At 43.3% G+C, this 72,089-nt stretch overlaps 1 protein-coding gene, 1 long non-coding RNA gene and 1 pseudogene across 4 annotated transcripts; 2 read left to right on the top strand and 1 right to left on the bottom strand.

The window, feature by feature from the left end:
* LOC134479400 (cytochrome c oxidase subunit 7B, mitochondrial-like) overlaps window positions 1–443 on the top strand; it is a 2,168-nt pseudogene extending 1,725 nt beyond the window's left edge.
* A 19,254-nt stretch (window positions 444–19,697) lies between these two features.
* Window positions 19,698–36,789, bottom strand: LOC120103554 (uncharacterized). Its single transcript, XR_005506039.2, has 2 exons — window positions 36,189–36,789; window positions 19,698–23,340 (listed from the first exon to the last, which is right to left on the bottom strand). It is a non-coding gene; the product is annotated as an uncharacterized LOC120103554 (long non-coding RNA).
* Wdr89 (WD repeat domain 89) lies at window positions 36,586–68,213 on the top strand. Of its 3 annotated transcripts, XM_006240233.5 has the most exons (3): window positions 36,586–36,736; window positions 61,825–61,966; window positions 66,259–68,213. In XM_006240233.5, the coding sequence occupies exons 2-3, from the start codon at window positions 61,964–61,966 to the stop codon at window positions 67,447–67,449; spliced, it is 1,194 nt and encodes a 397-aa protein (XP_006240295.1). In that variant the 5' UTR covers window positions 36,586–36,736; window positions 61,825–61,963; the 3' UTR covers window positions 67,450–68,213. The 3 variants fall into 3 exon arrangements, with proteins under 3 accessions (XP_006240295.1, XP_006240297.5, NP_001014100.1); XM_006240235.5 differs by lacking the exon at window positions 61,825–61,966 and having other exon boundaries at window positions 36,624–36,736; NM_001014078.2 differs by lacking the exon at window positions 36,586–36,736 and having other exon boundaries at window positions 61,823–61,966.
* The last annotated feature ends 3,876 nt before the right edge of the window (window positions 68,214–72,089 follow it).

Raw genomic sequence — 72,089 nt, 5'->3', positions numbered from 1 at the left:
AAGGGTAGCTGGGGTAAATTTGTACCAAGGCAGCAGCTGTAGTCACCGCGATTCCATCTTCGTCTCCGAGATGTTGCCCTTGGCCAAAAATACACTAAGCTTTCTCCAAGTCTGAAGTATTCGGCAAGTGGTGACAAGGCAGAGCCATCAGAAGAGGACACCTAATTTCCAGGACAAATATGGAAATGCGATGTTAGGAGGTGGAGGCATCTTCTATATTTCTACATGGACATATACAGCCACACAAACTGGAATAGAATGGAATCTGTCCCCCATTGGCAGAGTCACCCCAAAGGAATGGAGAGATCAGTAGTCATGCCAGCTGGTAAAATAATCAAGGAATTGTTTCTAAACAATAAATGAATGCCAAGTCAAAGAATCAGGTACTCATTAAAGTATGGCAGATTGAAGAAAAAAATAAAGAAATTGCCTTTGAAACCTTCAACAACAACAAAAAAGGAGATAGGGAGAGAGTGGGCAGCCTTGTCTAGTCCCTGATTTTAGTGGGACTGCTTCAAGTTGCTCTCCATTTAGTTTGATGTTGGCTACTGGTTTGCTGTATATGGCTTTTACTGTGTTTAGGTAAGGGCCTGGAATTTCTGTTCTTTCCAGGACTTTTATCAGGAAGGGGTGTTGAAATTTGTCAAATGTTTTCTGAGCATCTAATGAGATGATCTTGTGGGTTTTTTCTTGAGTTCACTTACATAGTGCATTATGTTGATGGATTTCCGTATACTGAACCATCCCTGCAACCCTGAGAGGAAGCCTGCTTGATCGTGATGGATGATCTTGGATTCTGTTTGAGAGAATTTTATTGAGTATTTTTGCATTGATATTCATAAGTGAAATTTGGTCTGAAGTCCTCTTTGTTTGTTGGGTCTTTGTGTGGTTTAGGTATGAGCATAAGAACACACATGGTGTGCACTCATTGATAAGTGGATATTAGCCCAATAGCTCCAAATACCCAAGATACAATTTACAGACCACATGAAGCTCAAGAAGAAGGAACACCAAAGTGTGGATGCTTCAGGATGTCATAGAAGGGGAAATAAAGTACTCACAGGAGGAAATACAGAGACAAAGTGTGGCGCAGAGACTGAAGGATAGGCCATCCAGAGACTGCCCCACCTGGGGACCCATCCCATATGCAGACACCAAACCCAGACAGTATTGCAGATGCCAAGAAGTACAGACTGCCAGGGGCCTGATATAGCTGTCTCCTGAGAGGCTCTGCCAGAGCCTGACAAATACAGAGGCAGATGCTCACAGAGGCAGATGCTCACAGAGGCAGATGCTCACAGAGGCAGATGCTTGCAGCCAACCATGCTGGACAATGGTGGCAGATGCTTTTCATCCCAGCACGTGGGAGGCAGAGGCAGGTGAGTCTCTGTGCATTAGAGACCAACTTGGTTTACATAGTGAGTTCCAGATCAGTCAGAGCTATATATATATAGTAAGCTATATATATAGTAGAGAGGACCTGTCTCAAAACAAGCAATCATAAATGAAATAAAATATCTTTTAAATTTTTTAATGAAAAAAAAAATGAACCTGGGGCTGTCGAGATGACTCATTGTGGTATAGGTACTTACCGTGCAAGGGCAGCGGCCTGAGTGCTGCTCATGGAACTCACAATAATGGTGGAAGGAGAGAGCTGGCTCTAAAGTTGTCCTTTGACTTGCATGTATGAGGCCTATGTACTGTCCCCTACCTTCTGAGAGCCCTCTCAAAAAAAATGTACAATCAAGTTTATTTTAATTATTGAACTTGAAATATTTGACTTTGGAAAAGTTTTGGGGCCTAAGTCAGGATATTTATTTCTGTTACAGAATGAAGCCACACTAATTAGTAAACTAACAGTGTGAAATTGGACTTCTGTTCTGCTGCTGAGTTGAAGACGCCAACCAAACCTCACAGGCTCAAGGGCTGAGCAGAGGGGAGGGCCGTTCATCCAGGTCTGAAATAAGTTAATAACAGGAGGATGACTTGTTAATTATTAACTCCGAGGTCAAGTGCTAACAGCCCAAAGTATTCTTTCAAGCTTGGGAATTAACCTTTGCTGCCAGGCACCCAGTTCTTCCTGCTCAGAGAGCGTAGGCCACGCTGTGATGGCACCTTCCCGGTGCAAGGACTGTCCGGTGTATGGTTGGCACATTAACCAGAAGTGTCTTAGTTAGGCTTTTATTGCTGTGAGGAGATATCATGACCAAGGCAACTTTTATAAAGGATAATATTTAATTGGGGCTGGGCTCATAGTTCAGTTATTTAGTCTATTATTGTCATAGCAGGAAGCATGGCAGCATCCAGGCAGACACAGTGCTTGATCTGAAGGCAGCTTGGAGAAGACTGTCTCCATACTGGGGGGAGCTTGAGCACTAGGAGTCCTCAAAGCCTGCCTGCACAATGACCACACCTCCTAATAGTAGCACTTTCCACGGGCCAAGCATATTCAAACCACCACCACACCAAGATATCGTCGTCGTCGTCGTCGTCGTCGTCGTCGTCGTCGTCGTCATCATCATCATCATCATCATCATTATTTTGGTTTTTTGAGACAGAGTTTCTCTCTATAGCCCTGGCTGTCTTGGAATTTGGTCTGTAGACAAGGCTAGCCTTGCACTCAGAGATCCACCTGCATCTGCTATTGAGCGCTGGGACTGAAGACATGCGACATTACTACCAGCTCCAAGGTCTCATCAAATAAGTATTTCTCCAATAAGAGAAACTTAATAGAAACTCTTTCGAGAGATGCTGGCAAGCCTTAAAAAAGATTCCATTCTTTTTCTATAGATGGTATTTCTAGACTAAAAATCTCAGCCTCGGTGTCCTTGACAGAACAAAAAGAACATTTTCACTTTGAAATGTCAGCAATGCGTGCAAGTGGAGGAGAACCATGGTTACTTTTCTCAAAGAACAAACTTCTGAAAGCCAAGTATCATGGCATCCTTGCAAGCCCAGCACTCGAGATGCCTGAGGCAAGAGGCCTATGATATGTTTGGGCTATAGCATGGCTTCCAAGCCACCCTGAGGTAGAGTAAGACCCTGTCTCAGAAAACAACGACGATGGCATGGAGACAAACCTGCTTTCCTTACCCACCACCAACACTGGTTGTATTAAAGGATTAAAAACTCTCTCATTTCTTTTTAACTTTAAATAAAAATGCCTCAGGCTAAAAACTACTTTATTGCCAAAACTTAACCTTTGATTTGCTCTGCATGTCTGTGTTTATATTAATTTTTAAAAAATTTACTTCAGAAATTCTATGATTATTTACATGCACAGGTGCACGTGCACTTACTTGTGTGCATGTGGAGACCAGAGGTCAACCTTAGGTCTGTCTTGCCACTTTTCTACCTCAGTTTTTGAGCCGGGGTTGGGGGTGGGGATGGGGGTGAGGATGGGGGTGAGGATGGGGGTGAGGGTGGGGGGTCTCTCTCTGAACCAGGCACTCACTGCTTGGCGAGGCTGGCTGACTGCTGAACTTCAGGCAGTCACTGTTTCCGTCTGCGCGTGCCAGGATTACGGAGGTGCTGCCATGCCCAGTTTTACGTGAGTGCTGGATCCAAACTCAGACCCTCAGACCTGCGTGGCAGGCCCTTCACTGCCTGACCTAGCTGCCTGCCCCATTCATTTCTTTCTTACGATTACTTTGTCTAGCTTCTTCATTTTACCGTCCCTTTCTATATGACATATATTATATGATATTATTCTAAAGGACTATTTTCCTTGTTCTGGTGTTAAGACAGTGTTTTATGTATCTCCGATTAGCTAACAGTCGCTGGGGGATGGCCTTGTGCTGGGGTTACAGCTGTGTGCCTTCGTGACCAGTTTGTGGAGTATTAGGAAGTAAACCCAGGGCCTTGGGCATGTTAAGGCTCTACCTACTGAGCTACATCTCCAGTCTTTTTTTTTTTTTTAACCAAATCTCACTATGTAGCCAGAGCTGTTTTGGAATTTATTATGAAAGCTTCTGCCAGCATACCTAACTTTGCTTCTTTTCTTCCTTCCTTTTGGTGTTTTTTTTTTTTTTCTTTTACAAAGTCTGACGTAGTCCAGCCGGGCCATGAACTTTGTATGTAACCAAGGTTGGTCTCGACCCCTCCCAATTGCTGGGATTATAGGTATGTGTTACCACAACAGGCTAAGGGACTGTTATATACGTCAATAGCAACAAACAGGAAGACAGATACATATAAACCTCCATGAAATTAGTTCCAGACGTATTTCTAAGAAAAACCAAAGGGGAAAACCACCCCATTTTGTTCTCCAACCTGCTGTGTATCTCCACATCTCTGTAAGTATTCGTTGTTCATTCTATAATTTGTATGTGCATAGAAATACCATAGAGCATTTCTGGACAGCTATCTGAAAGACTGGCCCATGGGAGTACGTTTGTGAAGAGGAATGGAGGGTTGCTGGGAGGGAACTCAATGGTTTCCCATCCTCTTTTGAGATAAGGTCTCTTGCAGCCTAGGGTGGCCTCAAACTCACCAAAGCCTGGAGAATGACCTTGAATTTTGGCTCCTCGTGCCTCCACACCTCAAGTGCTGGGGTCATAGACATTCACCTCCATGCCTGGTATATGTGTCAGTGGAGACTTAACCAGGGCTTTGAGTATGTTAGGCAAGCAGTTTGCGCGCGCGCACACACACACACACACACACACACACACGCACACACACACTTTTTGAAAGAAGCAGACAATTCAAATTCAGCTTTTCTTCAAACAATGATCTTCTAAAAATAATCTTTTTAGAACTATTTATTTTTCGTGTGTGTTTTGCCTGCACGTACATATGTAGACCACTGATGTCTGAGGAAGTCAGAAGTGGACCTGACTAGTCCCCAGGACTAGAGTTACTGACCACTGTGAGCTGCCATGTGGGTGCTAGGAATAGAAGCTGGGTCCTCTGGAAGACCTGCCCATCCCTCTCCCAGCCCCTCAGCCTTTTCTGACAATCCCATTTCACCCAAAACTGCCTGTTGTACACTCCGCTTTCTCTCTGATGTGAAACGTCACCTTTATCGTGTATATTCCCAGGCTTGCAGGTTTTTTTTTGCTTTTTCAAGACAGGGTTTATCTGCCCAGCCCTGGCTGTCCTGAACTCACTATGTCCACCAGGCCGGCTCTGAACTCACAGAGAGCCACCTGCCTTTGCCTCCCAAGTGCTGGGATTAAAGGCGTGCACCACCACCTGCCTGGCTTTCCAGACTTTTTTAATCCGGCCTAATTGATTTGTCTGATTGCAAAAGCTTCAGGCACTCTGGCTTTGTAAAGAGAGTTATTAAGCCTAGTACCTATTTGCAAACTGTACTATGGGTATTCTTAGATTTCAAGATGACTTTTACTCAGATTTGTCTGAGTCAGGTGGGGCTAGGACTAGAGGTGAGTTCTTGCTACGTAGCTCAGGTTGGCCTAAAACCCACTTTATAGACCAGGCTGACTTCAGATTGTGATCCTCCTGATCCTTAGCCTCCCGAGGATATGAGATTACAAGTGTGGGTTCTCGTGCCTAACTCATTAGTCAGCTTTTGGGTTCATCCATTTCAGTTTGTGGCGTTCACATTATTGTGTAATCATCGCCAGCATCTAATTCTACAATCTAGATAATTCCAAACCACATTTTGTCAAATTAAAAAAAAAAAGTTGGGGGGGCTGGGGATTTAGCTCAGTGGTAGAGCGCTTACCTAGGAAGCGCAAGGCCCTGGGTTCGGTCCCCAGCTCCGAAAAAAAGAACCAAAAAAAAAAGTTGGTTTCCTATACATAGCTGAATGTACACACAGTCATAACATATGTCTAATACGAAACCTTTCTATCCCAGTACAATATGTATCTCTCTACTTCATCCATCCATCCTTTGTTCACTTAATAGATATTTATATATTTGTTACCTACTGCATCAGGAATTCTGCTAGAGCTCACCGTGACTCATGTGTCTGTCATCATGCATGATAGGAAACCTAGGAGTTGTATTAGAGCATGACCATACAAATAGAGAATTGTGAGGTTGTAGGGGTTGTAGGCGGAGGCCAGACAGTGTATCCTGAAGAAATGGCCCAGGGCAGGCTGCCACTTCCTCACCCAGTGCTCTCTTAACAAACTTAGGCTCTTCCTACTCTGTTCTAGAAGTTGACTCCTTCCACCCACCTGTCCACCTCCTCCCACACTAGCCTGCATGGGAAGAGGCAATTTCTACCCTCCTCTTCCTCACTCCCCAGGATCCTTGCAGGTTTACTGCACAGGCAAGGGCATGTCTGAGGGATTCTAGCCAGGGCCACTCCGTGGTGTTGCCAGAGGGCTCTCTGTTCCTGCTCGAGCTGCTTTCTCTAGGAATATTCTCTCTATATCCAGGACCTTGGAGAACTGCATCGAATCTCTGGGGACTCCATTTCTGGCTGGAACAATTCCTCTGTGAAATCCAAAGACCTTCCTGTTTTCCCAGACAACTCTTATATTCCTGAGCCGAGAGGGACTCTGCCCCATTAACAGACATGTCAGGGGAAAGAGCCTTTCCTTGCAGGGAGGGTCTCTGTCTGAGGCACCGCTTTGGTATAACCTGAAGACCTGGGACAAGCTGGCTCTGTCGCTCAGCCTGGAAGAGAGAAGACTTTTCCTTCTGCGAGTTCTTTCCCCAGCACGCACCGAGCTTCCAGGTGCAAAATGCGTTCTGTTTTCTTCCCTTCTGGTCTGTTTGGCTCGCCTGATCATCTTGTTCATCTGAGGCTTTCTCTGGGACATCAGATTGCGTCCAAGAGTTCCATTTTCTAGATCATGTTTGACAAAGCTTTTAGTCCCTTCCACCAGACGTTCCACTTCCCTTAAGATCACCGCACCAGAAGACATAGATCTGCTACTAAATTCTAAGTATGGCTCTCTTTTCAGGGAACCCCCCTCCTTCCAGAACCCCTGCCAGAGTAATAAAAGATAGATATTGGGAACGCGCCCCTACTCAGCTTGAAGAAGTTAACCAAAGAGGCCTGCGGTCAACTTCCCAAGGTTGGGCTTGTGGCTCCATTAGCAGGGAAGGGTGTGGGAGGGCCAGGATGGAGAACAGACCGGGAGGAGTTCCGGTGTAAGCATGAGGTTTCATTCAGGTCTTGGGGCAGAAAGAGCTAACCAAATCGGCCTCAGCCCAAGTCCACAGAGTTGTCTTCAGTTACACGGTGGGAATTGCGTGGTGTGACATCGCAAGCACAGTGGTTCATCTGCCCAGAAGCAAGCAGCAAGCGACCAGGATTGCCTCATTCACACCGCAAGAATTACACTCGCAGAGATGCAACCTGCACGTAAAGTGGCTTGCCCTGACAGACAAGCTAGCCCCACCCTGAGACCCGCCACCACATGTGAGTGGTTCTTTTGTCCCCTACCATGCCTGCAGTATATTAAAAAACAAGACAAAAAAAATCTTTTTCTTTCTTAAGACAAAAATTACAACTGGACAGACTTCAAAGAACACAAAAAGTCCTCTTCAGTGTTCTCCAGTCCTTTTCAGGGAACCGAACCCAGGGCCTTGCGCATAGCTAGGCAAGTGCTCTACCGCTGAGCTAAATCCCCAACCCCCGACCCTGAACACTTCTAAGAGTTGGCCCTGCCTCTTTTTTGTAACTATTGGCTTCTTTTGTTTTCTTTTCTTCCTTTTCTCTTTTCTTTTTCTTCCTTCTGTTTTTGTTTCATCCTTCCTTCCTTCTTGCCTTTCTTTTTTAAAGATTTATTCATTTATTATATATAAGTACACTGTCAGTGTCTTCAGACACACCAGAAGAGGGCACATCAGATTCCCTTACAGATGGTTGTGAACCTCCATGTGGTTGCTGGGATTTGAACCCAGGACCTCTGGAAGAACAGTCAATGCTCTTAACCACTGAGCCATCTCTCCAGTCTCTCTCTCCTCTCTCTCTCTCTCTCCCTCCCTCCCTCTCTCCCTCTCTCTCTCTTCCTTTCTTCCTTCCTTTCTTTCTTTCTTTCTTTCTTTCTTTCTTTCTTTCTTTCTTTCTTTCTTTCTTGTTAGTTTGTTTTATTGAGACAAGGTCTTTCTAGCTTTGGTTGTCCTGGAACAGGTGGATCTCTGTGAGTTCTAGGCTAGCCTGGTCTACACAAGGAGCTCCAGGACATCCAGGGCTACATAATGAAACCCTGTTTAAACAAACAAAACCCTCACAACACAACAAAATAGTCATGTCTATCAAAACGTTCATCTTTCTGGAATTATCTTTTTTCTTCCTTATAGCAGGGCTACCCTTGATCTTGTCATCCTCCTGCCTCTGCCTTTCAGATGCTGGGATAAGACGCATAAGCTGCCATGCCTGACTAGTATCTTTGTTGAGGAGACTTGATCTGTGAGGGGCTATGGCTCCTATGTGGCCCATCCCTATAGCTAGCAGGGAAGATGGATTCTAATTAATTTATTTGTGATGTTTTTAAAATTTACTTTATGTATACAAGTACGCTGTAACTGTCTTCAGACAGACCAGAAGAAGGCATTGGATCCCATTATAGATGGTTGTGAGCCACCATGTGGTTGCTGGGAATTGAACTCAGGACCCCTGGAAGAGCAAGCAGACAGTGCTCTTAACCACTGAGCCATCTCTCCAACCCCCTATTTGTGATTTTCAAATATTTTTCTCTCACTAAAACATATTAATAATTTACTATTTCATTTAACTTCTTGGTTTAACATCTCCTATATAATGCTACTCAAAGGTCTGGTTTTATTTTAATTAATTTATTCTGTAATTTTATATGTGTGTAGATCAGAGGTCAACTAGTAGGACTCAATTCTTTCTTTCTACCTTCTGAGTACCAGGGATTGAACTCAAGTCAACAAACTTGGCAGCAAACATCTTTACCTGACGAGCCATCTCACTGGCCCTCATTGGCCCTGACAGTCTGGCTTTGTATTCAGTTTAATTCCTGATGTCCATGTCTACCTCAGATGAAAAACTGTCTCAAAATGGTATAGAGCTAGGCATAGTGGTAATCTGAGAACTTGGGAGGCAAAGGCAAAAGGGTCACAAGTCTGAATCGACATTGTGTTATGCTTTGAGACCCTATCTCATAATAATTTTTTAAAATGTTTATTTGTTTATTTATTTATTCGTAGGACTGCTCAGTGGTTTAGAGCACTGGCTGCTCTTTCAGAGGACTCAGGTTTGATTCCCATTACCCACCTGGAAGCTTACAACATCTGTAGCTCCATTTCCAAGGGACCCAATGCCTTTGTGTGACCTCTGAAACCACCGGGTATGAATGTGACGCACAGCTGTACATGCAGGCAAAAAACTCACACATAAAACGAATTAATCTAATAATAAAAAAATTCAATGTAAGTATTCATTCGGAAAAATTTCCTGGAGGTTCAACAATTTGGGTTCTAAATGTCAGTATGCTTGAATTGTTTAATGGGGACATATCGCTTTCAATAATAAGACCAGAGAGCCATGGGAAGATTTTAATTGTACTTAGCTTTGATAAGCATCATCTCTTCATTGCTAAAGACTACCATTACCTCGAAGGAACCATTCCTATTGTTTTTGTTTCTGTTCCGCAAATACTATCTGTCAATACTGCATACAGCCGAGAGCCACTTGCCAGGCCTGGAACAGCCAGTGCCAACTGAGGTGTGAAGCATTTTTAATAAAAGGAAATTGCATAATGTATCCACACTGGCAGAATTTAAGTGTGCTAACACAGCATGCCAGTGACCTCTCTGTTTTACCCAAACGATTTAGTCTGACTTTAATCACATTTTTAAAAATACTCCAAAAATACTTGTAGAGTGGTTCAAGCTTTTAATCCCAGCACTCAGGAAGCAGAGGCAGGCAAGTCTCTATGAGGCCAGCCTGGTCTACATAGTGAATTATAAGCCATTCCAGGCTATCTGTTGATAACCCTTCATGGTGAATACTACAAAATGACTCTGACAAAATTTTAAGGTATTGTTTTTATTAAAACAAGTAACCCATAGGCTGGAGAGATGGCCCAGATACTTAGAGCTCTAGCTGGTTTTTCAAAGGACCCAGGTTTGATTCCCAGCAGCCACAGAGCAGCTTTACAGTCTGTAAATCGACTTCTGGAAGTCTGCTGCCCTCTGTAGGCCTCCACAGGTACTGCATGCAGGCAGTGTACCAATGTACTTGCAGGCAAAATGCATAAAATAAAGTAAATTTTAAAAAATTAAAAACTAGCTCAGTGCTGTTAGGGGAAACATTCTGTATCTGGCCTCAACCTTCATGTCATAACCTGTCAATAAAGAAAAATGTTATAACCTGTCAATAAAGAAAAATGTGGATACATTAGTATGAACACAGCTGTATTAAATGAGAGTATTGTGGCTAGATTTCACATACTACAATCTTTTTCTTCTTTCTGTGTCCCTTCTTTCATGGCCCCACCATCACATTGAACCACATCAAGACCTTATCGTATTTCACCCTCAACCTAGTGAAACAATCCATTTGAGAAATACAATCACGCTGATGAAGCCCATTAGGAGCATAAGAGCCCTGAGCCCCGGGGCTGGAGAGATGGCTTGGCAGTTAAGAGTACTGGCTGCTCTTCCAAAGGTCCAGGGTTCAATCCCCAGCAACCACATGGCAGTTCCAGCTCCTGGGGATCTGATGCCTTTGCACAAATATATATATATATATATATATATATATATATATATATATATATATATGAGCAAAACACCAATGCACATAAAGTATAGATAAATAATTCTTTCAAAATGAGCCCTAAGTATCTAGGGAGATTAATCAGTGATTTCAAACATTTGTTGCTTTTGTTGAGGACCTGGGTGCAATTCCTAGCACCAATAGGGTGGCTCACGACCTTCTGTAATTCCAGGTCCAGGGGGTCAAACACCCCTTTGTGACCTCTGCATTCATCAGGCATGCATGTGGTACATATGTATACATGCAGGTAATACACTAATACACATAAACTTGTTTTAAAAGTATAATAGGGCTGGAGAAATGGCTCACTGGTTAAGAGCATTGACAGCTCTTCCACAGGTCCTGAGTTCAAATCCCAGCCACCACATGGTGGTTCACAGCCATCTGTAATGAGATCTAATTCCCTCTTCTGGTGTGTCTGAAGACAGCTAAACTGTACTTATATATAATAAATAAATAAATCTGTTTTAAAAAGTATAATAGTCCTTTAATTTTGACTGGCAACCAAGATTAGGGTAATGCCTCAGTCTCAAAGGCAAAACCCACAAAAATCATGATTGCATCAAGGTTAGATGAGGGTCAGAGTAAGCTTACAACATTTGTTTAGACAGAACACAGTGATTATTCAGGCACAATATGACAATTTCCATTTGTACTCCTTTCTGCTATTCCAGTTTATGTTTAGTTTGTATAAACATTAAATATTTTTGATTAGTATCTAGACCACAGTCAGGGTTCATGGATATCCCAGAAGTGTTGCCAAGGTAGATGTGGCCTTGGTGGGGTGTGAAGGCTTTGTGATTGGCTGGTGTTACAGGCTGAGATGTTTCTAAGCAGACACAACATTGGAGTCAGGACAAGATGGCATTACCTGAGTCTCCCCACTAACTCTAGCTCCCTGCATTCAGTCCCAGAAGACTGTGCATAGGGACGAAGGGCATTTTCATGTATTTGTGCTTTCTTTAGTGGTATGCCTGCCCCCACCCATCAGTGCTTCACTGTAGTCTTCCAGGCGCCAGCATTATCTTAACAGTAGCCAGTGTTTTACAAAGGCAAAAACCGACCGACCAAACAACTACAACAGCAACGAAAATCCAACTCTTAACTCCACTCCACTCCTTAACTAAACATTCAGCAAACTTTTGGTTATTGATAAAATGAAGCAGAAACTACAGATGTAGCTCAATTGGAAGCCCTGGGTTCAATCCCCAGCCCTGCAAGAGACACCTGAAATTCCAGTTTGAGGGGATCTGAGCCCTCTTCTTGTCCTTTGTCAACACGCATGAAAACAAAAATGAAATCCCTTTTAAATTTTTACAAATCATTTTTCTTCGATGTGCATGGGCGCTTTGCCTGCATGCGTATCTGTGTACCGTTATGTGTGCGGTGCCCACACAGGCAAAAGAGGGCTTCAGATGCCTTGGAGCTGGAGTTACAGAAGGTTGCGAGCCTCCATGTGGGTGCTAGGAATCGAAGCTCTGACAGAGCAGCCAGTGCTCTTAACTCTTTTTTTTTTTTTTTTTAAAGATTCATTTATTTAGGGCTGGAGAGATGGCTCAGAGGTTAAGAGCACTGTCTGCTCTTCCAGAGGTCCTGAGTTCAATTCCCATCAACCACATGGTGGCTCGCAACCATCTATAATCAGACCTGGTGCCCTCTTCTGGCCTTCAGGCGTACATGCAGGCAGAAAGCTGTATGATGTATACATAATAAATAAATGTTTAAAGAAAAAAAAAAGACATTTGCTTAAAAAAAATTCATTTATTTATATGAGTACACTGTAACTGTCAGACACACCAGAAGAGGGCATCGGATCCCATTACAGATGGTTGTGAGCCACTATGTGGTTGCTGGGATTTGAACTCAGGACCTCTGGAAGAGCAGTCAGTGCTCTTAACTGCTGAGCCATATCTCCAGCCTTGCTCTTAACTCATGAGCCATCTTTCCAGCTTTGGAAATAAAATCTAAAGAGGAGGAAGAGGAGGTAAAGAGGAGGAAGAGGAAGATGTAGAAAAGAAAGAAGAGGAAGAGAAAAAAGCGGAAGATGTGGAAGAGGAGTAAGCCATCCAGTTCCTAGATCTTAAAGACTAGAATTCTGGGTAAGTAACCTGGAAGGATGCAGATCCACTCAGCAGCAGTCAGATTCTCTATTCTTTTTATTTTGAAAGGCTGGGAATCGGACCAAGGGCCTGACACATTCTCAGTAGAAGTCTATCACTGATCTGTACATTCCCCCTCCCCCGCACCATCCTTCTTTCTTTCTTTAAAAAAATGTACTTCAAGCCCATGAGTCAGAAGGCATAGGTTAAAAAAGCAAAATCTCCCTTCTAAGCCCAATTGTCAGTCAACCAGATTCTTGGAGGAAACAGGTAACCGCATTACCAGGGTTTTACTTATCATGCCTTCCAGAAGGATCCTAGTATACTAACGAGCATGTGACATACAACCAATGCTTTACATTTGCTTTTCCTCAATTGAGGCTAAACATTTGGCACATATACAAAGCACACGTTCCTATAGTGCCGGTCATTGTGAGTAAAGCATAACTGTTTATTTAGTTTTTATCATGGCAGATAATGCCACATGCTCATTTCGTAGGCACACAATCAGATGGCCTTTTAAGTTGTTTGAAACAGTTATTGAGTCAAAGGCTGTGCGTGTGGGGCTGGACAGATGGCTCAGCAATAATGGGCAGGCCCTGCTCTTCCGGAAGATCTGGGTTTCATCCTTAACATCACACCAGATGGCTCAACGGTCCCTGTAACTCCAGCTCCAAGGGGACCTGAGTCTCCTCTGGTCTCCAAGGACACCCGCATGCATGTACCTTCACACACACACACACACACACACACACACACAATTAGAAATAAAAAAATCTAGAACTCTTTAAAGATGGGCTGGAGAGATGACTCAGAGAATAAGACTGCTCTTCCAGAGGTCCTGAGTTCAAATCCCAGCAACCACATGGTGGCTCACAACCATCTGAGATGGGATCTGATGCCCTCTTCTGGTGTGTCTGAAGACAGCTACAGTGTAGATAAAATAAAAAAACATGTTTTAAAAAATCTTTAGGGGTTGGGGATTTAGCTCAGTGGTAGAGCACTTGCCTAGCATGCGCAAGGCCCTGAGTTCGGTCCCCAGCTCCGGAAAAAAAAAAAATCTTTAAAGAAATAAGCAGACATGCATTTTGTGTTTTAATAGTTACTGCTGAAACTGACCTCCATAAATTATCCATTCAGCACAATGTATTATGAAAATATTTTCCTTGTCATCTGACAAATGAAAACATGGAATTACATCGTTTTAGTTTATGTTTATGTTATGAGTGTTTTTACATTTCAATGAACTACTTGCGCATTTCTCTTTTTTTTTTTTGGTTTGGTTTGTTTTTTACTGATTTTGGAAAACATTTTCGTTTGGCTTCTTTTAAAATTATTTTTGTCTATATATTTGTTATATTTATTTACCTGTTTGGGGCGTCTGACATGTGCTACTCGTGAACGTCAGAGAACAACTTTTATGAGCTAGTTCTCTGCTTTCATCGTGTGGAAGCCAGGCATCAAGCTCGGGCTGTCAGGCTTGGTACAAGTGCCTGTGTTCACTGAGCCATCTCTCTGGCCCTTGTTTGTTTCTTGGAGACAGGATCTTAGGTAGCCTAGACTGGCCTTGAACTTGTACAACTTCAGAATGACCTTTAAGTCCTGAACCTCCCACATCCACCTCCCTAGTGCTGGGATTACAGGCCTGGATGACCACCGCTGGCCTGGTTGTGGGTGTGTTATATACAGGAAAGGGGGACTCTGGTGCGTGTGGAGGTGCCTATGTATCGTGTGAAGACACTGGGAAAATATGGAAGCAAGGAGCAGCTATAGAAGGGGGAGTGGAGAGACAGACATCACTGTTTTCAGTCTCACAAACTGTCTTAGGTTGTATTCCCAGAGTACTAAAGAGTGGTGTAGTGACCCTCAAGTGGGGTTCACAAAAATGACTTGTTGAGATTCAGCGAGACAATATTAGAGCTTCCATTTGTGTTCCCTTTTAAATGTCAAAGGAGAAAGCTAATGCTCATTAATATTCAGAGTTCAGATTGAGGTCCACATCTTCACTAGATGCAGATGGTTATGCAAGTGAGGGGCATCCGAGGGGAAGAGTGTGAGGCTTTTGTGCTTGTTTCTTGCCGTCAGGTTATGGACGCACTGCATGATGGTTAAGTAAAAGATTTACTAATTGAACTGTCTAGCTTTAACTAACCTAACCTCTCAAAACCAATGTCAGTGCCCTGCCTAGACCTCACTTCATGGCCATTACCCCACTCCCCACAGACCTTGGATAAGCATCAGTGTGTGCTTATCTCCCTCCACTTGGGTGAACTGACCTTGAATGTTGGGAGCCACTCACTTGGAAGGTTGTATCTCCCCTACCTTTCTACCTCCTTGGCAGCTTATAGGTTGATAACTGAATGATTATAGACTGCAGAAGGCTTGCCTCAAGGCAAGATAAATTTCCCAGTCCCAACCTTCTGCAGACAAACTTAGCAAAGACCTGTGTGGTGGTTTGAATAGGAATGCCCCTCTCCTCCCCATAGGCTCATATATTTAAATGTACGGTAATTAAGGAGTAGCTCTACTTGAGAAGGATAAGGAGGTGTGGCCTTGTTGGAGTGGGTGTAACCTTGTCAGAGAAAGTGTATCACTGGGGGTGGGCTTTGGGCTTACAGAAGCTCAAGCCAGGACCAGTTAGCTGTTCTCTGTCTCTCTCTTCCTGCTGTCTAGAGATCTGGATGTAGAACTGTTAGCTATCATGTCTGCCTGCCGCTATGTTTCCCACCATGGGGATAATGAGCTAAACCTCTGAAACTGTAAATCAGCCCCCTATTAAATGGTGTCCTTCTTAAGAATTCCCATGGTCGGGGTTGGGGATTTAGCTCAGTGGTAGAGCACTTGCCTAGCAAGCGCAAGGCCCTGGGTTCGGTCCCCAGCTCTGAAAAAAAAAAAAAAGAAAAAAAAAAAAGAAGAATTCCCATGGTCGGGCTGGAGAGATGGCTCAGCGGTTAAGAGCACTGACTGCTCTTCCAGAGGTCCTGAGTTCAATTCCCAGCAACCACACGGTGACTCACAGCCATCTATAATAGGAACTGATTCCCTCTTCTGGTGTATCTGAAGACAGCTACAGTGTACTTATATATAATAAATGAATAAATCTTAAAAAAAAAAAGAATTCCCATGGTCATGGTGTCTCTTCATAGCACCAGGACTTTGATTAAGACAACCTGACTGACCTTGCACTTTTTGCTGAGTCTCTTTCCCATCCTATTATTATTTCCTCTCTCTTAAATGTTTCGATTAAGAATGATGGCATAAGAACCCCATTGTGATCTGTGCTTCCTGAGATCCTGAGAATGGGGCCAAACCAATGAGCATTCAGCTTTTACAGTCATATAGAGATGATGGCTGAAATCAGTAACACACATCCTATCTAAAGTAGCAGAGAGAGGGAGAGAGAGAGAGAGAGGGAGAGATGATAGATGATAGATAGATGGTAGATAGATAGATGATAGATAGATGATAGATAGATGATAGATAGATAGATGGTAGATAGATAGATAGATGATAGATAGATGGTAGATAGATAGATGGTAGATAGATAGATAGATGATAGATAGATAGATGAAAACAACTTGAAGAGGTTGGAACTGGAAAGGTGACACAGCCAGTAAAAGTACTGGCTGCTGGCTGTTCTTCCAGAGGGTTCAGGTTTGATTCACAGCACTCCATGACATATAACCATCTATAACTCAAGTTCCAGGGGACTCCATGCCTCCTTGGGCACTGAATACACATACTATGCATACATACAGGTATAGCACACAATAATTATATATATATATATTCCCCAATATATATTCCATATAGCTTATATATAATATAAGATATAAAAGGTCATATATACACATATATAAATACACACACACATACACACACACACACACACACACACACACACACACACACACTACAAATACCCCACAGGCAAACATACAATCTCCTAAGACTTCTCACAAAACAAACAAACAAACAAACAAACAAACAAACCTGTTACTCTATCACTCTCCACAGCTCTCCCTTTCTGTGTTACTTCATTTTTGACAAAAGGTCTTATGTATGTCAGCCTGGTCTCCAATATAAAGCTAAGGCTGAACTTGAACTCTTCCCCCTGTTGTCTTCCTGGAATTACAGGCGTGCCCTACCACACACCCAGCATTACCTCACAGTTCATTTCCAGCCAGTGTGTTTTAGCGTGTCTACAAGTGCCGTATTATGGTGTACTTCAGTGCTCTGTAAGTGCATTCACTACTTGTCCTGCTGCTGTGCAAAATACCTGACAAAAGCAATTCCTGGGTTTGTTTTGTCTTGGTAGCCTAGGTTTCATAGTAACTGTATCCCAAGGGGTGGGTGTTGGTGACCGGCGGAGGAGGAAGCAGCCTGTCACATTGCATCCGGTTAGGAAAGAGACTGGTGACTGCTCCTGCTCAGCTCTTTGTTTGTTTGTTTGTTTGATTTTGTTTGTACCGGATATCACTGTGCAGCCCTGGCTGGCCTGGAACTCCCAGAGATCTGTGTCTGCCTCCTTCCTCTTTATATTCAGTCTCAGACCCCAACCCACCCGGTGTATTTTCCCGCTTCAGTTAACCTAATTCAGACAAGTCTTCACAGACAACTCCCGAGATTAGTTTTCTCAGTGATTCTAAGTCTCAGGTTGCAGCCATTAAATGGAAATCTTCTTTAGATTCTGAGGTCCGCCTCTGATCTCAAATCGCAGGATCCCTCAGAGATTTCCTGGATTCAAATGTAGACGACAGTGAACGCTATCACAAAGTTATCAGAAAACCTCTTTGAATGTAACATGATCCTTGGACGAGGCAAAAGCAGCCTGAGTGTTCCGGGTCATATGTGATTGAACTTTCAATAACTAGTGGGTGTACACAAACCCTGATGGCACCGTCAGAATGTAAAGAAACGTAAAAAAGGCCCTGCTCAATGAAGGAACGATGGCAGTTGTCTCTGAGGAAGAGTTAAGTGTGCTGAGGTGGCAGATTCCCTACCATTTCTCTCCAATTTCTCTGAAGCCAGGGAGCAATACAGGTTTTGGTCACATCGGTAAGACTGAATTATTACAAAAAAACTAAGGAGCCTTAACATGCCCGAGGTTTCCACCACAGGGGCAAACTCAACCCAAGAGCTCACAGGAAACAGGAAGTCCATGTATGCAAGCTTTTGATACTCTCTGCTAGTTACAGGGTCCCTCAGACATTTCCTGGACTCAAGTGAAGATGACAAAGTTAATCGGAAAACCCCTTTGAACGTAGCAGGATTCTCGGATGAGAACGGGACCTTAACACTGTCTCTTGGGGACCTAGAATACATGTGGAGTGGAATGGCTGGCAAACACTGTTTGAGTTGATTCTATTTAAGGAGGAAGAGGGCTGGGAAGGAGAGCTCGGCCAGTAAAGCACTTGCTATGCAAGCATAAGAACCCGAGTTTGATCTTTGGAACCCACTTAAAAAGTTGGCACAGTGCTGGTATTTGTGATCCAAGCCCTCGGAGGCAGGAGGACCCCTGTGGCTTGCTGATGCCTACGTGGTGAGCCAGTGAGACATCCTGTCTTAAAGGCAATAGTTTTTCTGAGAACATCTGAACATGTCCTCTGGTTGCTACATGCATGTACACGTCCACACACACACATGTGCATTAAAAATGTTTAGATTTTATTGTCTTATGTGAATGAGTGTTTTGCCTACATGTATTGTCTTAGGGTTTTACTGCTGTGAACAGACACCATGACCAAGGCAACTCTTATGAGGACAACATTTAATTGGGACTGGCTTGCAGGTTCAGAGCCTCAGTCCATTATCATCAAGGCGGGAGCATGGCAGCGCCCAGGCAGGCATGGTGCAGGAGGAGCTGAGAGTTCCACATCTTCATTAGTTTCCAGGCAACTAGGTTGAGGGTATTAGAGCCCATGCCCCTGACACACCTACTCCAAGTGGCACCTTTGAATAGTGCCACTCCCTGGGCCAAGCATACACAAACCACCACATATATGTAATGTGCACTTCGTGAGGGCCTTGATTCCCTTGGCTTGGAATTACAAACAGTAGTGAGCTGGGAATATAACCTTGGTCATAACTGATGAGCCAACTCTACATATTGAGACTTTTGTTTCATTTTGTTTTGTTTTGGTGAGACAGGGTCTCCCTACATAGTCCTGACAGTCCTGAAACTCACTCTGTAGACCAGGCTGGCTTTCAAGTCATGGAGATCCACCTCTCTCTGCTTCCTGGGTACTGGGATTAAAAGTATGTGTCCCTATGCCCTGCCTGATAACATATTTCAAATGGAACACATTTGTGGTGGTGTAAATAGTTATGGGCCTCATACACTCATGTGTTTGGATGCTTGGCCTATAGGGAGTGGCAGTCGTAGGGGTGTGGCTTTGTTGGAGTGGGTGTGGCTTTGCTGGAGTAGGTGTGGCTTTGCTGGAGTAGGTGTGGCTTTGTTGGTGGGAAGGCTTTGAGGTCTCCTATGCTCCAGCTACCCCAAATGTAGCAGACAGTTGCCTTCTGCTTCCTTGGGATCAACATTTAGAGCTCTCAGCTCCTTCTCCAATCCCATGTCTGCCTGGATTGGAGCATCCCATCATGATGATAATAGACTACACCTCCGAACTGTAAGCCAACCCCAATTAAATGTTTTCCTTCATTAGAGTTGCCTTGGTCATGGTGTCTCTTGACAGTAATGAAAACCCCAACTAAGACAACATTTTCAGCAAATTCCTGGACACAAAAGATGTAGTACTTTAAAACCAAGATTGTGGTTTCATGCCAGCCTGGGCTACACAGTGAGTTTAAGACCAACCTGTGGCCTCTCTAAAAAGAAGTAGCAGTTTACATTCTTTTTGCAGATTGGTTTCTATTCCTGATTTTTTTTTTAACCTCCAGTTTCCTAATTCTGAGCAGAGGACTTCTTTTTTTTTTTTTTTTTTTTTTTTCGGTTCTTTTTTTTTTTTTTTTTTTTTTTTTTCCGGAGCTGGGGACCGAACCCAGGGCCTTGCGCTTCCTAGGTAAGCGCTCTACCACTGAGCTAAATCCCCAGCCCTCAGAGGACTTCTTGTATGTAAGAAATGAAGATCAGAAGCTGGGTGTGAATGCATGGGTAGCTCCAAGAATGCCGTAGGCAATGGGTTCTACTCCTAGCAGCACACAACAAACAAAAGGTGAAGGCCAGCCATTGTGGCACAAGCTCAGAATCCCAGCAGTCAGGAGGCAAAAGCATGATTTTGAGTTCAATGCCAGACAGGGCTATCTAGGGAGGGACTACAGGACAAAGAAAAAACCCTTCCTAACCATTTCCTCTTACAGCAGGATTATCTCCAAGACCATCTTCAGCAAATGCAAGACTCAGCAAAGCTTTGAAATTCTTCCCATTCCTTATCTCAACTGTCAAGTATGAGAACTCGGATTTGCTTATCTCTGTTCAGGGCATTTTCCCACGGGATGGGAACAAAAAGTTTCACGTAGCCCATTTACACCAGCTGTGTGCTTATATTTTGCTTTCTTTTCCTACTGGAGTTGGGGTTGAACCCGGGGTCTCGCCATGCAGGGCACACAAGGCACACGGCCACTTGCTATACCACTGAGCTACACCCAGCATCACGATTTGCTTTTTGAAAGGAGCAGTTCTCTTTTCTCTGCAGCTTTTGTTCTGAACAAGTCAAGTAAGTTTTCGGGCATGGGAGATTATTTCTTGAAAGGAAATCATTACGTGCTGTGAGTTTACACGAGAGATGATTATCAAAGGTAATAAGTTTTGTAGCACAAATCAATAATTAGCATTTATTAATTTTTAATACTTAAATGTAAGGGTTGAAAATGATCGTTCATTAGATAAATGTTCAGGACTGAGACAGGCATCTATTCAGTGGTCCCTTTATCAGCTTTCACACTGAGGAGAAGCTTTCACTTCAGGAGCCTGACAGCAATCACCTGTAATCAACTGTGATCCTCTGATTACAAATTTATTCAAGTTGTCGGGGCTCTCACCGTGACTGCATCTATCTCCTCCCTCATCAGAAGGCACACTTTTCAGTCTGCTTTTTAGAACGAAAGCAAACACAGCTTGGCCGCAATGTTGATATTATTGTTGTTGTTTCTATATTAAGGTCTTGTTAATCAGGATGAGGTCCAGGTTTAGGGAGCTCGGCACATCTTAACGATGCTCTGTTATCTGGCAAACAAATCCATTTACTGTAATGCTTAGAAAATTGCAACCAGTAATCACTTTAAGTACTTCTCCAGAACATGGAGTAAGAGTGAGGAAGGGAAGCAAGGAGCAGCCAGCAGTCCTGGGAGGCTCAACCTAGAGTCCTAGAATTTAGGAATAGAGGTCCGAGAGTCAGAAACTCGAGGGCAGCCTCGGCTACCTCAGGATCCTTTCTCAAATAAAACAAACAAACCTAACCCCCCATCCCTGTTAAAGAAATAAACAAACAAACAAAATCATTTAAAATAACAAGATAAAAAAATAAAGAGAGGTTGGGGTGATGAAACGTTTGTCTATGCTTGGCCCAGGGAGTGGCACTGTTAGAAGGTGTGGCCCTGTTGGAGTAGGTGTGTCACTGTGGGTGTAGGCTATAAGACCCTCATCCTAGCTGCCTGGAAGTCAGTCTTCCACTAGCAGCCTTCAGATGAAGATACAGAACTCTCAGGGCTCAGTCTGCACTATGCCTGCCTGGACTCTGCCATGCTCCTGCCTTCATGATAATGGACTGACTCTCTGAACCTGTAAGCCGGCCCCAATTAAATGTTGTCCTTTTAAGAGTTACCTTGGTCATGGTGTCTGTTCACAGCAGTAAAACCCTAACTAAGACAGCTGGAGAGATGGCAGTTTAAGGGCACTATCTGGACTTCCAGAGGTCCGGAGTTCAATCCCCATCACTCCCATAGTGGATCACAACTGTCTATGATGGGGTCTGATACCTGCTTCTGGTATGCAGACCTACAAGCAGCGAAAGCATCCATTACATAAAATGCATAAATAAACAAATCTTTAAGCCAGGTGTGCTAGCCTATGACGTCAGTCCCAGCGCTAGGAGGCAGACACAGGTGGATCTCTGAGTACAAGGTCAGCTGGTTCTACAGAGCAAGTGACACAGCCAGGGCTACACAGACAAACACCCTGTCTTGAAAAAAAAAAAAAAAACTAAAATAAAGAGATAGATAGATAGATAGATAGATAGATAGATAGATAGAGAGAGAGAGAGAGAGAGAGAACATTATTGGTATTTGACACTCTGGGCAAAAGTATCAGAAGTCCTGAAAATATATGGCTGGGGAGAGAGCAGAGGTTGAGAGCAGTTCGGTTTCTTAGTACCCACAGGACAGCTCACAACCATGTATAGTTTCTGGTCTTCGGGTCTCATGGGATGCACATGCATATATGCAGGCACTTACACACATATATAAAATAAATCCTATTAAAAAGCCAGGCATTGTGGTGCACGCCTTTAATCCCAGCAGAGGCAGGCAGACGTTCAAGGCCAGTCTGGTCTACAAAATGAGTTCCAGGACAACCAGAACTGTTACACAGAGGAACCCTGTCTTGAAAAACAAAATGAAAAAAAATTTTGGGGGCCAATTGTGATATATACCTTGTCAGCACTCAAGAGGAAGAAGAGCCAAGCATATCCATCAGGGTTATATACAGAGACTCCCATCTTTGATAATAATAATAATAATAATAATAATAATAATAACAATAATAATAATACAGCTGCACCACCATGCCTAGCACAATCACCCTTCCTCCACTCCTTTCCTTGTGTCCAAGGCAGGTTTGCGTTCTTTGAGAATAACTGCAGAGGTCAAGATATGCAAACAAAGCATGAGCTTGTTTTTGACACCCTGGGTACAGTCTGAGTCAGCCTTACAGTAGGAGCAAAGGTTGGAATGTGCACTCATAATCCTGAAGGCCTCCTCTGTACCAGGCAACTTAGTTACACTGTTAATTAATCTTCATGGTGAAGGCCTCCTCTGTACTAGGTAGCTGCTACTTAATCTTCGTAAAATTCATGGAGGAGAGTACCATTACTGGACTATTAACCTGAGATTTAGAGAGAGATAACATACATAATGACATTTTAAATAATAGTGTTTATTGTTTTAAAACTCTATTGTTTTTACAATTTCTTTAAACATGGCATGTATTTCTTTAGCGTGTGAGTGTGGTATGCACACATGCTATGGCACCCATGTAGATATCGGAGGACAACTTGCAGGAGTTTGCCTCCTTCTTCCACCATGGGAGTTTCAGGCACTGAGCTTGGCGCTACTAGATCTGGCAGCAGTATCCTTTACCCAGTGTGGTGGTTTGAATAAGCTTGGCCCACAGGGGTGGCATTGTTTGGGGGTGTGGCCTTGTTGGAAGAAGTGTGTCACTGTAGGGGTGGACTTGGAGGTCTCCTCCTATGCTCAGGCTCTGCCCAGTGTGGAACAGACCCTCCTCGTGGCTGCCTGCAGAAGAGACTCCTCTGGCTGGAATTGGATCACGATGTAGAAATCTCAGCTCCTCCAGCACCTGGTCTGTCTGCACGCTGCTGTGCTTCCTTCCTGCCATGATGATACCGGATTGAACCACTGAGAGTATAAGCCAGCCCTTATTAAATGTACTTTATAAGAGTTGCCTTGGTGTTTCTTCACAGCAATGGAAGTCCTAAGACACCCACTGAGCCGTCTCCCTGGCCCTGTTTTGCTTGTTTCCTCTTTTGTCCAGTATTGGAAACTGAATCCTTGTGTATTAGTTAAGAAGCGCTCTACCACCAAGCCACAAACTCAACTTTTTGTGCTTATTATGTTATATCCATACTGCTAGCATCTTGTCTAAGCTCTGCCCCACAGTTACCTGGCAACAGCCAGGTATGCCTGACATTATAAAAGGGGCTGCTTGCCCCCTCCTCCCTCTCTTGCTCTCTTCCCTTCCTGCTCCCGTTCTCTCCACGTGCTCATGGCCGGCCTCGACTTCTCTCTCTCTCTCTCTCTCTCTCTCTCTCTCTCTCTCTCTCTCTCTCTCTCTCTCTCTCTCCTATACCTCCTGTGGCCGGTCCCTCAGGGCGAAGGGATGCCTCAACATGGGTCTGCAGAGGCAGCCCCTTCCCCCATACCTCACCACACACCCACAAAACATATTCCCCATCTCTTTATCTTTTTATAAACACATCACTTACCATTTAAGAGATATAGGGTCTGTACGGCAAGACATACATGGTGACTCACACCTTGTAATCCCAGCACTTAGGAGGCAAAGACTGAAAAGACTGCTGTGAGTGCAAGGCCAGCCTGGGCTACAAAGCAAGATCCTTTCTCGGCAGATAAACGTTTGAGGTTTTTTTGTTTTTTTTTTTTTTAAATAAATAATAGGAAATGGGAGGTTGTAGGTTGAGATATAAATACAGAAGATAGGCTGTGAGTTAAAGTTGTGTTAGGATTTAAAATAAAACTTCATGGGTTTTTAAAATTTAGTTTTGGGACATGTTTTGAGATTATATATCTCTGACTGGTCTAAAACTGTGTATCCCAGGCTAGTTTGGAAGTCACTAATGTAGCCCAGGCTGGCACTGAACTATCTCAGTGATCCTTTTGTCTCTTGGGTGCTGGATTTACAAGAGTTAGCCATCACATTTGGCTTTAACCCCTTTTTGTTCAGACAGGGTCTCAGGTAGCCCACGAAAGCTTCAGGTTCCCTATGTAGTACAAGATGACCTCTCCCTCCACCTTATTTTCAGACAGGGTCTCACTATGTATCTCTGTCCTGGAACTGTCTTTGAACACCTCTGGTTTCCCAGTGCTGGCATTAGAGGTCTGCAATGCTACACTGGGCAAGGAAGATGATGCTGAATTCCTGGTCCTTTCCGTCGCAAGAAATGCAGTCATGCCGAGCTCTGATTCATTTTTTAAAACTTATTATATTGAAGTGGGGTATGCATGCACCACAGCATGCATGTGGAGGTCAGTGTACAACCTTCGGCAGTAATGTCTCTCCTTCCATGGTCATTCTGCAGGTTGAACTCTACTCCTCAGGTTTGCATGGCTCTGGCTTAGTAACTGGAGGCAGCTGTGAGGCGCCTGCCATGGGGTGCTGCGAACTTAAGTCCCATCTTCTGCAAGAGCAGGAAGCAATCTTAACCACTGAGCCATCTTTCCATCCCTGATTCTGGGCAGACCAAACACTAGTATACCAAGTCTTTTCCTTCCTTCCTCCCTCCCTTCTTCCTCTCCCTTCCTCTTTTTCTCTATTATATCTGTTTTGCTGTTTGTTCATTCTTCAACTCTCCAGTAAAGGAAAAGAAAGTGAAACATTATCCAGCTCATTTGTTAAGTTTTCCATTTTTAAGACAGAGTCTCACTATGATGCCCTGGCAGGCCTCTGCCTCCCACACAGTAGTTCTCAGCCTTTTGAACAGCCGTATGCGGTTTGCCGGGGAGAGGTAGTTTTGATAGGCACAGTTGTCCCTTGCAGCGTTAGCCTTACCTCTCTCCTAACTGTGCAAACTGATGAGGTAAAGTTTGCCTTACAATTGAAGGGGTTGATACTATCTCTTATTTAAAAAAACAAAACGCCCAACCTTAATATAACTTATTACTCGTTTAAAAATTTCATGCATGGTAAATTTGTATCTTGATCATATGCCCGCCCCCACCCCTTCCCCCTGAAGGTCCCTCAGGAACTGTGAACTCCTGGATTCTTACCTTGAAAAGAACTGTGTTACAGTGACTAATCTAACCAGCACAAAGCAAGCAGGCACCTGTCACAGACGCTCCCGCCACCTAATCTCTGGCTTCAGGGCCAATCCTGTTAACATTCCCAGAAGCTCCACCTGACAACCATAAGACAGTTGTGAAACATGGTTCTCTGGAATCAGTTCCAGACTAGCTGTTCCTTATGGTAACTAGCGTCAGTCTGCCCACAATCCTCAGTCACTAGACATGAATCCACATGTCCATGGCCAGATGGCTGTAATGTGATAAGATCTCAAACAATTGTGATTTAGGAAAATCTTATTTACACATTTGGGTACTCATGGAGGCCTGAAGGGGTCATCAAACCCCTGGTGTTGGGGTGATCTTTCTTCACATTATATGAAGGTATTTCTGTATTTTCAATTTTTAATTCTGAACCTAGCAGAGAGCTAAATGCTGGCAGGATTTTGGTTTCTCATTTCTATTTGTAAATGCTTGTCCTTCCACACCTGCCCAAAAGATGAAGGCCAGGCAGCCCTCCATGCCTTAGGCAACTAAAAAGACCAGGCTTTGTCTTACTGCTGATTGGTTATAATAAAAAGCTTACAGCTAATAGCTGGAGCAGAAAGTACATGGGCGGAACTTCTGGCCCGGCAGAGACAGAGAATGGACCGAAGCAGATGCCAGAGAAAGTAGACCCACGTGGGAAGACAGGATGGTGGAAAAGGTAGGATAAGTTTAGATGAGCTAGCTAGGAGACTTCCCCAGACTTCCCTAGACTTCCCAAGCAAAAGGTCAATAGCTTTAAACTATATAGAAGTCTTGTTCCTTATTTAAACCCTGAGTGGTCCTCAAAAGCCCCACAACATCCCCATGCTGGGGCTATATGTGAGCAGCATGACTTAGGTACTAAGAACTGCTTGTGTGGGTGAGCAGTACGTGCTCTGAAGAAGCCATCTCTCCATCATTCGTAATTTAAAGCAGAGCAGATTATCTTACGTATCAGAGTAAGCCTGTAGCAACCAGCTAAGAAACTTTAAGGGTTAAAGAAATTTTTTTTTTAGATTATCTTAGTTTGCTTCCTGTTGCTGTGAGAAAGACCATGACCAACAGCAACATGAGATGAAAGGGTTTATTTGGCCTACAGGTTTGGATCGGAGAGCATCATTGAGAGAAGCTAAGACAGGGACCAGGAGGCAGGACCCGAAGCAGAGACTATGCAGAATGCTGTTGTTTACTGATTTACCCTCAGGCTCACCTTCAGTTTCTTATTCTTCCCAGGACCACCTGCCCCGGGCACTGCCAACAGTGAGCTGTGCCCTCCCTCATCAATCATCAATCGGTAATCAAGAAAATGCTCTACAGGGCAGTCTGATGGAGGCACTGACTCAGGTGACAGTCCCTCTTCTCAGGTGACTATAGTTTGTATCAAGCTGACAAGAATTAACCAGTACAGTGTAGCTGTACCCACGAGAATCCCACAGGCAGTCCTTAATGGTTGCTCTGTTGTTTTGAGATGAGCCTAGCCAGATTCCAACAAATTGCAAATTCCTTTAAAAATATTGTGTCTCCTACTGATGTATTTCTTTTTTTTTAAAGATGTATTTATTTATTATATGTAAGTACACTATAGCTGTCTTCAGACACACCAGAAGAGGGCATCAGATCTCATTACAGATGGTTGTGAGCCACCATGTGGTTGCTGGGAATTGAACTCAGATCCTCTGGAAGAGGAGTCAGCGCTCTTAACCACTGAGCCATCTCTCCAGCCCTGATGTATTTCTTTGTCCTGACACTGTTTAATCATGAAAACTTGGAAGTATCAATTTAGGATATGATCATATATTTCTTTTTTGTTTTCATATAGTTATTTTAATAAGACCAGATACAAATACTTCGTGCTTATGTAGGAAGGTTTTCTTTTATGGTAAAGAGGGTTTTATTCTTGATTGTTTTGTAGGCACTCATGTAGCCCAGGCTAGCCTCACAATCACTGTGTTGACAAGGATGACCTTAAACTCAAGATCCTCTCGGCTCTCCCTCCAGAGAGTTTAAATTATAGGTACCAACACACCCACCTGAGATTTTTATTTTAAACTGCCGTTGTCATGACCCAAATTACTGACTGCCAGTGTATTTTGTTTTATTTTGAAAATTTATGTATATGAGTGTTTTCCCTGCACTGCTGCATATCTGTGCATAGCATGCATGCCTGTTACCTTCTGAGGTCAGGAGAGAATGTTGGTTGGGCCTCTGGACCTGTAGTTATAGATGGTTGTAAGCTGCCATGTAGGACTGAGAATTCAACCCTGTCCTTACAAGTGCTCCTAATCGCTTCACCATCTCTCCAGCCCCCTCTAGTGCTTTTTTTCAAGTCACAGTTAACATTAGCCAGGCTTGGAGGTTTAAATGGTGTGTTTCTTGCAGCACTTGGGGAGCAAAGCGAGGATTAGTACTACAAGTTCCAGGCTATCCTGGTCTATGTAGTGAGTCCCAAAACAGCCATGTCTCAAAACAAACAAATGGACATGTTATCATTTCCTCTGGAACAGGCACCTTGTATTGCATACATATTAAAAGTTTCGGGGTTAGGGATTTAGCTCAGTGGTAGAGCGCTTGCCTAGCAAGCACAAGGCCCTGGGTTCGGTCCCCCAGCTCCGAAAAAAAAAAAAAAAGTTTCTGCCATCGGTATTTTAGAATTACATTTATTTGGGGCTGGAGGGATGGCTTAGTGGATGCCTTTGCTGCTCTCCCAGAAAACCAGTTTGGTTCTTGGCACCTGCACTGAGTGGCTCAGAACCACTTAGAACTTCAGCTTCTGGAGCCCTGACTCCCTCTGCCGGCTTCTGTGAGCCCCCACACATCTGCACTTGTGGCCTACAAAAATACAAATAATACACACGAAAATACAAATAATAAAAAATAAAGCTTATGAAAAACCAAAATCAAAACCATTCATTTGTGTGCCACAGCACACGTGTGGATCGGAGGAGAATTTATAGCAGTCTGCTCTTTCCTTCCACCACATGAGGCCTGGGGACAGAATTCAGGTCCTCAGTTTCAGTAGCAAGTGCTTTTACTTGCTAAGCCATCTTGTAGGCTTAAATTTAACACACGGAAATAAAAGCAAAATGTTAAGATGACAACAATAAGTATATAAGTACAAATATGATTTTAATATACTTTATACTATTTATTTTTATTTTTGAGACAGTATCTTGATGTGTACTTCTGGCTACCCTGGAACTCAGAGATCCCCCAACCTCTTTTGTTATTATTGTTGTTTGTTTGATTGTTTTTGAAACAGAAAGTTTCTTTGTGTAGCCCTGACTATCCTGGAACTCACTCTGGAGACCAGGCTAGCCATGGACTCAGAGATCCTCCTCCTCTGCCTCCCAAATGCCAGGTTTAAAGGCACATGCCACCATGCCTGGCTCAGTCTGGGTGCTGGGCTAAAGGCCTGCCCACCAGGCTCAGTCTATGGATTTAAATGTTTTCATGCATCTCAGGAGTCATCTTGAGTGGGGTGTGATAGCACATACTTTTAATTCCAGAATTTAAGACACCAAGACAGAAAGATTGCAAACCAAAAGAAGAATGGGGCTGGGGGGATAGCTATTGGTGATGTGATCCACCTGCAACAGAACCTGGGTTTGATCCCCAGAACCCACACAAAAAAGCCGGCATGATGGAATGCAATTTTAATCCCAGCACTGGGGATGTAGAGGCAGGAGGCTCGCTGGGGCTCCCTGGCCTGCCAGTCTAGCCCATGCGACAAGTTTAAGTTATTGAGACCATGCCACAAACAAGACACAAAATACCTGGTTGGTACCTAAGAATGCCTGAGATTGATTTCTGGATCTCTCTCTCTCTCTCTCTCTCTCTCTCTCTCTCTCTCTCTCTCTCTCTCTCTCTCTCTCTCTCTGCACAGAGATTGATCCAACTGTCTTAGTCGTGGTCACTATTACTGTGATGAAAAACCAGGGCCCAAGAAACTTAGGGAGGAAAGGGTTATTTGGCTTACACTTCCATATCATTTTTCATCAGCTAAGTTGTTGCTGTAAAATTATAAAAAATAAATGCTGTCTTTTACCCTGCACTAGATCTGGCACCGCAGTGCCCCAAGATATGTGGTAGACATCTTCACCTCAGTCAGCACAGCCTCTCACTCACTTTGCTCTATCTCACATCACACTGCCGATGGCTTCTCTCTGAGCCTGGCAACAACCTCTCTACCTATTTAGTTCCCAAGGCAGGTTGCCACCATGCCAAATGCACACATCTCAATTCCGTGGAGGCCCAGTGTCTCCACCACCACCACCACCACAAACTCTCTTAAATTCAGTTAAATCTCAGGATGGGAACTCAAGCAGGGCAGGAACCTAGAGGCAGGAACTGATAGAGGCTGTGGAGGAGTGCTGTGTACTGGCTTGCTCCCCATGGTTTGCTCAGTGTTACACAGCCTAGGACCATTTTCCTGGGGTGGACTGGACCCTCTCAGATCAATCACGAAGAGGAAATGCCCTTCAGGCTTGCCTACAGCCCATCTTATGGAGGCATTTTCCCAACTAAGGCTCCCCACTTCAATGACCCTACCCTATGTCAAGTTGACATACACTAGACTGCACACCAATGTTTAGTATTTGACACCTCTGTTGAATTCTCTTCTCCCTCAAAAATAGCTTTAATCTTATAAATACTTAAAATCTAGAAACACAGGGATATCATAGATCTCAAATTACATTTTTCTTTTATAATGAAATCTTACATGTTGTTCTGTTGCTTTTCTTTTGTTTGTCAACTTGACACAAGCTAGAGTCAAATGGTAAGAGAAACCTCTGGAGAAAATGCCTTCATCAGATTGCCTGTAGGCAAGTCCATAGGCACTTTCTTTCTTTCTTTTTTTTTTTTTTTTTTTTTTTTCTGGAGCTGGGGACCGAACCCAGGGCCTTGCGCCTGCTAGGCAAGAGCTCTACCACTGAGCTAAATCCCCAACCCCTCATCAACTTTCTTGATTTTTTTTTTTTTTTGGTTCTTTTTTTCGGAGCTGGGGACCGAACCCAGGACCTTGCGCTTCCTAGGCAAGAGCTCTACCACTGAGCTAAATCCCCAACCCCCTTGATTGCTAATTGATAGAAAGGACCAAGCCCATTCTTGGCAGTGCCATTCTGGGCAGGTGCTCCTGGGTGAGGTAAGAAAGAGGGCTGAGCAAGCCATGGGGAGTAATCAGTAAGCTGCATTCGTCCATAACTTCTGCTTCAGTTCCGAACTCCATGTTCCCACATTGACTGTTACCTTGAATTGTACGATGAAATAAACCCTTCCCTCTCCATTCTTCTGGTCACAGTCATTATCACAGCAGGAGAAACCCAACTAAGGCACATATTAAATTAAAAAAATATAAATGGGAAAAATTCTACAGAAGGAGTTTTTAGTATTCAGAAATTGGTCTTTATAATTACCAGACACAAAACCATTCCTAAAAGAGTTAACAGAAGATGTTCATAGTTCCTTAAAGGCAGGGAATGTGCTCTAAGCTGTCTTCCTGTCTTTAAAAGGTTAACAGTGGTATTCATGATACCATCATTAATTATGTACGTGTGCTCCTCCTGACACTGATAAAGCTTGACACTCTATGTCAATTCTCTGACTTTATTTGGAGTTTTACTTTTATTGTTATTGTGAGACATGGTCTTACTCTGTGGCCTCAAATAGCCTAAAACTCACTATGTAACCAATATTGATCTCAAAGAAATATTGACAATTTTCCTTTGCTACCCTTCCATGTGCCAGGATCACGTGTAAACCTGACATTTTAACTACAGCACTCTTTCTATCAACACAGCAACCAATTCTGTTTCAGTGTCTATCTACATTTGACTTAAGCAGCAATTCACCACCATACCATACATAATTGCTAATTTAGGGCATTGTTCAAATGCTCTCAAATGAGAATCAAAATGAAAACCAAAGTTTTGTTGTAAAGAAAAAATATTTATAATTTTAGCATAGTAATTAATTATGAACTATTACTAATTATCTAGCAAAGCCCCATGCATGGCAGTCAATGTGACATCACATGATTACTCACCTACAGTCTCTTCCCTTTGTCTGTTTTATAGTGAGGCAGGGTCAGTCACTAAGTTACCCTCACATGTGGGACTGAGCTCTGTAGCAACCCTGAACTTTCCATCCTGCCAAATCAATCTTCCCAGTAACGACTGGGGCTATAGTATAGGCTGGCCTCACCACACACCTTTTATGCACACACACACACACACACACACACACACACACACACACACACACACACACGCATTCTCTCTCTCTCCCTCTTCCTCTCTCTTGCTCTCCATTTTAAGGATCTTTGGATATGATAAATGAATGGGACAAGAAGACACCCTTAAAATCAAAATAAGCCCCAGTGGGGTTAAGGGAAGTGGCAACAGTCACGTCTACAGATGTAGGAGGTATGATGGTGATACCACAATCCTCCAGATGCAGATGGCCATGTAACAGGCCCCCGGCCTGATAACCACCATGGGAGAACCATTCAGACCCTAAAACTCAGTGTGCAGACAGCACTGCCTGCCAAAAGGAAAACACAGACCTAATCCATCAAAGCTTACAGTTCTGGGAAAGTCTTTAAATGTACTGACTTTGCTTTTTGGCTTGTATAGTTAAGCTGCTGGCTGTTCTTACTGAGGTGTGACAACCTAAGATATAGTTTGTGCTTAAAAGCTCACCCTGAAAAAGGCTCAGGATTCAGAACGTCCAGTGTAGTCACAAGCCAGCTAATACTTTCTTTTTTTTCTTTTTTTCTTTTTTTTCTTTTTCTCCATCTTTATTAACTTGGGTATTTCTTATTTACATTTCGATTGTTATTCCCTTTCCTGGTTTCCGGGCCAACATCCCCTTCCCCCTTCCCCCTCCCCTTCTATATGGGTGTTCCCCTCCCCATCCTCCCCCCATTGCCGCCCTCACTCCAACAATCACGTTCACTGGGGGTTCAGTCTTGGCAGGACCCAGGGCTTCCCCTTCCACTGGTGCCCTTACTAGGCTATTCATTGCTAACTATGAGGTTGGAGCCCAGGGTCAGTCCATGTATAGTCTTTGGGTAGTGGCTTAGTCCCTGGAAGTAATAAAGACTTTCTACTGGCTCAAACCCATGTCCAAGTAGTCTTCTCTGTTGGATACCCTCCACCATTTTTGGAGGTTCCACAACGATCCTCAAAAGCCAGACCTCAAGATTGGGGCTATGGGTGGAAATCTTTTTTTTTTCCTTTTCTTTTATTTCCGGAGCTGAGGACCGAACCCAGGGCCTTGTGCTTGCTAGGCAAGCGCTCTACCACTGAGCTAAATCCCCAACCCCTGGGGTTGGGAATCTTTTTTTTTTAATTTATTTATTTTAAGTATGTGAGTACACTGTCGCTGTCTTCAGACACACCAGAAGAGGGCATCGGATCTCTTTACAGATGGTTGTGAGCCACCATGTGGTTGCTGGGAGTTGAACTCAGGACCTCTGGAAGAACAGCCAGTGCTCTTAACTACTGAGCCATCTCTCCAGCCCGGGATTGGGAATCTGAAGAATCCTTTGGAGCCAGGAAGAAGGCAATGTTCAAGCGACTCCTAAGAGGACTTGACCTGAGATGTTTTAGGGCCCCAGGACTCCCTTTGATCAATGGCCTATCTGTGGATGAGGCCCAGGGAATTGAAAAGGGCCTTGGAAGCAGCCACTGGCCACTTGTATCCACGTAGTCACTGCTGACACTGCTCTTCTAGTGAGGGAGGCTGATAAGCTGACTCTGGGGGAGGAACTGTTCCTGACTGCCCCACGTTCAGTTGAGGGCCTCCTATGAGGCACTCCAGAAAGATGGATGTCAGACACTCAAGTAACCATTACCCAATACTTCTCCTAGACCAGCCCCCATATCTGGTTCTGCATAACATCAGCTGTCAACTCGGCTGGCCTGTTACCAGATGATGACCCTGCAGAATGGGCCTGACCTGACCAATGTTCCACTGCAGGAGGCAGAAGAGGTAGGGTAAACCGATGGGAACAGTTTTGTTTGTTTTGAGACAGGATTTTTCTGTGAGGCCTGGCTGTCCTGGAACTCACTCTATAGGTCAGACTGGCCTCGAACTCAGAGATCTTTTTGCCTCTGCCTCCTGAGTGCTGGAATTAAAGGTGTGCACTACTGCCCCAGCTCGATTTACCCAGAGTGAAATTAGGTATGCTGGGGCTGCAGGATAAGACTATCTGGTGCAATCTCTTAACCAAGGGACTCCAGCTCAACAAACCAAGCTCCTAGCACTAACTCAGGTGCTTCATTGGGGGAAAACAAGGTCATCACTATATACACTGAGGTACCTGGTAAAGCTTTTCCACAGCCAACATATATAGGCCTTGTACTGAGAAAGAGGGTTCCCCACCTCCAAAAGAGAATCAAAAATAAAGGGAGAATCAAAAATTCAGATCCTGACATTGTTTGGAAGCCCTCAAGCTACCCAAGACAGTGGCCAATGGTTACCAAGGGGGAAGTCCCTCCCAAAACACAGGGTAGTAGACTTGGCCACCCAGGAGGCAGGCCTAGAATGCCTTGAGATTTTGGTGATGTGGACTAAATCTGCTTCAATGCTCTGAGTATACATCAGAGGAGATTGACTGGGCCAACTGAGAGAGTGCCAAACAAAATCATATGCTTACTAAGCTTTGGTGGAAAAAAAGGCCTGTACTTCCAACAGCTTTTACCAAGCTATGAATCTTAGGGTCATAAAAACTGACAAGCTCCTCAGGCCTGTATACCACATGCTCCACCCTGGAGTCATGTCAAAGACATTACTTCCAGGTGTGTCATATGTGCACAGCCAAACCCCAAAAGAGGAAGAAAAGCCCTGGGTTGGGTCCAGGCCCAGGAACACCCTCAGAGAGGACTGGGAATGGGACTTTACTGGAATTCAATCTATTGCCTTTGCGTATACAAGAACATCCTAGCTTCTTGGAGTGGGTAGAGTCCTATCCTGACCAGCGCAGACACTGCATCAATTGCCAAGAAGCTTCTCCAGGAGTTGGTCCCTAGGTTTGGACTGTCCATTTTCTGGGATCTGACAAGGTCTGGCCTCATAGCTGAAATATCCCCAAATCTGGAAAAAGCCTTATATATTAATTACACAGGACAGGTAAAAAGGATAAAAACAAACCTTTAAAATATGGCAAAAATTGGGCCAGCTTTTTACCTTTTGCCCTCCTAAGGACCAGATGCACCCATATCAAGAAGTTCATAACTAAGAAATGACTAACCATTGCCTCCTCAAGTCCTTACAGGCCTTGCAAGATTTGTCAGATTGTTGGAGAGGCTGCATCTTTGCCCTGTCTGAGCCTGCCCACAAGTTCCAGGCTGGTGACCTTATATGGGTAAAGAGGAACAGCAATGAAGGTCACCCCAGGAATCCACCAAATCCAGCTGAAGGAGGCTACAGAAAATAACGACTAATGGGTTGTCACCAGGTCCTCCGAACCCCTAAAGACTGACAAGGGCCCTATACTTATGTTTGTCCTAGTCTGTCTTTTTCTCTTCCTTTGGGAAGGCCAACATCCACATAAGCCAGGGCACTGGGTATAAAAATGTAAAAAGACCAGAATTCGGGAGCTCTCAGCCAATCTATCCACTGAGGCTCAAAACTACCTTCCAGGTAGATTTCTGTAAACTTTTACAACCAGAGGCTACTGGGGCGCGGTTCACTTGCTCCTGGGAGGGGAGGAGCACCTCCCTGGGTCTATGGGTCCACCAGTAAGGCTGCACAGTTGATGCCCCTTTCCCCCAAGCCATTGTTCTTGGTTGGATAGCATAACTCAGTCTTCCAGGGGTTACAATGATCCCTTCATAGTTTTATAAAAAGAACCATCACTACCTGCCTGTGATATAAAGATTAGGGCCTGGCAAAACTCATTATTGGAAAACCCTTAAAACCTGGGGAGTCAGGTTACAAGCCCCCTAGGATGGCAAGTCTCCAAACTTCAATTTTCCCAGGAATTCCCTTTAGTAACTTCAAAGATAAAGGTCCAGAAGGCAGTGAAACCCAGCTCCTGAGTGTTCTGGATGTGAGAAGATTCTATCAGTTCCTTAACAATTCTCAACCACCATAGGTCAGGACTCCTGGCTCCGCCCGGTGCAACTAATCAAACAATAGTTTCAACTTTCAACTCCAATAGCTGTAAATGGGACCAATCTAAACTTACCCTGGGGGACTTCCAGGGGAAGGATGCCTGTTTAACCTTATCAAGATATCCCCCAGTTAGTTCCCCTTATTCAGATTCCTGTGGTCATACACAGCAATTTAATTCCAGGAACCCCAGCCGAATGTATTTCCAGGCCCCAGAGACTATCTGGGTTGCTCGCACTATCGCTTAACCAAGTACATATTTTCTGAATTGTTTACACTGGAGGAGAACCCATGTCTTTGCGGTCTCATGAATGAACACCGCAGGTGTTCGTCTATAATGAAAGAGTAGAGTCCACCTAAACTAGACACTGGCCCTCCACATGCCCAAGGACAGAGCTCATTCCCCTATTGGTAGGGACAGAGGTCACGACTCCACTGCAGTTGGAACATCAGCCCCGTATCAAACTAAAATGTAAAACAAAACAGGACAGGTGAGACAGGACCCGACTATTATGGACTACAAATCCCAGAGTTCCCTAGGGCCAAGACAACACTACCTCCAGATTTTCTGAGCTCCAGTCAACCTTGAGTCATACCCATGCTGGGCCCGGTACTGCTCATTCAAACCGGCCTGTATCGCTAGGCTTTGCGATCACGTGTGGTTATCTCAGATCCACGAAATCCTGCCTCACCCCAACTCCCCTAGTCCGCGTAATAATTTTCCACCCCAGTATGAGGAAGCGAAAGAAGAGCTGGGAGTCGCCGCAAAGCCACATCCGCATGAAAAGGCGGAACCTTCGATGTTCTTGGTTTTTACTGGCCACACATCCAGGAAGGTGGGGCTCAGGGACTTCCGTTAACCTGATCTAGAGGGCGGTGATGTATGGCGTGGTCCGTAGGCCCAGTCACGCATGCGTAGATCTTCTGCCCTTGTCCAATCGGAAGGGAACAAGCGGAGGCGCGCAACTCCCGCCTCTGTGCTATGGACCAATTCTCTCTAGCTTCCTCTATAATTTTACCCAATCAGAGCCGGAGGGCGGAGTTCCAGCCGGCCGTGGGCAGAGTGTGCTTTTTCTCCATCTTCAGTGTGGGGTTTGCTGCTGAGGTACTTTCTCCTGGGTTGGGCTGGGCTGGGCGATTATCCAGGGCGGGTAGCTCTCTGACTGGCGGCCACTGGGTGGCATGCGCGCGGAGAGCCCTGGGCGGGGAGCGCGGAGGGGAGTGGGGTGTGTGAGAGGGAGCACGTGCATGCACAGGGACCCAGTGTCAGGATATATGTCAGGATGTGTGGTCCATGCCATCTGAATGCCTCTGCTTCAGTTTTGAGGAAGGGTAGGTAGACCCTGCTCGCTCTCAGTCCACACCCACCTCCTGGCTCCGGCCTTTTTCCAAGTCAAAGCAGACTTTTCACTTGGCACGCGGAGCCAAGTTGTACAGTATGTGCTGTGATGCAGGCTACTATGCTAAGTGACTTACGTGTGTCCTGTCATCTAGTCCACACAGCTATCCACAGAGCTAGGTGCTGGCCCCGTGTGGTGATGCACACCTGGGATCCCACAGGCTAGCCAGTGCTTCCTAGGAAAACTTTGTCACAAAACAAAACAAAACAAACAAAAAACCTAATCCACAACAAAACACTACCCAAGAGGTAGTGCTGTCGGCATCTCATTTTTTGAAATGCCTAGGCTAACTCTGACAACTTAAATTGAGGGAATTCAGCTTCCATTAATGTAAAATGAAGGGATGGTACAACTAGTAAAGCTCTCCTATGTTTTTTTCATAACTTGAAATTATTTTAAAATCCTAAACAGTATACCTGGAAACCAGTTAATCGATTATTGTTATCCAGGTAAAGTGAATTGGTAGGAAGGGATCAGTCTAAAGGCCTGGTTCCTAACTTTGCCTGTGTGGACCTCAGGTTGTTTAATTGCACGATTAAGACCGGTACCAAATTGCTTCTTAGTGTTGTGATAATTCAGTGAAAATGTGGACTTGAAGTCTATGTTATTGGTATCAACTATACCTGTTTCTGCTTCTTGTCTAAGAACTGCAAAAACATGCAGCCTAGTTAACAACAGTTAAGTGTGAGATACTTCTGTGTGGACCACTTACTGGGCCTATCCTCTCCTCGGGTCAGGACAGTATTATCTAGAGAATAGAAGCAAGAAGTGTCTGGTTTGTATTTTTACCTTAGATTTTGTAGAATAAAAAGCAAAAGTAAGTCAGCCTACGTGACTGTTGGGGTTTCTTTCACTTCCCATCAATGTAGTTTGGGAGTTACACTTTTGTTTAAAATCATGGCTATGTTTTCTGCAACATTCAGGTTTGGTTTGTTTGTTTTTGGGTTTTGGAGTCAGGCTTTCTGTAGCTCTGGTAGTTCTGGAACTCTTTGTAAACGGGCTGGCCTTGAACTTAGAGAACTTGGTGTTTCTCAAGTGCTGGAATTATAGGCTTTCACATCAATGGAATCAACCTTCTATATTGATTATAAATGGAACTGAAGACATTGCTTTTTTTCTTTTTGTCGTCATTGTTGTTTTGTTTTTTGGTTTTGTTTTGTTTTGTTTTGTTTTGAGACAGGGCTTCAACCTACATAGCTTTGGCTAGCCTGGAACTTTGTTGACCTCAGAGGTCTACCTGCCTCTGCCTCCTGTATGATGGGGATAAAGGCCAGTGCCCTACATCTACCTTAAGACTGCTTTCTTCTTGCTGGTTTTTTTTTTTTTTTTTTTTTTGCTTTCCCACTCTTATACTAAAAGAAAGAAAAACAAAACAGAAACCCTACATTTCTACACTTTCAGTGGTCTCTCTAAACCCAAAAACAATCAAATAGAGGAAAAAAGAAAACCCCACAGACTCATTGTACTCCAGTCTGTCCTAGAGCTCAAATGTATAGTTGGAATATATACAAATCATTGCCAAGCTTCCTGTCTTTAAGTATTTTATTACATTTATTGTGTGTACGTGTGGTGTGCGTGTGTGTGTTTCTGTGGGTCAGGCCTGGAAGTAGCCTAGATCATTTCTTTCACATTCTGTTGGGTAGAAGTCTACGGCATAACTACGGATAACTAACCTGGTTGTGTGCCTAGCTATTGATCTGTTGTGCTGGAGGTCTGCTACTATGTGCCCCTTCTAGCCAGCTATTTATAACTTGCCCTCAGAGTCCTTAGCTTGTTAATCCTCTAAATTCTCCATTGTGCTGGGCACAGTCTTTTACCTTTAATCCCAGCAGAACAGGCAGCATTGTGCCAGCCTTGTTGAGGGAACCTGGAGGCCAGCATGACCTTTGGTATGTTAATAGGCACCCCAGTTAGCCATTTGTCTCAGTTTTCTTTTAGTTCTGACAAGGCAGTGGTTTGTTCAGTCTCTTCAGTTCTTCTCATTAACTTTATTCAGTTATTAACATAATAAACATAATAAACAGAAGAAAATGTTGATATTAAACTATTTTTGACATAGTGTCTCATGCAGGCCTGTGTCATCAAGACTGGTTGGATTGTGTATCCCTGTCTACCTTTTGTCTGTCTGTCTTTTTCTCTCCTCTTCCTCCTCTCCCTCTTCCTCCTCCTCCTCTTCTTCTTCCTCTTCCTCCTCCTCCTCCTTCTCTCTCTCTCTCTCTCTCTCTCACACACACACACACACACACACACACGCACACACGCACACACACACACACACACACACACACACACACACATGCAGTCTCTCACTCTCTCTTGCTTACTCTCTCTTGTTGCTCAAGATTATACCCAAGATCTTCTGCGTGCTAGATCAGCCCACTACCTCTGCAGTGCATCCGCAGTCCTGCTGTTCACTGTCTTTTTAGATGTGCCGATGATGGAATACTAGGCCCTACCCACACATGTTTGTATAAGGGATTTTGCACTGAGCTACATCTCCAACCCATTGTTTATGGCTGGGTGTACTCATGCATCTTTCGTCTCAGGACTCCAGAGGCAGAGGTGAGATAACCTCCGGAGTGCAGGGCTAGCCTGGTGTACATAGTGAATCCAGGTCAGTCAGGGCTACATAGTGAGACCCTGTTTCAATATAAACAAAAATTCAAACAAAATAAAAAAAGAACTTAACCATTTTCTGAATGGCAGCAGTAGTGGTTAAGAACACAGGGTTTTTGTGAAACTGCTTGGGTTACTCCCAGCCATTACTGTGTCTTCCGTTTATTTTTAACTGCTCTGTTTGTGCTTCAGTTCCCCAGCTGTGAAATTGAATAGCAGTAAGCACCTCTTATTTGTGGTGAATATTTGAAGGGCTTAAACCTGTACTTGACAAACACTGTTAATTGAATAAAATTCCTCCCCCTTGACTTACTTGATATTATTAATTATTAATGTGACATAAGTGGCTAGAAGAGAATACTTCACGTGCTGGCTGGTTTTTAATTTTCTTTCTTTTACATTTTACTTTGTATATCGGGGGACAACTTGAAGGAGTTGTTTCTCCTTCTACCAAATGCGTTCTAGGGATGGAACAAAGGTTGTTGGCAAGCACTTTTGCTCACTGAGCTGTTTCTCTGTCCTTCTAATTTTAACTACATTTCAAAATTGATATTTTTATTTGTTTTTCTTTTTTGTTTGTTTGTTTGTGTTTTGAGACACTGTCACTCTCTAGCCCTGGCTGTCCTGGAACTATATGTAGACCATGTTAGCCTTGAACTCAGAGCTCTGCCTGCTTCTGCCTCCCATGTCCTGGGATTAAAAATGTGTACCACTACATCTGGCTTTTGAATGGACTTTTCAAATGCTTTGTAAAGTACATGTCTTCACCAAGTCATAAGTGCTGAGTTACAGATAGTATAGTTGACAGAGAGCAGACCTGTGAAGTGTTTTGTTTCCAAAGTGTTGCAAACTGTTGATGAAGGCAGTTGTATCCAGTCACACTGCCACTGGTCTGGTATTCTAATTTGATCACAAGCCTATCAGTGCCAGCTGCTAGTTTGGATTAGGCAGTCATAAAATAGTATTTCATAGCTGTTTAGCTACCATTTTAAAAATGACTTTTTTACCATATATATGATTTCCTTTCTTTTACTTTATATGTTTTCCTGATGTTTGTGTTATGTATAGTTTTGCTATTTGATAAAAATTCTCATGCATATATTAAATTTTTCTGAGACATATAAAAATAAAGTAAAATTTGCTATTTGAAAGATACTGTTCGGAAGTGTTTTAAGAGTTTAGGCATTGTGGGGCATGGTGGTACACATCTTCCTCCTTATAACTAGACCCACCTCTATTTCAAGTCTGAGACTTTAATGAGGTCTATTCCAGGAGCATGAGGACCTGTTATGTCCACTACATCACTGAAATAAACTCTGCCTTGCCCATGTTTATACTTCCTGGTTGCTGTCGGTCTTTGTTGGCTATGGTTTCTCTAGAGTCCTCCTCTTTCTCCTTGGAACCTTAGTCCTGTGTTTTCAGACCTAAAGTTGTCAGCATGCATTACAGGACTCTGTTTTCCAGTAAGGAAGAAAGAAAACAAAGGTTGAAACTATTTTTTACACTTTTTTTTTTTACCACCTGTGATGCTTCTAGCCTTAATGTAGCACTGAATTATTATTTGAAGTTATTCTAAACTTTCTCTTTAAGATTACAAAGTATTTCTGATTCCTAATTGAGAACTAAGAAAGGAATTTGAGACTAACATAGTTCTCCGAGCCATTCTCAAGTCATGCAATGTATGAATCATTGGGCTATTTTTATCTTAAATGATTAATGTGTAGGTTTGTGTTTTTACATAAAAATATAATGTCAGAAAGTAATTACTGCATTCTTGAAATTTAAGATTAACCTATACTTTTTGTAAAATAAAGGTAAAGCATTTTGAATACTTGAGTTTCTTGAAGTAGCTAGAGAATACATTATTGCTTCTTAAATGCTCTCTGAAGAAAGAGAAATGTGTAGGATTGAAATCTGACCAATCCCTTGGATTCCTCAATCCTTCCTTTCTGGAGTGTGCTGGCTAGTTTATGTCAACCTGAGAAAAGCTAGAGTCAGGGAGAGGAAGGAGACTCAACTGAGAAAATGTCTCCATGAGAGTAGGCTGTAGGCAAGTCTGTGGGGCATTTTTTAAATTAATGATTGATGTGTCCAGTCCAGTCCATTGCAGGGCTACCCCTGGGAGGGTGGTCCTGTGCTGTGTAAGAAAGCAAGCTGAACAGCCAGGAGCAGCAAGCTAGTAAGCAGCACCCTTCCATGGCCTCTGCACCAGCTCCTGCCTCCAGGTTCCTGCCCTTTTTGAGTTCCTGTCCTGACTTCCTTTGCTGATGAGCAGTGATAAGGAAGTATAACCAAATAAACCGTGCCCTCCCTAAGTTGCTTTGGTCACGGTGCTTCACAATAGTAACCCTAACTAAGGCATGGAGAAGGAGGCAGACGTGAACTGACACCCTCAAAGCTGTGATTATGGATGGTTTATGAATATTGTTACTTTTTACTTATTCCTTGTGCAGAAACCTACTTTCTTTAAAAAAAAAAAAGTGGGAAGGGAGTTAGATTGCTTTTCTGGGGATTTAGGGTGGTTTGTGGTCCTCCTGTTAAGTCTGCCTTTGTTTTACATATATGTGAGTAATTCTTGTTTTCCTCTACTGAGAAAGCAGTGTTGCTTAGCTGCAGATGGGCAGAGTGATTGATATGAAAAGATTGGAAGCCAGATGTGGTGGCACATACCTGTAATCCCTGTGCTTAGGACGCAGGGACAGGAGGATTGCTGTGAGTTCAGGGTTTGCCAAGGGACACAGCGAGCAGCAGACCAGCCAGGGCGCATAGTGAAACCCTTTCTTGTAAACAAACAAACAAAAAAAAGGGCCGAGCAATATGCTTCTTATTTTTATGCTCTTTAGTAGGCAGAAGCTATTTAAAATGTGTAAAATACAGATAATTATCACTTCGGTTTACTTGGCATACAATTATTACTTCATGAATATCACAGAATATATTGGTATTTAGAGAAAGTTAAAATTCATTTTGTGCTGGATTAATAGGAATTTTTTGTAACCAGTAGATTTTTGAAGTGAACCTTGAAGCATGGGTAAGAGACAGGTGACTTAAAAGGAGGTGGGATTCTTGGGGAAGAATTCTTTTTTGTAATTCCTCCTGGAAAAATATTTTATTTAGTAACACATTTTACCTACTAGAATGTCGATGGGTATTAAGTACAGTCATTTGTAAAGTTTAAACTTGTATTTAATGCCTGTAGTTCATACAGAAACATCAAAAGAATGTATCATGGTATTTATCATTAAAAATTTTGTTAACCAGATGTGATGACACATGCCTTTTATCTTAACACCGGGAGGCAGGCCTGGTCTGCAGAGTGCGCTCCAGCTCAGAGGCTCGCAGCAGCGTTAGCTGGGTTGAGAGCCCCTAAGTATTGCCTTTCTTCCTTTCTGTGTGTTAGGGCAAGGTTGCCGCGGATGGGAGCGGCAGGGACCTAGGATGGTAATGGGTAAGTATTGGCATGAACTGGCATACTCGTGTCTTCTTTATCAAAGGTGATCTGATTTTTGAGCCTAGTTGTGTAGGACTTGAAGTTAATAGAGAGAAAACATAGGAAAGCCCGATTTGGATATATTTGAAAGTTTGGTGGCACATACAAGTGTGTGTAGGGATTTAAGCAGACTGATGCAGTGGCTCCCAACCGTCCCAAAGCCACAACTCTTCAGTACAGTTCCTCAGGTCGTACTGACCTCGACCATAAAACTGTTTTCATTGTTACTTCATAACTGTAATTTTGCTACTGTAATCTAAATGTATGATATGCAGAATATCTTATATATGACTGCAAAAGGGTCAGAGCCCACAGGTTGAGAACCACTGCTCTAGGGTAATGGGGTTGGGATTTTAAAGAGAGATTAGAATCGAAGTAAAACAAAAGGTCTAGAGGCTCACGTGGACATAATTTATATTGACCATGGAGAGAGAAACTCCTGAGAAAAATTCAGTTCAAGTTTGGTTGTCAAAGGCCGCATCAGACACCTGTTAGTCTGAATCTGTTGTCTGGAGAACAGAACAGATCCTGAGTAAGCCCTACATTCTCTTGTTGTTGGGTCTGCTGCTAGGTGGCAGTAGTGACCAGCAGCACAGGCAGGGCAGGCATGTGTGAAACAGTGAGCGGCCTGTGCTCCTGTCAGTGAAGGAGCAGTTAGCAGGCGTTGTTTTCTGTCATTTTTATCCCTTGCATCGAATCTATAAAGTAAAAATTTTTTTCTTAAAATACCTGGAGTTTACAGGATGGTTCAAGAATTACACCTCTTGTTTCTCTGTTAAGATCTTTTTACCATGTTCAGAAGAGAATGGAAGGAGTTTGGAACTTACTAGATTCTGATCTTATGATACAGTACAAATGCTTAATACTTTATTGCACAAATATCAGAAGAGACTAAATATTTATTTTTAAAGGTTACTTTTTAATATATATTTGTATTATTTTTAAGTTTATATAAGTGTGTGTTCAGGAGTGGAGGTGCTCATGGAGGTCAGAGGCTTCTGATTCCTGGAGCTGAAGTTACAGACATCTGTGAGCCATGTGTATGGGTACTAGGAGCCAGACTCAGGGCCTGTGGAAGAGCAGCAAATGCCCTTAGCACTGAGCCGTCTCTCCAGCCCCGCTACTTCCTGCTTTGATTTACGTCCTCCTTTGGAATATTCTCCTGGCTTAGAGTGTTAAATGTGAGTCTACCCAGACATGCAAAAGAAGGCATCACCAGCTGTCAGTCTGTCAATATCTTGAGATGCTGCCTGGTCTGAAGAGCTGTGCTTACTGGTAGTTTTGTCCACGTTGTAGGCCTTAGACGTGATTCCCCCCCCCTCCCCATACTACTACTGTTCCCAAACAGTCGCATGAGAGGTGGTCACATGACTATAGATAATCTCCTTAGTTTCCAGAAGCCTCGTCACTGGTCAGCAGTGGGTATTTAAGCAGTCGTCAACATGAATGCATTGCAGCATCTTCCTACTTGGTTACCTAGGGTAACATTTTAGAGTAACCTTGACCCTGAATTCATCTTTCGAGTATCTAATTATGTGTACATGTTATGGTGGCTAGTTTTATGTCAACTTGACACAAACCGGAGTCATCTAGGAAGTGGGAGCCTCTATTGTATTGAGACAATGCTCCCGTCAGATTGGCCAGTGGCAAGCCTGTGGTGTATTTTGTTTATTGATGATTGCTGCTGAAAGGCCCAGATCACTGGGTCAGAGGGCATTGAATCCCCTGGAACTAGGGTTATAACTGATTTTTGAGCCGCCATGTGGGTATGGGGAATACCCTTCCTGGGTTCTCTGGAAGAGTAGCCAGTGCTTAACTGCTGGGCCATCTCTCTAATAACTTTTTACATATCTTATTATTTCGTGTGTATACATGTGTGCCTGCACATATTTAAGTGCATATTTGTATATAGTAGCTGCAGAAGCCAGAAGAGGGTCTTGTACTCCCTGGCACTGAAATTACTGATAGTTAGGAGCCACTGTGTAGGTGCAGGGAAATGAAGCGAGGTCTTCTGTAAGAAACCATCTTTCTCCAGCTCCTAAAGTTTATCTTGGTATTGTGTTTCCCAACTTTTAGCCTGAATCCCTTTTCTTAAATACATTTTCCGGTATATAAGTGTAGGAATTTAAAATTTGTGTGGGTTCCTGCAGTGCAACTTAGGTTGCTAAGTTAATGTGACTCCAGCCTTTCTCCTCTGAGCTGTCTTACTGCCCTCGTCCCCTACCCCAGCTTTGAGATAGAATCTCAGCTAGCCTGGGCAGCCCTTGAACTTACTATGTAGCTGACAACGACCTTAAACTTGTTTTCTTCCTCTCATTGAAAATAGATTTTGTTTTTCTCACACATTATGTCCTGATTCTCTTATCCAGGTCTACTCCCTTCCTGTCTCTCATTAGAAAACAAACAGACGTCTAAGGCATGATGATAATACAATATAAGATAAAACAAAAACCAATACATTGGAATTGGACGAAACAGAAGGAAATAAGAGAAGGCACAAGAAACAGACTCACTCATTCATACCCTCGGGGATCCCATAAGAACACTGAACTGGAATCTGTACTATGTGTGCAGAGGACCTACTACAGACTGGTGGGGGCTCCGTGCGTGCTGCCTCAGTCTCTGTGGGTCCCTAGGCACATTGCTCAGGTTGACTTAGAAGGTCTTGTTTTCTTGGTGTCATCTATTCCTTCTGACTTACACTCTTCTGTGGGTTTCCCTGAGCCCTGTGGAGAGGGTTTTGACGGAGATATCCCTTTTAGGGCTTTGATTCTCTGCATAGTGTCTGGCCGTGGGTCTCTGTGCTTGTTCCCATCTGCTGCAGGAGGAAGCCTCTGATGATGGCTGAGCAAGGCACTGATCTATGAGTGTAGCAAAATGTATTAGGAATAATTTTATTGCTATCCCCTCCCCCGCCACATTTTTTAGACCAGTAGTATTTGGCCTAGGTCTCTAGACTATCTAATCTCTGGTTTTTGATCATCCAAGCAGTGTTGGCTGTGGGTTTGGCTACTGTCAATTGTTAACATATCCATTATATCTGGAATGAACTACAATCCAGAAGTGGAGGGCACATCTGTGAGAGATTTTATGCTTGGTTTAAAGTGGACAAGTCTACTTCCAGTTCAGACCTCTCAGATAAGAAGATTCACATCTTTGACCCTGATCTCACGATGGGAAGATGCACCTTTAATCTGGGCCACACCTTCTGCTGTAAGCCTATATAAGGGCAAGAAAGAAGGAAGCTCTTGCTGTTTTCCTGCTTCCCTGGCCTTGCGAGCACATCCATTCCTTCACTGGCAGTGGAGCCTGCTTATTGAGGATTCTAGCATATACAGAAGGCTAGCTAAGACACTCTTGCCGATGGGACCGAACAACGACTAGATTCATGGGCTTTCCATTCACAGCTGGCCAGTGTTGGATTAGCTGGACAGCTGCCTGTAAGTTCAATGGGATATATTTGTATATTTCATAAGTTCTGTGACTCTAGAGAGGCCTGACTAATACACCAGGTATTGGGTGGTTACTCCCAAAAGCTGTGTGCTACCATAACACTAGCACATCCTGCAGGTTGGACATCATTGTCAATCCACGGTTTTGTGGCTGGCTTGTTACTCATTTCTCTTTGAGTAGCATGCAGAGTACCTTTCTGTACCACAGATGCTAGAACATAAGAGTTCACTATGTAGGCATCAGCTCGACTTCTCCATGTTCAGTAAGTTGTGTAGGTATTGTCTTAAGCAGTGGATCCTTGCAGACAGTTTGTGCAGAACAGTCTACAGTCTTGGCCACAGCCAGGGCTTTTTGGGAATTCCTATGGGACTGTTTTGGCCAACAAGTCAATTAGATGTAATCCAATCCCAGGACTAGAAGTTTTATTTGATGACAAAAGATATCCATTTGGGGATCTGTCTCCCCCATTATTTGATGATTTCATTTAAATCACAGTCATATATGTATAGATTTTAGGAAGTTTCTGTCTGAGAGAGTTCCATAATACCCTTCAAATGGTCTGTAATTTTAGCTGTCTCTTCTTGTATTCCCTTCCCCCTGCAACTTGATCCTCTTTTTCCAGCCTCCCATTCATCCACAACTAACCATTCTATTTACCTTTCCTAATTGGATATATTGGTGTGTCTCCCCCCGGCCCCCAGTCCCTTACTTTATACCTAACTTCTGTGGTTCTCTGGATTGTAACTTGGTTATCATTGATTTGACAGCTTATATTCACATACAAGAAGATACGCAGCCTATTTGTCTCTCTGGGTCTGGAATACCTCAATCAGGATGATTTCTCTAGTTCTGTCCATTGGGTTTCATGACTATGAAGCCTTTTAAAAGACCGAGTAATACTCTGATGTGTAAACATGCAACAATTTCTTTATTTGTTCTTCTGTTGAGGGACATCTAGGTTCCAGTTTCTAGCCATTATATGTAGAGCACCAGTGAACATGGTTGAGCAAGTGCCTGCTAGGACGAAGCTTTGGGTGTATGCTCAGAGCCATGCAGCTGAATCTTGAGGTAGACCAGTTTTCATCTTCCTGGGGAGTTGCTCTACCTATTTTTATGGTGGCTCTACAGGTTTTTCCTACCAGCAGTGGATGAGTCTTATTTGCCCTGTCTATTGTGATGGACATTTTGTTGAGTATAGTAGTCTGGGCTGGCACCTGTGGTCCCTTAGAGTTTGTAGAACATCTTTCCAGTCCCTTCTGATTTTTAAAGTCTCCATTGAGAAATCAGATATTCTTTTTTTTTTTTTGAGAAATCAAATATTATTCTAATAGGTCTGCCTTTATATGATACTGAGTCTTTTTCCCTTGTAGCTTTTAATATTCTTTTTGTTGGTGGTGTTCTGTATACATTTAGTGCTTTGATTACTGTGTGTTGAGGACGTAGTCTAACAATAATGTCACCCTCTTTCCAACCTGGCTTTATTCAGGAAGCTCTTTCCTTTCCTCTCTTTTTTTTTCTCTCTCTCATCTGGTGTTAGGGGGCTGAAGGGGTAGAAGAAAAGGAGTGGAGAGGGTGGAAGAAAGAAAAGGGTTGGGCTGGAGAGATGGCTCAGCGGTTAAGAGCACCAACTGCTCTTCCAGAGGTCCTGAGTTCAAATCCCAGCAACCACATGGTGGCTCACAACCACCTATGATGGGATCTGATGCCCTCTTCTGGTGTGTCTGAAGACAGCGACAGTGTACTTATATAGAATAAATAAATCTTTAAAAAAAAAAAAAGAAAAGAAAAGGGTTGTATGGTTGCTGGACTCTAGTGGAGGCATATTGTCCTGTCTGTTTTTGATTGTGTTTTCATACTGGGATCTAGATAACTGGGTTTAGGAAGATTGTAATTCTAGGTGCTGATACCTGGTCTTTGTTGGGTGTTTTGTTCCTTGGTTTCAGTTGCCTTCTCTTGATCTTAGGAGAGTGTGTTGGCTGTGTGTTGCCTGGTAGGGAATTCTTCTGAGATACTGCCTCTGGAGGTTCCAGGGAAAATGTGTTTCTGAGTGTGGTGGTTTGAATTTAAATGCCCCCCCAGACTCACAGGGAGTGCATTATTGGTGGTGTGTCCTTGTTGGAGGAAGCATGTCACAGGGACTGGGCTTTGAGGTTTCAGAAGCTCAAGCCAGGCACAGTGTCACTTTCTTTCTTTCTTTCTTTCTTTCTTTCTTTCTTTCTTTCTTTCTTTCTTCCTTCCTTCCTTCCTTCCTTCCTTTCTTTCTTTCTTTCTTTCTTTCTTTCTTTTCTTTTTTTCGGAGCTGGAGACCGAACCTAGGGCCTTGCGCTTGCTAGGCAAGTGCTCTACCACTGAGCTAAATCCCCAACCCCACAGTGTCACTTTCTTTTCCTGCTGCCTACTGATCTAGATGTAGAGCTCTTAGCTACTTCTCCAATACTGTCTGCTTGCATGCTGCCATGTTTCCCACCATGACAAGAATGGACTAAACCTCAACCTGTAAGGCAGCCCCAATGATTATAAGAGTTGGTGTGACTATATTGTCTGTTCAAACCCCTAGGTATTGGCAGCTTACACTTGGGGATGTAGATGGGCTAGGAGGGAGTATTGAAGGAAGAAAGCAGAGTGTTCCCCTGGGTTCTACCCAGGGATGGGGGAAGTAAGGAAAGTCCTCAGCAGATGGGCCCTACACAGGTTGGGGGTGGGGGAGGATGAGAATGGAGGGAGAGGTGAAGATCTGCTGTTAGCCCGTGTCTTAGGGTTTCCATTGCTGTGAAAAGACACCATGACCAAGGCAACTCTTATAAAGGACAACATTTATTTGGGGCTGGCTTACAGGTTCAGAGGTTCAGTCCATTATCATCAAGGTGGGAGCTTGGCAGTGTACAGGCAGACATGGGGATGTAGGAGCCAATAGTTCTACATCTTGATCCAGAGGCATACAGGAAAAGACTGGCTTCCAGGCAGCTAGGAGGAGGGTCTCAAAGCCTACCCCTACAGTCACACACCTCCTCCAACAAGGCCACACCAATTGCAACAAGGACACACTTCCTAATAGTGCCACTCCCTGGACCAAGCGTATTCAAACCACCACATTCTGTCTGCTTAGCTGGCTGGATTGAATTTCTGACCCACCTGCCTTTATGTCTTGGGTACAGCAGGCATCCTTCACAATGCTCTGCTTTATGCTGTAGTGTGGATCAAAACCAGGGCATGTGCTCCACCCCTGGAACCGCGTCTCCAACTCTCTTCCTTTCTTTAACTTTATTTTTTTTTTAAAATAGAGGATCTCATATAACTCTGCCTGGCCTCTGACTTAATATATAACCAAGCCTGCTCAGTTGTGGTTTAAATGAGAACAGCCCCCATTGGCTGAGATATTTTGATGCTTGGTCCACAGTTGGTGGAACTGTTTTGGGAGTTATCAGGAGTGTGGCCTTGTTGGTATAGGTGTGCCACTAGGGGTGGAACTTCAGAAGGTTTCAAAAGCCCATGCCATTGCCAGTTAGCTCTGCCCTAGTGCTATGCCTTCCTTCCTGCTCCTAACATGATAGAGGGCTCACACTCCACCTCCAAGCCCCATAATAAACTCCTTCTTTGAGTCATGCTCATCATGGTGTCTTAGTACAGTAATAAAAAAGCAACTAAGACATCTGGCCTTGAACTCCTGATCCTCCTGCTTCTGCTCCGAAGTTCTAGGATGAGAGGCCTGAGCTGTCCCATAAGACTCAGTTTCTCTTTAAAAGTGAATGCTGGTCACTGTGTAAAATAAGAGAGTATTTACCCTAGGGAATGAACACTCTTTTTTTTTTTTTTTTTTTTTTTTTTGGTTCTTTTTTTCGGAGCTGGGGATCGAACCCAGGGCCTTGCGCTTCCTAGGTAAGCGCTCTACCACTGAGCTAAATCCCCAGCCCCGGGAATGAACACTCTTAAGTACTCTGTCAGACTGTGAAGTCTAATCAGGTTTGGGCTTTGCTGTTGCTATAGTTACCTTAGTCTACTATAGACCAGATTCTTTGAGCTGTAGGCTATTTCTGTCTTGCACATAATGTCAGGCCTGAGATGTTGGAGAGTTTTCTCATTGGGCATGTGGCACTCTGATATCAGGCCTGAGGCAAGCAGGTTTCTCTGTCTGTGTGCTCTCCCTCCTGTGATACTACAGACCTTCTCTTTACTCATGGAGCAGGGAACCGTTCTCCATGATTTCTTTTTTTGGGGGGGGAGAGGGCATATGATTTTATACATACATATATACATACACACACACACACACACACACACACACACACACACACACACACACACACATACAGATGGCTCAGTAGTTTAGAGTTATGCTGTTCTTCCTGGGACTCCATTTCCAAGCACCCACATCAGGTGGATCACAACTGCCTGTAACTCTAATTTCAGGGTTTCAGGGATCCTACTTGGTCATATGCACTCAAGGGCATAGGCCCACACATGGACACATACGTAAAACCTTTTTTTTTTTAACATAGGGTCTCACTATGTAGCCCTGGCAGTCCTGGAACTCTATGTAGTCCAGGGTGGCCTTGAACTTACAGAGATCTGCCTGCCTGTGACTTTCCAGTGCTAGGATTAAAGGTGCCACCACACCCATCTTACATATGAAACTCTTTTTTAAAAATCTTGGATTTTTGTAAACTTTAAAAAATGTCTAGGTTAGAAATCATCTTGATTCAGAATTTTGAATGCACCATTTGAATGCTTGGATTGCTATGGGGAAACCTGATGCACGACGAGCCTGAGTGGACCCCTAGCACCTTCCCTTTATCCTCAGCTTCTTGAGATTTAGTCTTAAAATGTGTGCGCCTTTGTATCTCTGCCATCCTCGTTGGTATTCTGTCTGGTTCTGAAGCTCCAGCTCTGGTCTACAAAGTTTTTACCCGGATACCTCTAGAACCTCTCCTTACACAGTGCTTTTTTATTTTTTAAACTGCCTCACCTTCCTTCCCCACATTGTTTTTAACTTTTTTATAAAGACTAGATCTTATTATGCATGCAGCTGAGACTGGCCACAAACTTGTGTATGCAGACTGGACTCCAGCTTGAGGTGCTTCTGTCTGTACTTCCCAAGTGCTGGGTTACAGTGTAGAGCAGCATACCCAGCTCTGTCCCAGTTCCCCTGTACAGTCTCCCCCTGCCCCCCATCTCTGCCTAAGACTCAGTTCCCTTACCCCTGTACCTCCCCACTGCTGATTGAATCCGTCGTCCAGAAAGTGCTGTAGCACTGAAGTTCGTCCCTAGCTCTGCTTGGCTTTTTTATGTTTAACCGGGTCCAAGATGGCCTTGAACACACTCAGTAGACCAGGCAAGCAGCGGAGCCTGCAGCCCCAGGTCCGTGCCTCCAGACCCAGCTTGCTCAGGACACCCTTGCTGCACGGAGTCTAGTGCCCTCCTCCTCAGAGGAAAGCCTTTCAGCTAATGCGTTAATCTAAACCGATTTCCTGCCTCTCTTTCTTCTAATTTTTTTAATTATTTATTTTATGTATATGAGTACACCATACCATGTGGTTGCTGGGAATTGAACTCAGGATATCTGGAAGAGTAGTCAGTGCCTTTAACCCCTAAGCCATCTCTCCAGCCCAATAGAGTTAATTCTTTAGATGTCGAATAGATAAGGTGTTATTGGAGCGTCTCAGTTGCTAACTATAACATGTCATTTGTTAACATGTATTGTGTAGCTGGCTTTTAAAACATTAACATACAGTGAGACTGGCCACAAAATTTGTGTATCCAGACTTCGTGAGAGGGAATAATTCTTAGTTTTCTCTGTTTTGTTTTGTTTTCCCCTCATTCCTACCCTCCAGTCCTTTGCAGTTATTAAAGGTGGCATTTGCCTAATTTTTAAAAGCATCTTTTTAGACTTAGAGGAAATAGTAAATGTGTAGTACTTCTAACTAACTTCCAAAATAAGGCAGCTGGTTGTTCTGGAAAGGAAAGGCAGTTAATTGTATTCACTAAGGAAGCTGGCATTTGTAGACTTAGTTTAAAGGGTGACTTGTATGGAAGAATTTCTTGAGAACCTGGGCACCTTGGAAAATATTATTGGGAAATGTAAAAAAATGGATTGTACTTTAGTTATGAGTGTTTGGCCTGCTTGCAGTTATATATATCACATGAATGCTTGGAGTTTAGAGGTGAGAAAGGATTGGGCTGTGGTTTTGGGGAACCAAACTTAGGTCCTCTGCAAGAACAACAAGTGGTCTTAACCTCTGAGCCATCTCTTCTGCCCCAAAGGGTCTGTCTCTTTTTTCTTTTTGTTTTTTTGAAGCAGGGTTTCTCTTGGGTAACCCTGGCTGTCCTGGAGCTCACTGTGTAGATCACGCTGACCTGGAGCTCAGGGATCTGCCTGTCTCTGCCTCTAAAGTGCTGGGGTTAAAGGTGTGTGCCACCATGTCTGCTTGTGTTTCTTTTAGAGTTGTTTTAAATGTTGCATCTGTCCCTCAACAGACAATTCCAAATAACATGAGAAAGTGTCCTTGTCTGAGTCCCTTCTCCTTTATACCTCAAATCTCTGCCCCTTAAAAACTGTGCTTTTTCAGGGCGTGGTAACATACACTTAAGTCCCAGCACTGGGGACTCAGAGGGAGACTGACTTCTGAGTTTGAGGTGGTCTACATAGAGAGTTCCAGGACAAGCACAGCTACATAAAAAGACCCTGTCTTCCCCTTTAAGAAAAATGTGTTTTTCCTATAGCATATTTAATACACAGATATGTTGTAACCAGTATTTTTGAACATTTTTCCTTTTTTTTTTTAAGATTTATTCATTTATTATTTAAGTACACAGTAGCTGTGTTCAGATACACCAGAAGAGGGCATCAGATCTCTTTACAGATGGTTGTGAGCTACCATGTGGTTGCTGGGAATTGAACTCAGGACCTCTGGTTGCTCTTAACCACTGAGCCATCTCTCCAGCCCTTTTCCTTTCTTTTTAACAATAAAATAATATTTTATTTCTATTTTTTAAATGTGTGCCAAAGGTGTGTGTGTGTGTGTGTGTGTGTGTGTGTGTGTGTGTGTGTGTGAGAGAGAGAGAGAGAGAGAGAGAGAGAGAGAGAGAGAGAGAGAACACTCTCAAATACTAATGCTCATGGACCCCAGAGATATCTATCCCCTGGAGTTTCAGTCAGTTGGGAGCCACTCAGTGTGGGTGCTGGGAACTGAGAGTTCAAGCTCTGAGCCATTTCTCCGCCCTTAGTATCTTGAACATTTATGTGAATAAGTATAGCATATTCAGTCTTACTAAGCTAGATTAGTTTACAAAATAATTAAGTCTCAGTCATTAATGGATGTGAAATTTAAAACTGTATCGGAATTGTAGCAGATGTCAATTTAGCATACTTTCCACTAAATATTCAGTAGTTCTTCACAGTTTAAACCAAACGGTTTCTTGGTAATTGTTTAAAGCCAGTTCCTTGTTCATTTAAAGCATACATATAGATTTCTCTACATTGTTGCCATATTTTCTGGGAAGTGTTCTAAAGTTAAGCTAATGTATGTTTATTATACTGAGGTATTCTTTAAGACACACTGTTAATGTGTGTGAGTTGTAGTTCCATTCAGCCTTCCTAGTAATTCTAAAATGCCCTCACCCAGGTTTCTAAGCTGTACCTGTGTTTTCAGATAAGTTGCCAAGGGGTCTGTGTACTGTTTATTAAATTTCTTTGATATCTGCTATAGGGCTACCATGTGATTTTTTTTCCACTGATTTTTTTTTTTTTTAATGAGATTCCACTGACCTTGGTGCAAGCAGGTGACATTAGGCACTAGAAGCTGCTGTCTCCAAATGCTTTATAAACGTTCAACCTTTTCTGACTGATTAGGCCAGCTGCTTCAGAATTTTCAGCACAGAAAGAAGCAACTTTAACATTTCTTTTTTTTTTTTTTTTTTTGGTTCTTTTTTTCGGAGCTGGGGACTGAACCCAGGGCCTTGTGCTTCCTAGGCAAGTGCTCTACCACTGAGCTAAATCCCCAACCCCAACTTTAACATTTCTTATGATGTTGATGATGATTCAGGGGCGCGGAGAGAGATTCTGATTTCATAGCCTAGATTGGCTAGAACTTGTGATATAGCCCAGGCTGGCCCCACTCTCCACTTCTGCTGCCACAGCTGCCCTAGTATTAATAATGTTTACAGATAATCCAAATCTTAGGTATGTTGCTGATGTAAGACAGCTTTCGAACGAGAGAATCAGGGGCAGAATTTTTAGAAGTCAAACTTAATCACTATTGGATGGAGGAACTCTGACCTTTTTTTTTTTTTTAAAGATTTATTCATTTATTATGTGTAAGTACACTGTAGCTGTCTTCAGACACACCAGAAGCAGGCATCAGATCTCATTACAGATGGTTGTGAGCCACCATGTGGTTGCTGGGAATTGAACTCAGGACCTCTGGAAGAATAGTTGGGTGCTCTTAACCACTGAGCCATCTCTCCAGCCGAACTCTGACCTTTTATTTACCCAATTCCTACTCCTCCTTAACTGTCTAAAATAAAGGGTGGGCGGAGAGGAAGAGAAGGAAGAATCTTAGAAGACTCTTTATAATAATGGCCCCCTGGTGCTAAAGAGAAAAACAAAACAAGCCACTAAAATGATATATTTTTAAAACTTTATGTAGAATTCCATCTGATAAGCTTCTGAATATTCCAACAGTATATATGTAATTTTAAATATATGATACAATCAACATGGTTCAAAATTCAAGACTCCAAATCCATTGTTTTGGAATATTTATATCTTCAAGCCTCTTTCCTTTCCCCAGGAAACAATGAATATCACTAGTTTCTTATGAGTATTTTCATAAGCTGTTAACTTGGAATTTAATGTAAATATTATAGGGAAATATTTTTAGCTCAATAACAACCTGCCAGTGTCACAATAAAAAACAACAAAGCAACCCTTTCCATTTCCAGCTCTGCTTGGGTACAAGAAGCAAACAGCACAGAAGAATCTCCTTTCCCTAAACACTTGCAAGCATTAGTGAGGCAAAGCCAAAATAAAATCTCAAGAATTCTCCTTGAAGAAGTCAGCTGAGAGGTAGGAAGGGAGCCCCAGAAAACTCAGGCATAAACATTCACATCCCCTCCCAGGGCAGAGCAAAGGGAGGCACTGCAAAAGGCTGCTACTGTTTCCTCATGGCAAACTGTGCAGTCCACAAAGGAGCAGCCCACAGAAAGCAGTGACTTGGGACTTAGCAGAGTGGGACACGGTACAGGGACATTCACTAGGATCTCAGCAGAGACACTGGGGTCCCAATTGTTCTTAGACCCCGTTGAGACTTGCCACATCTGTGTCAGATGATCACGGCAGGTAAGACTTCTCCACCTTCTCTGTGCCTACCTGCTGGTTGGTCAAGAGGACTTAAAGATGAATGGCAGAGCCCACAGAAAGCACGAAGCTAACTGAACTGTTGTTAGTCCATCAACTTTGCACATATATTATGTCCAGTGTGGTAAAGACAACCGACAAAAGCCCACCCCAAGCTATGATCTATCTAACTTTTAATAGTGCCCATCATTTAAAACAGTTCGGACCCAGGGCTGAAGAAATGCTGGGCAGAGGATGACAGGCGTGTCATCTCCATGTTGGGGAAGCAAAATAGGAGGATCCCTGGGCCTCAAGGGCCAGCCAGTACAACCCAACTGGCGGGCTCTGGGCCAGTGAGGGAGCTGTCTCAATGCAGGTGGTTGGTGTTTCTCATGACACCCGAGGCTATCTTCTCTATCCTCCACGTGTGCAAACTCTCTCTCTCTCTCTCTCTCTCTCTCTCTCTCTCTCTCTCTCTCTCTCTCTCTCATAAACATACCCGCACACCCATATACAAAGACACTCATTTCTAAAGAAATTCAAAACTTTCAAAGCTACCTCCTTGGGTTAAAGGTGTAGCTCAGTTGGTGAAATGTCTGCCTCCCGTGGAGGAAGACCTTAAATCCTAGCGCCATGTATACTCGATGGTCTGGCTCACAAGGTAATGATTCCCCAGCACTCAGGAGCCAAAGGTTGGAGGATCCGGAACTTAAGGTTATCCTTAAATATATATTGAGTTCTAGGCCAGCCTAGGCAACAAGAAAGCCTGTCTCAAAACAAACAAAAACAAAGTGTAAACCCTATTGTACTAAATAGCTGAACTGCTGGCGGTGAAGGCACAGCTCCGGTTACACAGTGAGACCCTGCCTTAAAAAACTAGTGGAGGCAGGCTGGAGAGATGGCTCAGTGGTTAAGAGCACCGACTGCTCTTCCAGAGGTCCTGAGTTCAAATCCCAGCAACCACATGGTGGCTCACAACCATCTGTAATAGGAACTGATTCCCTCTTCTGGTGTGTCAGAAGACAGCTACAGTGTACTCATATACAAAATAAGTAAATAAATCTTAAAAAAAAAATTAAAAAAAAAAAAACAAGTGGAGGCAAAGCCCAAACGCCTGACTAAAGTCCATTCCTGTTCTCATATTCTCTCACCTTCTCTCCTTCCCTCCCTCCCTCCTTCCCTCCTTCCCTCCCTCTTTCCCTCTCTCCCTCCTTCTAATTCCCTGAATCCAATTTGAACTAAATACATTTCTTTTTAAATATAGTATTTCTTAGCAAAAGTGTATGACATACTATCCCCACCTTTAGGGGGGAAAAGTGTTTATTTTAGGCTGATCTCAAACTTGCAAAGTAGCAAGGATGGCCTTGAACTTCTGATCCTCCTGGGATGTCTCTAGCAGCTGAGAAATACAGGTGTGGGTTACTACAGGCCGATCGTTTGCCGCTACCAGCAGAATTACATCAGCAGCCCACAGTGAGGTTATTTCTAGTCCTACTCATTCAGCCTATCTGTATGCACGCAAGAACATGTGTACTTCGACATACCCAGGAGACACCCTGCAATGTTTTTTTTACGTGTGTGTATGCGAGTGCATATGTGTGTGTGTGTGTGTGTGTGTGTGTGTGTGTGTGTGTGTGTGTTTGTGTTTGTGTGTTACCGTTACAGCTAGTCTAAGAAGCCAGCTTATGAGAAGGAGAATCACAGGAACCATGCCATGCCCAGCTGGCTTTTACCTGAGTTCTGGGGATCTGAACTCTTAATGAGCCTTACATTTGTGTTAAAAGTGCTCTATTCACTGAGCCATCAGGCTATCCCTGAATTCTTTTTGTTTGGTTGGTTTTTGAGACGGAGTCTCCTGTAGCCCAAGTTTGCCTCAAGCTCACTATGAGGTCAAGAATAATGTTACATTTTCATCCTCCTTGGCTGCAGAGATGGCTCAGCAGTTAAGAGCACTGACTGCTCTTCCAGAGGACCTGAGTTCAATTCCCAGCAACCACACGGTGGCTCACAACCTCCTGTCATGGGATCCGATGCCCTCTTCTGGTGTGACTGAAGACAGCAGCAGTGCACTCACATACAAAAATAAATAAAACTTTAAAAAAATTTTTTTTGATCCTCCTGTTACCACTGAATTAAAGAGCTTCAGGGGTACACTACCATGTCTGGCTTAAATATAACAATCCCAAGTAGAATTAGGTCTTTTCTACCCAAGAGAAACGCAAAGCCAGTATACGGCAGAGCTGTTTTTCCAGTTCAAACCTTTGTGTTGCTGAGCTCATGCTTTTTTTTTTTTTTAAGATTTTATTTATTCATTTTATATATGACAAGTACACACTGTCGCTGTCTTCAGACACACCAGAAGAGTGCATTGGATCTCATTACAGATGGTTGTGAGCCACCATGTGGTTGCTGGGATTTGAACTCATGACCTCTGGAAGAGCAGTCAGTGCTACTAACCGCTGAGCCTTCTCTTAGCCCGAGCTCATGCCTTTAAATTCCACACAACTCTGTTGCTGTTAGCATTTTAAAGTCGATTACCATGTTGCCTCTAAATAAGCACACCCTTATTTTTTTTTTTATAAATTTGCCTTCATCACCTGGCTTTGCTTCATGTGGGAGGTGGCACTCTGTAGATGACCGCTTGTTGTCAGGCAAGGATGCTCGCACAGGCTAAACCTCTGAGCCAGTTACTGCTGGGAGGAGGGGGATTGCCCGTATTGGATTTGGGTAGTCAGGGTTTGGCCCTGGAGCTGGTGGCAAGTCCAGAACCTTATGCTACATGGAAGGTGGGAAGGAGGAATCTGAGGACTTCCATCATTCTGTCCATCCTCAAGTAAAATATGTGCAACTGATGATGGTGCTGGATGAAAGGTGTGGAGGGAAGTGGGGGCTGCATCCTATGTAGACCAGGCTGCCCTCAAACTTTCTAGGCAGCCGTGGGTTACTTAGCACTCCTTTCTGATTCTCCTGTCTCTCCCTCCTAAGCACAGGGGCTGCAGGCGTGACCATACCTAGTTGATTTACTTTTCAAAAAAATTTTTGAATGAGAAAAATGAGACTGGGAGTGTAGTTCAGTTAGTAGAGTGCTTGCCTGGTTTTGATCCAGCACGACGTAAAGCTGGGTGTGGTGGTGCATGCCCATGATCTCAGCTCTGGAGCCATAGAGGCAGGAGGATCAGAAACATAAGTTGTCTATATGGAGTCTGTGACGAGCCTGAGATACCCAAGACCCTGTCTCAAAATAATAATAATAATAATAATAATAATAATAATAATAATAATAATAAGTAGAACACAAGAAAAATAATTAATGGGAAGATAGTATAGTGACCATTTTTGCCTTTGAACATAGGTTTTCTGTCACTTCTTTTTTTTTTTTTTTTTTTTTTTTTCTTTTTTTTTTCAGAGTTGGGGACCGAACCCAGGGCCTTGCACTTGCTAGGCAAGCGCTCTACCACTGAGCTAAATCGTCAACCCTTTTCTGTCACTTCTTTTCTCCTCTGTCAGTGTGTAGAATTAACTCAGGGTTTCTTTAAAAAGTCTGATGTGAGGCTGGAAAAATGATTCAACCGTTAACATACTCGCTGTTTTTCCAGAGGACCTGGATTCAGTTTCCAGCACCTACATGGTGACTAATATTTGTATATGACTCCAATTCGAAGGAATCCAGTGCTCCCTTCTGGCCTCTGAGGTTACTGCACATGTGTGGTATGCTTCTATACATGCAGGCAAAACACTTAGACATATTTTTAAAAAGTAAAAGTCTTAAAAGACTCAAAGCCTAACGTGAATTGCCATCTGTTTTAGCCGATGGCAGACAGGAATTTCACACGCAGTGAGTTTCATCAGGATAGGGTCTCATGGACTTCACATTTGCTGTATCCAAGGATGTCCTCAGTTTCCTCTTCTTCCTGATCCATCTCCCAGTGTCAGGGTCACAGGCTCGTGCCCCCATGTCCTGGAGGTGCTGCTAAATCATTTCTTACAGAGGTGTTTGTAATTACTAGGGTTTGTTGTTCTGAGTTTCATTATGAGCTCTGGTTGACCTGGAACTCAGTATTACTTATTTGGAAGGAAAGTGTTTGCCTGGTTGCTCAAAGCCTCGAGTTCCATACCCAGCACTTTCCTAGCTGAGCTGTCTCGCCAGCCCACATTTAAGCTGTTAAGTTTTTGTCAAGCTGAGCAGTTGGGGTGCACTGTATGAAGGTTGTCTGTGTTACTCGATTGTTAATCTGTGTCAGCAGAGGTGAGCACTGGCTGGATTTTGATATTGTTATTCTTGTGGCTCATTACCTGCCTCAGTATTTTATAAAGATCCACCTTCCTCACTCGCCGATTGATCTAATAAAGAACTGACAACCAAGAGCTGGGCAGAAAGGGGTCAGCAGGACAGTGTAGAAATTTCAGGACCATTTTGGTCATTTTAAAGTAGATGGAATCTGGGGCTGGAGAGATAGCTCAGTAGTTAAAGAACACATACCTGCCTGCTAGTACAGAAGATGCAAGTTGATTGACAGCTCCCAACTTTCCTGTAACTCCAGCTCCAGGAGATCCAGTGCTCCCTCTGGCCTCTGTGGCCACTTGTACTCTTGTGCACATGTTCATCCACTGACACACACACACACACACACACACACACACACACACACACTTCAGAATAATAATAAAAACATATTTAAAATATGTGTAATGTGTTGACTTAATCTCATACTTTAAAGAGTCTGTGGTCTAATTTGGGTGTTGAATGAGTGGTAACCCTTACAGTGGCTACTACTTTAATTAAACTACATATCACTGACCAAAATGGAGAGAATAGAATTTTCAAAAAATCGTGTTTGGAAGCTAGGCATAGTGGCCCATAATTGTAATCTAAGGACTTGGGGAGGTGTGGGCAGGAGCTTCAGCTGTTCAGGGCTAGCCTTGGCTACATATTGAGTTTACTCAAGACTACCATGGCATGCATGAGATACCATCGCAATAAAAAGAAAAAAAGAGAGAGGGTTGCTAGGACAGCAAATGATCTCTTTAACCTAGAGGCATAGCAGGGCATACATTTCTGCAGGAATTTCCGCAGACATGTGGAAATGTAGATGTATACATAGAGATGGGCTCTGCCAAAGGGGGCACTTGAAAAAATGTGAGTTCAGCTCACCTTGTAAGAGCGCAAAGTGAAGAGATCTCTTGGGGACTTGGAAATGGGTTATAGGGGAAGAACTCATGGGACCTATAAATTGAAGTAAATATATTCATTCTGGAATATTCCTTAGTATGTATGATTGAAAATTAACTATATAGTCATAAGAGGCTATATTTCACATATGTCTTACTTGCATATTTATGTGTTAAGGCTTAAGGGTTTTTTTGTATGTGTTTTCCTATAATAGCATAAACTGTAATATTGTTTGTATCTGTGTGTGAAAGTAAGTTCTATAGCTTGGAAATATCATGGAATATACTTAGTTTACCACTAACACTTGTCTTATCTACTTCTCATATATATGCATATTTATATCTTGGTTTTGTAGAGAATTGTAGGTTGCAGAGCTTAGAGTAAGCACTGGAGAAACCAGGATTGTCAAGATTGTCAATCAAGGATCCCCTTTTCTTCACAGGATGAAAATGAAGGTCTAGTCACCTGGAATGCCACAGTGAAAGTGTCAAACAGCCTGGTTATCGTTTGTTATCCTATTAGGCACCCGCCTACACCTGAATTCCCCCAACACCCTGAGCATTGTTTAGATCCTAAAGCTTTGTCCCTCAGTGACTGGCACCCATTCTTACGAAAGAGTCCCTAGTACTTAGCATCCTCCACCAATGGAATCTTCCTTCCGCTTGTTACAAACCTCTGCGTTCTTGCCCTGAGCACTGTTTATCTGTCAGCAGAACTTGTTATTATTTTACAGCTCACAGGTGCTCTCCACAGCCGGGCCGGAAGCTTTGCGATAACTGCCACAGGGCAACCTTTCTCCAAAGTTTCCCGTGCTTATGTGTAAGAAGAGTAAACCCTGAGGTCAGACTCTGGAAGTTTTGACGCAGTTCCTGATGGTATGGAGTTTCATTTTACCTTGGGGATCATGAGACTTGTAGAGTCTGGACAGAGAATGCTGTATCCTCTGGAACAGGTTACAAATATCTGTGAGACACATTGGTGCTGGGAATTGAACCTGAGTCCCTGGAAGTGGAGGAGGAAGGAGCGTGGGAGCTCGAGGGGACTGAGGACACCAGGAAAACAAGTCTTTTTTTTTTTTTAATTTATTATATATAAGTACACTGTAGCTGTCTTCAGATACACCAGAAGAGGGCATCAGATCTCTTTACAGATGGTTGTGAGCCACCATGTGGTTGCTGGGAATTGAACTCAGGACCTCTGGAAGAGCAGTCAGTGCTCTTAACCACTGAGCCATTTCTCCAGCCCCAAAACAAGTCTTTCTTAATCAACTGAGCAAAGCTTGTTTGAACTCACAGAGGCTGAAGTGGCAAGCATAGCGAGCGCCCACACAGGTCTGCACCAGGCCCTCCTGTGCATATATCATAGCCTTCGGTTTGTGTTTTTATGGAACTTCTGAGTGTGTACATGTGTACAAGAGGGTCTCTGGGTCTTGTGACTTTTTCCTCGTAGCTCTTTTATTTCTGTTGCCTTCTCCAACTTCAGGGTGATGGTTTTCGTTTTTTTTTTTTTTTTAAAGATTTATTTATTTATTATGATTAAGAATTCCAGAAGAGGGCACCAGATCTCATTATAGATGGTTGTGAGCCACCATGTGGTTGCTGGGATTTGAACTCAGGACCTTTGGAAGAGCACACAGTGCTCTTAACCGCTGAGCCATCTCTCCAGCCCGATGGTTTTCGTTTTATCTTATTATATTTTATTTTGTTATGCTTTGTTATTCTTAGAAGCCTGTTCTTTTCTAATGCGAGTCAGAATGGGCGTGGGATCTTACTGGGAGAGGAGATGGGGAGGAGCTGGGAGGAGCAGAGGAAGGGGAATCCGAAAACTGGATGTATTGTATGAGAAAAGAATCTCTTTAATAGGGGTTGGGGATTTAGCTCAGTGGTAGAGCACTTGCCTAGCAAGCTCAAGGCCCTGGGTTCGGTCCCCAGCTCCGGAAAAAAAAAAAAGAATCTCTTTAATAAAGGGGAAATAAGGGCTGGAGAGATGGCTCAGCCGTTAAAGGCTAGGCTCACAACCAAAAATAAAGGGGAAATAATTTGGTATTAATAAACAAAAATAAAATTATAAGTGTTAAAATACTGATAAGATAATATTATAGAAGCTAAAAATCAATGACTTGCAGCTGTAAACGTTAGATTTTTATCATGAAGCTAAGAACGGTCAGCAATGTCCATGCCCTTCTAACATCAACCAAGCTCAAAAGCATTTGTCTACTGTCTCCCTATTCTATTACAATTAGATTGTGTCATTAATAAAGTATAAAATTATCACTTTAATTAATGGATCTTATAAACAAGATTGAGGATACAATGAGTATAGTTGTCTCTCAGTAGAAAAGCAATGCAATTGAGGATTCCCTGCAGATACCAACACCAGAGAGTGCTTTGGCTCCTTTCTTTGGATGTAAATATATTTAACTAATTGTTCAATTGTTTTAGAATAATGACAAGGTCTGTACATAATTTGTTATAAATAAATAAAAAGTAAAATTGGATAGTACGGCAAGGTGTTACAGAACCAGAGGGGCCTCTTTAGGATGGATGATGGGCGGGTGTCAGTGGGGATGACTTATGTACACTGTGACCTGAATAGGAGGAGTGACTCGTGCGGAAAGTGTGATAGATAAGCTGAGAGGTTCTGACCAGGGGCAAGTGTGGCATTCATTAAAGCAACAGAAAAAAATTCATCTTAAGCACGAAAATGTGGGAGCTGGCTCCACTGACAGAATTCTACTGGCTGGCTGTAATTCTAGGACTTGGTGGTACTCAGGGGCAAGAGGGTCACCAAAAGTTTCAGGCCAGCCAGGATTATGTAGTAAGATCGTATCTCCAAAACAAAAAAGAAAACGCTGGTTTGTAAGACAAGTTACAATAGTCATTGGTGAAAAGTACCATGGAAAAAATTCAGACAGAATTAGATGTGATGGACTACACCTATGACATAGAGGCAAGATCAAAAGTTCGAGGCCAGCTTCTACTACATTGTGAGTTTGAAGTCATCTTGGGCTACATGAGAACTCTGTCTTGAAAAAAAATACAAGGGGCTGGGGATTTAGCTCAGTGGTAGAGCGCTTACCTAGGAAGCGCAAGGCCCTGGGTTCGGTCCCCAGCTCCAAAAAAAAAGAACCAAAAAAAAAAAAAAATAGAAAATTAAATGAAGCAAAAAGTATGCATATTTTCAGGCCTTGGACTTGTTCTCCTTTAGAGAGGCACGCCAGTGCAGTGTTTCAGAGCATGTTTTCTGAAGCCAGATCATCTAGGTTCGAATCCCAGTTCTATCATTTAGGAGCTACACTGTCTGAAAGCACTTCTCCAGCTCTCCACTGCAAACATGTTTCACTAGTTTCCCACAGTGCTGCAACAAGCGACTGTACACTGGGTAGCTCAAGAAAGAACATTTATCATTTCAAATATCAGAAGTCTGAGATGATACCCACTGCAAAGCTCTGGAAAGAAATGCTTCCTTGCCCTTTTCAGTTTCTTGAGCTTACCTACATTCCTTGGCATGTGTGTCCGCCCCTCTAAATGTATATATATATCTCCATGTGTGTGCACAGTTACTTATGTGTGCAGAGACCAGAAGGTGTGGGATCCTGTGGGTCATGATTGTAGCACCCAGGATCATTGGCCCAGGGATGGTGCCCATCGGTTGGAGACAGTTTCTCAATTAAAATTTTGTTCCCAGATAACTAACTTGTAACAAATTAAAAACAAACTAGCCAGAACCAGCGGCAACCAGTCCTGGTATGACCCCTTCCTTAAAAGGCAGCAACATTATATCTCCCCACTCCCTAAGTGCTTCTTCTGCCCTCCCCATGTCTACTTTTAAAAAACACTCGTGATTATGCTAGGTCTACTCAGATAATCTGGGATAATCTTCCTATTTTAAGGTCAGTTTTAAATTAGGTTGATTAGCAGCCTTCATTCCATCTGCAACCTCAGGTCCCCCTTTGTCATGTAACCTAACCTGGTCTCGGCCCAGGATTAAGTCATGAATATTTTGTGTGTGGGGGGTGTTATGTTTTGCCTAGACATCTCTACTTAAATTAAAGTACATGAAACAGTTGACACAGGCGAGGATTCCAAGTGTGGCTGACGTGAGTGGGATCAGTAATTGTGTTTGAACACAGAGGAACCATTGCTTTCCAACTCTCAGCATAAAATACAGTAAGTTCTGTGTTAAGAGTGATCACACACACACACACACACACACACACACACACACACACACACACAATCCCAGCCATCCAGAGGCAGGAGGGTGGAGTATGAGGACCTCTGAGTTGGAGGCCAGCCTGGGTTAGTGTGAGTTCCAGGACATCCTGCACTACCCAGTGAAACCCTGTCTTGAAAAACCAAAATTAAAGAAGAGTGATTTGTTGAAAGGCAACTGAGTTTTAGTTACATCCTGGAAGGGAACTGATTAAAATATTAGAGAAGATTTATTTCAGGTGTTTGATTCCAAAATGTTATAGGAGTTAAATTAGTGTTTCAGACCCTGGGACAGGGTCTGAGGTGCATATTTTACATACCAAAGCAGACCTGGCCTCCAGGTTCTCCCAGTATCCCTCAGCCAATACCCTGCCCCAACCCTGACCTTTCCAATCCAGGGGCTGGGCTGCCCTTCCCCCAACGGCTCCCGGTAAATAATCCAGACATTTTGGAGTCTCTCTCCTCTCCTTTTCTTCTCACACTGCCTGTAAGTGTCCTTTCTCTTCTCCCTTCCCCCCTCCCCATGGTGACTCCCCTGGCCTCAGTCCTTGGGGCCAGTGAACTTGGGGCCAGAGCAGCTTCCCAATAAACCTTCCTTTGATATCATCTGATTTGGTTCGACTTGGCTCATTTGGGTGGTGGAGACAACCTATGAAGGACAGGCAAATTAACCAGTCAGCAGCAGCTTCCTAGGAGGCGGAGATGGGGAAGAGAAAGTCATGGCTTTTCAGTGGAGCTTGGGAAATGGCAGAAGTGTTAGGCTGCAGTGTTAAGAGCCCCGGAGAAAGAATTAAAAACGAAGCCAGGGATTATGCAACGTCTGAAAAAGAATAGCACAGGCCCCAGCTACTAGGGAATAGAAGCTCAGCACATCTACCCCGAAGGGTTTTGACTCAGATGCACTTTCAGAGAAACTCTGAGTTTAACTTTTGGTTTTCATGTCTTTATTACAGAGTTTTATATCCGTGGATGCTTCTACTGACATGGAGAAGATTAAGGACCAGTTTGCTAATCTGCATATTCTTAGACGGTCCTCGGAACCGAAAGAGCCCACTTACCTGCTGGGCATAGACACATCAAAGACTGTACCAGCAGAAAAAGGAGGCTTGGTTGCCGTTCTGTGTTCAAACGGGTCGATAAGAATATATGATAAAGAGACACTAAATCTGCTACGAGAATTCAGCGGCTCTCCTGGGCTTCTTAACGGAGTCAGGTTTGCAAATTCCTGTGACAATGTCTACTCTGCAAGCACAGATGGCACTGTAAAGTGTTGGGACGCTCGGTTAGCTAGCGAAAAGCCCGCGCAGTTGTTCAAGGGTTACCCTTCCAATATTTTTATCAGTTTTGATGTCAACTGCAAAGATCATATCATTTGTGCTGGTGCAGAAAAGGTCGAGGACGATGCGTTGCTGGTATTTTGGGACGCAAGGTTCACTTCTCAGGATTTGTCTACTCGAGACCCACTCGGAGCCTATTCAGAGACACACAGTGACGATATCACTCAGGTGCGTTTCCATCCCAGCAATCCCAACATGGTTGTCTCGGGCTCAACTGATGGTCTGGTGAATGTGTTTGACCTCAGTGTTGATAATGAAGAGGATGCACTGGTTGCCACCTGTAACTCCGTTTCATCAGTGAGCTGTATAGGTTGGTGTGGAAGAGATTATAAACAAATTTACTGCATGACGCACGACGAAGGGTTTTGTTGGTGGGATCTTAATCATCTGGATACAGATGAACCGATTACATGTTTGAACATCCAGGATGTGAGAGACGTAACCGACGTGAAAGAAGGTCATTTGGACTATCTGATTGGTGGCCTGTATCATGAGAATATGGACAGACTGTTTGTTATTGGAGGGACCAACCTCGGAAAGATTCACTTGCTGAGCTGCACCAAGACAGGACTGAGCCACGTGACCAGCCTTCAGGGCGGGCACGCAGCCACCGTGCGTTCTTTCTGTTGGACCGTGTCTGAGGACTCTTTGCTGACCGGAGGAGAAGATGCACAGCTATTGCTTTGGAAACCTGGGGCTGTGGAGAAGACTTTCACAAAGAAAGACAGCTTGAAAATTGCATCCTCTGTGCAGCAGCGCGTTCGAGTCCACAGCAGCGATTCTTACAAGAAAAGGAAGCAGCAGTGATGTCACGCTGGGAGTTTGAAAAGCTCTTCTGGTTTGAAATCATTTTTTTGCCACCTATAGCACATCTTAAAGCTTATCTGTAAAAGCAGGCAGTTAGCAACCCCCCCGCCCGACAAATATCGAGAATGGTTTAATTCAGGTTGAGACATATTCTACAATATTTTTAAAGCCTCCAGTTGAGTATAAAAATCAGTGACTTGACAGGGAAATTACAAACCGCATTTTGAAACCCATCTGTTGAGTTAGTAAATGTTAGGTTTGAAGAAATAGCTCTGAAGAGGAATCTTCAGTAGAAAGCTGGGGAGGCAAGGAGGTGGTTTGAGTTATGGGCTTTAAACTCAGCTCCTTACATCTGAAATGGCTTACTTGTCTATCCAACACCGGCCTGTGTAGTCATTTCAAGAGCGTTTGCCTCCCCCTATACTTACTGCATCATTGGGTCATTGAAATTGAAACATTCTAGTGAGCCTGAGCCTATATTTTTAGGAATGAAGTTTAATATTTTCCTAAAATGAGAAAAATATATTTGGTAATGACTTGTATCTGTACTTTTTTAATCAATCAGGAGCATCTGTTCTTTAATATACTATATTTACACTTGCTTAGCCAGCACCCAGGTGCTTTGCTGACAAAAAAAGAAATCACCTTTCTAGATTCATTTGGAGACGTAAAGTAAGATAGGCAAATGAAAATACAACAGAATATTTTAAAAATATTATATAATTAAATCTTTTTATTTAATTAAAGTTTTTTCTTATTTTAAACTTGAAGCCTTGTTTACTGTCTGTGGGGTGTATGTGTGTGCGTGCGTGCGTGCGTGTGTGTGTGTGTGTGTGTGTGTGTGTGTGTGTGTTTGTTTTCTCTTTTTCCCTTGTGGGCCCCAGGGATCATAGTCCTTAGACTTCACAGCAGCCTCTACCTACCTGGCTACCATGGGGCAGGGTAGCATTTACTGTTAATTTTGTCATTTTCCTTTTAAAAAAAAATCTTTTGTAAAGTGCCTTAATAAAAGAAGATAATACTTTTAATGTTTGGGTATCTTGTCTTTGCTTAAAGGTAAGAATATCTTTTTGTAGATACCAGAAAAATAGTTATGAAAAGGTGTTTTATTTTTGAACCTTATATAATTCTTTTTTAAATTTTATTTTATTATTGTTTTAAAGTTTGTGTGTGCATGGCATATGTGTGAAAGTGTGCAGAGGCCAGAAGGAGCAGAGTATGACAGTAGCTGAGATGGGCACACTCACCAGCAAGAATCACAGCAGGCTGGCAGCATTTGCTTTTCCTTGGTTCTCTGTGTGCTGGGGCCACCTCCCACTCCAAGGTGCCACTCACTGTCGGGAGGATCTTCTCTCCTCAGCTAATCCTTCCGGGGAATGACCTCACAGAGGTGTGTCTCAGCTGATTCTGGGTCTGACAGCCTCAAACACTTGTCATTCCTTACAGTACACAGTAGGACCTGTTATAGTTCACAGTAGGGCCTGTCACTGCCCAGAGCCCCTTTCTGTATGGTAGCACACAGCAACTTTTACTCCTGTCTTTTTTTTTTTTTTTTTTTTTCTCAGAGCTGGGGACTGAACCCAGGGCCTTGCGCTTGCTAGGCAAGCGCTCTACCACTGAGCTAAATCCCCAACCCCTTTTAAATTTTTTTAAAGATTTATTCATATATAAGTACACTGTAGCTGTCTTCAGATACACCAGAAGAGGGGATCAGCTCTCTTTACAGATGGTTGTGAGCCACCATGTGGTTGCTGGGAATTGAACTCAGGACCTCTGGAAGAGCAGTCAGTGCTCTTAACCGCTGAGCTATCTCTCCAGCCCTACACCTGTCTTAAGTACAGCCTATTACCTATGCAGCAGCTGCAGCCAGCTCTCCTGTCCATTTTAAGCGGGTGAATATATGGTATGTAAATTATATCTCACAGTGGTTGGGGAAAAATTACCAAATGTTCCATTGCTAGCAAGAAACATCATGACCAGGGCTACATATAGAAGAAAACATTTTGGGGTTGGGGATTTAGCTCAGTGGTAGAGCGCTTGCCTAGCAACCGCAAGGCCCTGGGTTCAGTCCCCAGCTCCGAAAAAAAGAAAAAGAAAAAAAAAAAGAAAAAAAAAGAAGAAAACATTTTATTTTAAAAGTTCGTTTTTAGACTATTTATCTATTATCTATTTAACATGCACAGCATTCTGCCTACATGTATGCCTGAAGGCCAGAAGAGGGCAGCAGATCCCATTATAGATGGTTGTGAGCCACCCTGTGGTTGCTGGGAACTGAACTCAGGACCTCTGGAAGAGCAGTCAGTGCTCTTAACCTCTGAGGTGTCTCTCCAGCCCCAGAAGAAAACATTTAATTGGGACTTTTCTTACAGCTTCAGAGGGTGAGTCAAGGACACAGCCATTCTCATTCAAACCACTACAACAGAGAAGACAGAATTAAAGCATAAATTCTGATAACTGGTAAGATGGAATTTAAGACTATAAATTTCAAAAAAGAAAAGAAAAAAACTAAAATTCAAAACAAGGTAAACATTGGAAAGGGATCTACTCTTGTTTATGTGTAGGTATCTATAATTAAAATACTGGGTAACCCAACCTAATGAATTTTTTTGTATTAAAAACATGACTGGGCTGGATAGGTGGCTCAATGGTTCAGAGCACTGCCTGCTCTTCCAGAGGTCCTGAGTTCAAATCCCAGCAACCACATGGTGGCTCACAACCATCTGTAATGGGATCCGATGCCCTCTTCTGGCGTGTCTGAAGACAGCTACAGTGTACTTATATATATAATAAATACATTTTAAAAATTAAAAAATATGGGGGCTGGGGATTTAGCTTACTGGTAGAGCGCTTACCTAGGAAGCACAAAGCCCTGGGTTCGGTCCCCAGCTCCGAAAAAAAGAACCAAAAAAAAAAAAAATTAAAAAATATGACTAATTATATTTATTTCAAGAATGCCAAGATAACATTAGAAAAATCAACGGCAATGATGGACATAAACATATCAAAGTGCTTATAATGAATGCAGAGACACCTTCCTGCCTCTTAACATGTTTTTCAGTTTCACACTTATTTATATAAAAATATAAATGCTCAAGGAATAGAATACTGAATGGGTACAGAGTATGGTGCAAAATCAGATGGAATGCTGTTTTTTCTGTCGTGAAAGAAAACCCCCATTCTTTGCAACAGCATGGGCAGAACCGGAGGCCAGTATGCTGAGTGAAGCAAGGTTCAGAAATGCATCGCATGGGTCACATGGACCTCAAGACATCCGTCTCTGAAGCGTGAGATAAGATTGGTGCTTCCAGAGGCTGTGAAATTGTAGTGTTGACTGGTGGGTACAGAGTTCAAGATAGATGGGAGCAAGAAGTTCTGGTGTGCTGTCACACATGACAGTGGCTCAAAGGGTTGAAGAGGAGCTGGAGAAATGACTTGGAGCTGAAGAACACTGGCTGCTCTTCCAGAGGACTGGGGTTCAATTCCCTGCACCCACATGGCAGCTCAGTTGTTTGCAACTCTAGTTTCAGGACATCAGAAGCCCTCTTATGGCCTCCATGAGCTCCAGGCAAACATGTGGTGCACAGACATACATGTAGGCAAAATATCCATACACATAAAATACATATAAAAGAAACATAACAGAGTTGCCACAATGGCTCAGTGGGTAAAGGGATTTGCCAACGAGTCTGACGACCTGAGTGCTAGTCCTAGGGCCTACGTGATGGATGGAAGAACCAACTTCCCTAAGTTGTCCTCTGATCTCCACTCAAGCATCTTATGTGTATACACACACAACGAAGAAAGCCAGGCATGGGGAAGCACATCTATAGTCCCAGCACTGGGGAGGCACATAGGCGGATCTTGAGTTTGAGGGCAGACTGGTCTACAGAGTCCAGATCTGTCTCTTGACAAAAAAAAAAAAAAAAAAAAAAAAAAAAAAAGTAGAAGAGATTCTTTAATATTTTCACCATAAATACATAGCAAATCTGAGCCGGGCATGGTGCCACTCATCTTGAACCCACCTCTGAGGCAAAGGCAGGTGGACCTCCAGGCTAACCTGGTCTAAAGAGCTAGCTCCAGGACAGCCAACATGACACAGGGAAACCCTATCTTAGAAACCCCAATTTAAAAAAAATTAAAAGAGAATGCCAGCTGGTGGCGACACACACCTGTCATTCCAAGGTGTGTGTCAAGGAGGTAGACAGGAGGTAGAAATAGGCAGTTCAAGGCCAGCCTGGTCTGTGGAGAGAGTTCCAGGGCAGTCAGGTCTACTGATTATCAGGGCACCTGATGATCTTGTCTCGTTTCCTTTTCTGCGTTTATATTATTTTGTTTCATTTATTTGTTTATGCATTATGGTGTGTGTGTGTGTGTGTGTGTGTGTGTGTGTGTGTGTGTGTGTGTGTGTGTGAAGGTCTGAAGACAGCCAATGAGAGTCAGTTTTCTCCCTCTACCATGTAGGTCCCAGGGTTGAATTCTGGTCATCATTGGTGATAATTGCCTTTGTCCACTGAGCCATCTCGTTGGACTGATTCACAACTCCCTCCCTCCCTTCCTTTCTTTCGAGACAGGATCTCAGTATGTATGGCTTAGAACTCACTATGTAAATGAGGCTCCTCAAACTTGCCTCTCCCTCCCAA

Source organism: Rattus norvegicus, chromosome 6, assembly GCF_036323735.1.
Source record: "Rattus norvegicus strain BN/NHsdMcwi chromosome 6, GRCr8, whole genome shotgun sequence".
Taxonomy (NCBI): domain Eukaryota; kingdom Metazoa; phylum Chordata; class Mammalia; order Rodentia; family Muridae; genus Rattus; species Rattus norvegicus.
This window is presented reverse-complemented; position numbering and strand designations above follow the sequence as displayed.